This window comes from Triticum aestivum, chromosome 7B (assembly GCF_018294505.1).
Source record: "Triticum aestivum cultivar Chinese Spring chromosome 7B, IWGSC CS RefSeq v2.1, whole genome shotgun sequence".
Classification (NCBI taxonomy): Eukaryota; Viridiplantae; Streptophyta; class Magnoliopsida; order Poales; family Poaceae; genus Triticum; species Triticum aestivum.
Window position 1 is genome coordinate 631,346,611 of NC_057813.1, and position 72,089 is coordinate 631,418,699.

Genomic DNA, 72,089 nt, shown 5'->3' on the forward strand with positions numbered 1-72,089 from the left:
AAGCAAATTTGCATGTGCCATCTCTAATTTTCAAAATGAACTTCTCTTTTGTGTGTTTGTTTCGCTCGCGGAACGATAACGGGCAGCTAATATTTTCCATGCTAGATGTGTCATTCTCACGATGAGTGTTTATTCACTTGTAATTGCACGATAGTAAGGCAAAGGTATTAGGAATGCCCAGTCCCAAAATGCAAAAATGTAGTTACTTTATGTTGTCAAATAATAAATTCCTTGGAAAGTGTTGGTATGGAGGGCACCCGTGGATACGGTTAGCCATGGAAAGTAAAAGTTATGGTGGAAAAAGGAATACATTTTATTTTTTGTTTGGGAACCGCCTATATCTAGCATGGAAAGTGTTGGGATGCTCCAAGTCGTTTCCGTTGGTGGGATGGATACACCTCCCAAAATGTTTTTATCTCTAATTTTTTCGCTTTGAGCTCTGGCACCTCTACAAATCATGACTTCCCTCCACGAAGGGCCTTTCTTTTACTTATGCAATTTTTACTTTTGAAACTGAGTCTCTATCCTCTCTTATAAACGCACCAACTAGGGGACAATATGACCGTACTTAAGTATTGGGTGTAGCTAATATTCGAGTGTGTTCCATGAATGGATCAATATTTGAGCATGATGGGCTAGGGATAACTTGTTTTAGCATTGGTATTTTGAAAGACATGGTTGCTTGTTTATATGCTTGAGTATCTAAACTATTATTTCAAAACTAGACTATTGCTTTGAATCACATAAAAGTCCAAATGTCCATGCTATAAAGAAAAGAATATGATATGACATGATAAACAACACTCGACATAAAAAATTCTGTTTTTATCACTTACCTACTCGAGGACGAGCACGAGTTAAGCTTGGGGATGTTGATACGTCTCCAACATATCTATATTTTTTTATTATTCCATGTTGTTTTATTATCAATCTTGAATGTTTTATAATCATTTTATAGTCATTTTATATCATTTTTTGGTACTAACCTATTGACATAGTGCCAAGTGCCAGTTGATGTTTTCTGCATGTTTTTTACATTGCAGGAAATCAATATCAGATGGAGTCCAAATGCCACGTAACTTTACGATGATTTTTTATGGACCAAAAGGAAGAAGTTGGGCCCTGGTTGCACCTGGGGGGAGTCCTGAGGAGGGGACAACCCACCAGGGCGCGCCAGGAGGCCCAGGCACGCCCAGGTGGGTTGTGCCCACCTCGGGTGCCCCCTGGACCGACTCTTTACTCTATAAATACCCCAATATTATAGAAACCCTAGGGGAGTCGACAAAATTTTCATCCAGCGGCCGCAGAGTCCACAACACCGAGATCCAATCTAGACACCATCACCGAGGGGTTCACCACTTCCATTGGTGCCTCTCCGATGATGCGTGACTAGTTCTTTGTAGACCTTCGGGTCCGTAGTTAGTAGCTAGATGGCTTCCTCTCTCTCTCTCCCTCTCTCTCTCTCTCTCTCTCTCTCTCTCTCTCTCTCTCTCTCTTGATTATCAATACAATGATCTCTTGGAGCGAGATCCATATGATGCAAGTCCTTTTTGTGGTGTGTTTGTTGGGATATGATGAACTTCGAGTTTATGATCAGTTATATCTTTTTATATCCATGAAAGTTATTTGAGTTATTTGATCTCTTATATGCGTGATTGCTTATAGCCTTGTATTTCTTCTCCGATATTTGGGTTCTTGATCTATTTATCTTGCAACGGGAAGAGGTTCCCGGTAGTGAGGTTCGATCTTACAGTGCTTGATCCCAGTGACAGAAAGGGAACTGAGACGTATGTATCGTTGCTACTAAGGATAAAAAGACGGGATCCATATCTGCCGCAATAGATAAACGGATCTTGTCTACATCATGTCATTGTTTTTATTGCATTACTCCGTTTTTCCACGAACTTAATACACTAGATGCATGCTGGATAGCGGTCGATGTGTGAAGTAATAGTAGTAGATGCAGGCAGGAGTCGGTCTACTAATCTTGTACATGATGCCTATGTAATGATCATTGCCTGGATATCATCATGATTATTTGAAGTTCTATCAATTGCCCAACAGTAATTTGTTCACCCACTGTTTGCTATTTTTCTCGAGAGAAGCCACTAGTGAAACCTATGGCCCCCAGGTCTTCTTTCTCATATATTTGCCTTGCGATCTACCTTTTCCTTGCGTTTATTTTCAGATCTATTAAACTAAAAAAATACAAAAATACCTTGCTGCAATTTATTTGATATGCGATCTATTTATCCCATCTACAAACTTATTTCACGTCCTTTGCCTATGTTGAGGCGTCGTACCCCGAAAGGGATTGACAATCTCTTTAACACGTCGGGTTGCGAGGTGTTGTTATTTGTGTGCAGGGGTTGTTTACGTTGTGTTGCTTGGTTCTCCTGTTGGTTCAATAACCTTGGTTTCATATTTGAGGGAAATACCTACCACCACTGTGCTGCATCATCCCTTCCTCTTTGGGGAAAAAACCGACGTAGCTTCAAGCGACATCAAGAATTCTACCACCAAGAGGGTCAATGCTATTGAGGAGAAGAATACAGAGTTGACCGCAAAACTTGATGAACTCATCGCTATGATGAAAGGTAAAGAAGAGGTAAACGTTAATGCAATTACCAAAGAAAAATCTGTGATGTTAATTTAATTTCTTGTAATAGTTATAGTCCTAACTAGAGAAATAACGAATTTGCTCCTAGATTACCTTATCCTAATAGTAGTGGAGCACCAAGTAATTTTAATGGAATGAGCAACGATAATAGAGCCACTTTGGATCATATTCTAAAAACTGTTTTTGTTAGCTAAAGTGAGCAAAATTAAATATTTAAAAATATCTCGAAGAATCATGATAACTTTATTGGTTAATTGACTGGTAAAGTTGCTAGACTCACTAATGACATGCTTGCCTTAGGTGGAAGAACTAGGAGCATGGAGGCGCACATGTTCCTAAAATTGCAGATAGTCAAACTTTGATTCTGGCTAAGTTTGCAGGAAAACTGGAACCAACCTAGTTGAGCATGTCAAAATGATTAGAAGTAGTGAAGGAAATGTAGAAGAGCTTAATAAGAGCCATATACCGAATATACTTATTACATTGCAGACTTCGTGAAGACATTGACATCTACGTGAAGTACTAAATGACGAAGCGTGTGGTCATTTTGTTGAACATGTAGCCACTAAGGTACATGAGTTGGATGATGAAATAGAGAAAATCTATATGGTAAGCTACCCACTAAACAAGAAGATATTTTTGAACCCACTATTGAAACTGAGACTGGTTTGGATAAATTCAATGCTTTACGGGTGCTAGTGTTTCTACTATCCCTAAGTCCGTTATGATAGACTCAGTGTTGGCCCTTATGTTAATAGCGAGATTAAGTTGAACATGGTCAATTCTATCTTTACACAACCAGTAGGAATTAATCATGGAGTAATCATTCAAATTAATGATTGCCCCATTATTATTGAGCTTGTTATAGTTGATATGCCTGAAGATCCTATTGCACCTATCATTCTAGGTAGGCAAATTTTTAGAACTATAAAAGCTACTATCACTGTCTTTGAAGTAAAGCAATTCACACATGGCCTCCCTAACACGACCCCATGAGGCGACATCCGCTTAAAGCCTTGTTACACGGCCTCTAACATTGTCTTGCAGCCACTAACAACCAATACCCTTTACCTGGTGTTTGACTTAGTGATGACAACACTCCATGACACAAAGTAAAAGGGGGTCATGAAGAGCACAAAAGGAAAAAATCACTTGGCCAAACACTTCCGAGTGAGTATAGATGATATGATTAAAAACAATGGATTACTTTGGATTTTTTTACAAAAATTACTTCATTTAGCAGTTTTTATCCGGACTACCCCTTCAACGTGAATTTTGTCAGTTTTAAACGCATTTAGCAATCTATCATTTGGGAATTCACTCTAAATAAATGACAAAAATATGTCCTGCTTCAAAATAAGCCAATGTTCCGCTTCAAATTTTCTTTAACAAAGCAACATCCCAATGAATAGATTAATTCTCAGTTTTACTCACTGACCTGATCAAGAACTAACCTAATTTGTGCTTCATCTTGTAGGATCAAACCTTGAGTCACCAATAACACCCTTATAAAAAAACTTTGTTAGTTCGGTTAACCCTCTTACACCAAGGTTAAAGATCCTAGTATGGAAAAATATCTATATAACCACAATTATATGGACAACTATATTTTTTTACTTGATAAAAAAGTTCTCCATTTGAAAAAAGATATTATAAAATCTAAATTATAAAATAAATAAATGGATCCATAGAAGGTATATACTATGAATAAACCAAATATAGCTCGGACTCGCATAAGAAATTGCATTAGTAATAATTCAGAACTTTCCCGGGTAAAGTTTATTGATGGAGTTAATCACTTTGATAATATGGTTAACCCTGCTATTGCATTATCCATTCATCACCTTCCATATGATCCATAAAACATCCCAAGTAAACATAATAAGTAATAACATAGAGCTTCATAAGAACGAAACAGTTATATATTCCATATGCACATGGCAATGATTACATACTAGTATATTTTTTATCTTTTCTTAACAATACACGTTCCTTAGTCCTAACTTCGTATAGAGCCTCCATGGGATGATTATTTATGTCCTTCTATCAACCCGATGGCCTTCCCTTGTTAACCATTTTTTGTTTGAACGGTAGTTAGATGCACACTCTTCGTTCTGAATACCAAAGATGTTGGGGAATTGGGGCCAAACATAGCCTTCCTCAAATCCATGAATAGTATTTTCGCTGTTTGAATAAACATAAAATAATTAAGGGTATGTATGTTCAGGTGTGTGAAATGGTCATAGAAGACCCGAACTTGGGGATTCTATCATAGGGTGCATGGATCCATCCAATTTGGCCTCTCTCATTATTACTCTCTCCGTCCGAAAATACTTGTCATCAAAATGAACAAAAAGGGATGCATCTAGAACTAAAATACATCTAGATACATCCCCTTTTATTCATTTTGATGACAAGTATTTCCGGATGGAGGGAGTATATATCACCAGCTAATCCTGCTCCTGCACCGTAATATCTGCAACAAGAGAAAAGTAACATCATTCTTTTGTACATGATTTGAGAGAGCTCATGGCTTATGAAACCATTTTGCTTGGTTGTTATGTCTAAACTTCCTACCTCCAACAATGTTGAGATCCTTGAGGATGCCCAAACACGCATTCCCACATTTCTGGCATGAACGTAGCAAGAAATCTTTAGTAACCACAAACTTGAAGTTAATTACTGAATAATGTACCGGGTTACGGAATGCCTACAGTCAATGATGTATTCTCAGGAGGGATCTCCATAAACACTTTCTTGCCATAGATAAAGTTCAAAACCAATGATTTGAATCCCTTTGTGAAATCAAGAATGAATTTGAATGGCTTCTTCCCAACATAGAGGCAGAGACACCTCTTTTCAGCTCTTGCTTAGATCGCCCTTAAGCTGCAAGAGACAAGGCCTCATGAGCTCCATAATCCTACTCACATTGATCCGTATTAATTGTCGTAGATTTAGTATAACTTTGTGCTAAATCGGTGACAAATTATATGGATCGAAGGGAGTACCATATTAAAATAGAAAAATATTACTCCCTCTGATCCAAACTAATTGACGCTACCTTAATATAGGCCTGATATGGTTGTGCGGAAAAGTAGGTGAATGAGCTTCGGCTGCTCAATATATACTCTCATCGGTCTCACACCAATTGACCGGCCATCAAAATATAGGCTTGCTGAACCAGGTGAGTAATAATTCCTGGAAAGACCATTCATTAGAATTATAAATGAGAGTATCTGGTCACAACTATCAGAAGGAAGTTGAGAAGGTACAAGGAAAAATAGTAACTTCTCTTTTGAGACAAAAGAAAAAAATAGTAACGCGAATATGCGTAGGAGTATATGCGACGGTTGTTGGGCCAGGCCCAACGAGGCGAAGGGGGAACACGAGTTTCCGCAAAAGGCGGGAAACAGAAATCGCGCGGGAAGCGCATCGACTGCTCTGTTCCGTCTCCAGGCCGAATGTCCGATTACAGCTTGGGACGATGAGGCGAATCCGATTTCAGAAGGAAGCGCGTCGTCTCCACACTATATAATCCCAGCCCACCGATCAATCCAATCCCTCCTCAAACACAGCTAGCTAAGAAATCATGGCCATCACGAAAGCGAGAAAATCAGTCAAGAGATCAACTTCCACCACCGCCGACGCCGGAGCCGGAGCCAGCAGCTCCATGTCCATGGCGCCTCCGCCCGTACCAAGTGGGTTGAACGAAGTCAAGCAGCCGCCGCCGCTGCCTCCTGGCGTCTACTTCAACCCAACGAAGGCGGACAGGATGGGGTTCCTCAACCGGTGGATCGCCGGCGACGACAAGATGCCGGACGCGCGGGGGTTCATCTTCCACGCTGACATGTACGACAACGACCCCTACGCGCTGCAGCGGCTGCACCCGCCGGCCAGCGCCCGCGACGGCAAGCACACGTGGTGGTTCCTCGGCGAGAGCAAGTTCCAGAGCCCGTGCAGCGCGGCCAAGAACAAGCGCGCCGACCGCAGCGTCCGGACCGGCGGGTTCTGGCGGGTGGAGCAGAGCAAGGAGGAGCTTCGCGAAGAGGGCGGGCGCAAGAACTGCTTCGGTTTCTACTACGTGCCCCCGCCCCCGTCCAAGAAGCGCAAGACGCCGTGGCTCATGCAGGAGTTCACCAGCGACATGGACAGGGGCGCCGGCAGGAAGGGCGTGCCCGCGCTCCACAAGCTCTATGTCACGCCGCGCCCCGAGGGCCTGAGGGAAGTCTACGGGGAGGACGGCCTGACGGAGGGGAACAAGAAGCCTGTCCCGGCAGACTATTTCGCCGCGGCCGCCGCGCTGATGCCGCCGGGTAGTGTCCGTGGTCTCCGGCAAGAGCAAGTTGAGCCGCCACAGGCGTCGGATCTGCCGCCTTTGCCCTCGCCTCTTCCTCATTACGGCGGCGACGACGACGACGACGGCCAAAACTTCATGGATGGCATAATGTCGTCGGCGGGTCCTCTTCATTATGACGACAGCGAGAAGGGACAGAACTCCATGGGGGCAGCCAGCGTTCTTGGTCAGTACCAGCAGCAGCAGCATGATGAGGACGGGCCGGAGGATAATTTCAGCATTCCAATGGACCAATTCATGAAAATATTTGACAAGCCAGCGGAGACGGAGGGGGAAGAACCGGCGTGGGACTCTTTGCCGGACATAGTTGATCATGATGAGTTAGTGAAATTCAACAAGGATGCTTAGATTGCAGTTCCAGTTAGACTGAGAGATCCAAGTTCCACTTAGAAAGACAGATCATCGACTGATTTGCTAGCTAGAGCTAGAGACTATTCTTTGGTTGATTGGATTGGGGGATAATTTGTGAGCGCTTCTGGTCTATCTATGCCAGTAGTTGTTCTCCATGTACTGTGTTTGTATTATAGCATATGATGTGGTTGGTTTCAAGACTGTTTATATTCACAATTACAGGGAAAGAAATGTTGATTTAGTAGGCTATTTTTAACTTCCTGCCCTAGTAATTTTACTTGATTTTCGATCGTCCAAAAATGACGCGAGTGTCGTAGAAGATTTGCACGAGAAGCATGAAGTTTGAACATAGTTAGAGCATATTTCGCCGATCCCTTAAAACCGGTTAGAGAAGTAAAATCACCATTTACTCCTCTAACCGGCACCTAGCCCTAGTCCTAAAGTCTATATTGGCATATACAATTTGGCGGCGGCTACAGATCAGGTGGCTGATTTTATCCAATTTTAAGCCGCCTAGCCAGCCGTCCGATTTGCTCAATTAGGATGTATTAGAGGCGCTCGATTCCTCCTCAAATATCACTCCTGTCCATGGGTCACGCATCATAGCTTGTCGCCTGCGAGCAGCACTGCCGTACTCGACTTGTCGCGCTGCCAGTAGCAATGCCCCGCCCCATTGCAGCGCCGCACGACCGCGTTGCAGCACTCCCTACAGCAGAAAAAGCGTCGAGTAGTGGTCGTTCCCTTTTTGCTCTACAACAGCGGGCAGGATCAGCAGCGGAGGAGGAGCAGAGCTTGTGGCAGGAGTGGCAAGTGTTGACATTGATCTAGAGGAAGGGGAAGATGATGATCGGCGGGAAAAATGTGTGGTTGTGGCTTCCTACATGGGGGGATAAGGCGGATTTTAAGCGGCCCATGGGGCCCATCCAGAGAAGCGGTATGTGGGCTGGGAAGATGACCGAGCGATGCACAACATGGATGCACGCATGGCAGGAAGACGACACGGCTGGTTTCTCCAGTAATCAACCGGATGGATTTAAGAGTTTTCCATAAATTTTACAAGCGGCCGTCGATGAGTAAAAACACTCGCCCTCTCACCACCGAGTAAAAGAAGCGACACACAACCGTCTCACTGCCCAAATCGACCCCGTCGCCCAAATCCGCCACCGCGCGCCGCCTCCTATGGCTGGAACCGGTTGGCGCTGCTCGCCACTGCCCATCCAGAGCGCTTGGTCGGTACATCGATGCCACGACGCCGCCTCCTCCCACGTCGGCGGCGATCCTCCTTTCGCCCCTCCTCATCCCGCACCGCACCAGCGTTCCCCAACCCCCCCCCCCCCCCCCCCCCCCCGCCGCCGCCATCGCCGCTGGGGCCAAACTACCATGGCGTGCGACAACACAAAACGGGAACCCGGGTCGCTGAGAGCTATGATCGAGACACCGGGACTGGTTCGCAAATGATGAGGAAGGCTACGGCGACGGAGGCAGCGGAGGCCGAAATGTCAGCAGCGGCAGGACCAACATCTTCGATGGCAACAACATCTTCGACGACCCAGACCCGGTGATCGGTGGGTTGTCTAGAGCTGAATGGAAAGAGGTCGCCGAAGATAGTGACTCTCGGAAGCAAAAAAGCCAAACACGTTTTTTTAGGGGTACGTTTTATTTTTCTTTCTGAGAGGCATAGTTGTACCTCTCGCGGAAGCAAACCACGAGAAGCAAATTTGCGCCTCTCGCGGAAATAAAAAACACGTTTTTCCCTTTTCGAGAGGCACAAATGTGCCTCTTGCGATAGAAAATACGTGCCTCCACAAGAAGCAAATTTGTGCCTCACGCGAAAGGAAAAAAAGGCATTTTTTTCATGCATTTTTTTCTCCAAATTTTTCCATGAACACCTAGGGAAAAGCTGAAAAAACCATCTAAAACCCGAAAACATGTACAGGAAAATAAAATAAAATGAAATTTAAAGGCAGCGCCCAACATGCAACATGTGGCAGCGACTGTTGTTAGGTTAAGTCCGACATTAGAGAGCGGTGATCGATCCTAGGATCGACTGGTTAATGCATAACCCACTAGCAACTATGTCTCCGGTTAGTTTTGTGTTTTGTATGTTGGGTGGAACCTACTTGAACAAAGGAGGCCGTTTGCCACTTGTTTTTTTTCTTCATTGTTTTTTTCGTTCCTTTCTCTGTTTTTACTCCTTTTTTTCTTTTCTCATTGTTTTCTTTGTTTTTTTCTTGGGTTTCATCGTGTTTTTATTTTATTTTTTTCTTCTTTCTCTGATTTTCTTTATTTCTTTCTTGGTTTTTGCTGGGGTTTTTTTTATCGGATTTGTTTGCAACTTTTCTTGTTTTTCATCGGTTTTCTTTTGTTTTCTCTCAGGTTTTCACTGTTTTTATATACACATTTTGGTACATACACGGAGATTCAACCAATACATGTCTAACAGTTTTCAAATACAAGATTAACATTTATTAAATACATAGTCAACATTTTTTTATACACATTTAACATTTTTTTTCAATAGAAAGTAAAAAAATCAATACTTGGTCAACTTTTTTTCTATACATACTTAATTTTTTTTTTCAAATGCTTGGTTAACCTTTTTAAAATACAACTTTAACATTTTCTGATTACATGCTCAAATTTTTTGTATACACATTCTTTAAAATGCTTGTTTAACGGTTTTGAAGTACCGAAATAATATATTTTTAATATATGGTCAATATTTTTATATACATATTTAACATATTTTAAATTCTTGATTAACATTTTCAAATACAAGTTTAACATTTTTAATACATGGTCAACATTCTATACACATTTACATTTTTCATATTCTTGAATAAAGTTTTCAAATTCTTGTTAAACATTTTTTCAAATACTTGGGTGAACATTATAAAATACATGATCAACTTTTTTCGCACACATAGTATATTTTTGTATAGATTTTTCGTGTAAATGCGAAACATTTCTCTATACACATTTAACATTTTCCAAATGTTTGGCTAACATTCTTTTTTTGAATTTTTTTTTGTAATATATTTATTTAGAATATTTGGGAGTATAAACAAAGGTAATAATCAAAGCAAAAAAATGAAAAAAAAATGTAAAAAACGAGGCAGTCTCATAGGGGCACCCCGAGAGGGTTGCTTCTCTCGCATGAAGAACTTCTTATCTCGCATAGCAACTGGGATGGTCCGTTTACCATTTTTCGATCGCTGGTTCAAATCCGTTTTTTTCCTCTTTCGTCTTTTTTTTTCTCTGAGTTTTTTTCATTTGCTTTTCACCGGTTTTCTTCATTTAATTCATGATCTTTTTTGTTTTCCCGTTTCCCTGCTTTTTCCTTGCTTTTCTTTGTTTCTTTCTCGGTTTTGTTTTTATTTGTTTCTTTCACAATTTTCATTGTCTTTTTTGCTTTCTTTTTTATTTTTTATTTCTTGGTTTTCTTTGTTTGTTGGTTGGTTTTCTCAGTTTTATTGTTTTGCATTGGTTTCTTCTTTTTTCGTTTCTTTTATTTTCTTTCTTTTTCTTTTTCGTTTTTATTAGGTTTCTTTGTTTTCCTTTGTCTCTTTGTTGATATTTCATTGGTTTCTTTTTGTTCAATACGTGCACACTATTTCTCAGTACACACTCAACATTATTCTTATACATCAGAAACATTTATTATATACATATTTGACATTCTAAAATGCATTATTAACATTTTCAAAAAACTTATATTTTTATGTCTATTTCTGCATACACATTGTACATTTTTGTTATATATCTAATACAATTTCTAATAGATGCTTAACATGTTTGAAATAGGAGTTAGTATTTTTTGAATACATGGTCAATATTTTTCTCTATATACATTTTCATTTTTCAAATGCTTGATTAAAAAAATTCAAGTACATGATTAACATTTTTTAATATGCGGCCAACATTTTTTTATACACACTGAACATTGTTCAAATGCTTGTTTTTTTCCAAATACTTGTTTAATATTTTAATCAAATGCTTGATTAATATTTTTTTAAATACCTGAAGAACTTTTTTGGTGCACATTGTATTTTTTTGTAAACATGTATTGTATACATGAGAAATATTTTATCTATACATATTTATCATTTTTCAAACCCATTGGTTAACATTTTTTGCAATATCTTTTTGTTATATCTATTTAGAATATTTGGAGGTATAAAGAAAACAAAAAACAAAAATAGAAAACATGACAAAGAAAAAAGAACGAGGCATATGGGCGCCCTTCATGCAAGAGTTCCCTACGTCTCGCGTGAAGCGAGGCATAGAGCGCCCTTCAGGTATGGCCCAAGTGGGATGGCAGACACAAGCATTTCGTTCGGAAGTGTTCACGAGAAGCTCAAAAAGAAAAGAAAGTGTGCACGTAAGTTGGTAGAGGCACGCACGAAGCTAAGCCATCTTCACGTGATTTGTTTTTCTTTTGCAAGAAAACTTTCGATCTATCCATCTTCAGGGGCGGAGCCAGAAATTTTGGTCATTGGGTTCACTTCATGACTGGATGTGAGAACTCGGTACTAGTATGTGAAGTGTAAAGTCTAAGTTTAAATTATCTTACCACAGAATTATAGCACCCAAAAACAGTATAATGAATAAAAATATGGTATCACATATCACACATCGTGTTGCATTAAAAACTAAAGAGTGCAAGACATACCGGTTCAAAAAATTACAAAATCATTTGTTTACATAAATAACTTTGTAGCTTCAGATGTAGCTTCTCATCTTCCTGGCACATTGAAAAAAATGACAAGTTAGTTTGTCAAGTTTAGATTAAGTATTATCAAGCAAAAGAATCTTGTAAAGGTACTCACATTTTAGAGTGTCCCCTTTCGATCTTTCATTGCCTTAAAAATATTAAATACTACATCATTGGTAACGGTGGAAAATATATCTTTCTTCACATAGCAAATTAGGCAATCGCTCATGAATTGATCACCCATTTTGTAGCGCAATTTTTTCTTGACAACATTCATAGCTGAAAAGCATCTCTTGACTGATGCTGTGGCAACTGGCAATATCAATACTAGCTTTAAAAGATGATAGACCAAAGGAAACGTAACATGCTTATTTGTTTGCACCATTAATTTGGCAAGATCAGCAATTCGGTCCAAATTGGGAAACCTTTCATCTGCCCACACATTGTCAATGTAAGTGCGAAGTTCAGGACCAAGATCATCCATTTTTTCTTGAATCAAAGTCATCTGGATAAAACTCAGCTAGCTTCACTAAGTTGTCCAAGTTGAAAGCAGCAAAAGAGTCTTTGGGGTTGAAAGAAGCCATGTGCCCAAGCAATGCAGAATTTACCTCATTGAAGCGGTCATCAAACTCTTGAAGCTGCCAATCAACAACAGAATTAAGACACTCAATTCGATAATGTTGAAGGTTTGTATTATTGGTTTTTTGCCGTGGTTTGTGCCGATTAACATATTGCTCCTGCATATTTGCATTCTCAATGTGATGCTCTTCACAAAATGAATATGCCTTCTCAAGAAGTGAGTCCCATCCATTATCCCTTAGTTCTTGCAGCTCATTTCTTGTTGACTTCACACATGAGATGGCATTCAAGATGTCTTGATCCTTCCTTTGTAAAGACTGCGACAAAGTATTTGCATTTCCCAATATATGCAACATCATGTGCAAATAGAAAACAAAATCAAAGGTCTCAAAATATGCTACAAGACCACGTGCCTGACATTTCTTATCATTTTTGCCTTCCTTCTCAACATATTCAAGAACAGACATAACTGATGGGAACAATTTCAATAGACTTGAAAGGGTCCTGTAGTGTGAGCCCCAGCGTGTGTCACCGGCTCTTTGAAGAGTTTGTTCCTGATTTAACCCTGTGCCAGTGGCAATCTGCCCACAGCCTATGGCTTTTATTACGTCCTCTCGATGTTTCTCTCTAATCATATCCTTTCTTTTGCAAGAAGCTCCAACCACATTGAATAAAACGGAGATCATATAGAAAAAATCTGCAACATCGTCATGCTTCTTTGATACTGCCACAATAACCAACTAGAGCTGGTGAGCAAAACAATGCACATAATATGCTGACTTATTCTCTTGCATAATCTTTGCTTTCAAGCCATTAAACTCACCACGCATGTTGCTAGCCCCATCATAGCACTGGCCTCTGACCTGATTTATGCTTAATCCAATTTTCGTGAATAATTTTTGAAGAGTGGCCTTGAGACAAGTTGCTGATGTTTCCTTCACATGTTCAATTCCAACTAACCGTTCAATGATAAATCCACGCTTGCTAAGATATCTCAAAACAACCGCCATTTGCTCTTTGTCAGACGCATCAGCAGCCTCATCAATCAACAAACTAAATACGTCACCTTAAATTTCTTCAATAATAGAATCTAAAGTTATCTGCACAAAAGATAATTAACTCATTAGACAACATTTTTACTTGTAAGAAAACATAAATAATAGGCACTAAAATTTAATGTTACCTTTGCAAAATAATTTGCAATCTCCTTTTGAATATCTCACATACCCACTTACAGTTTTTTGGAGCATTCTCAAGAACTACATTCCGTATAGCTTCATTTTGGTTTGCCAAAGTATCTACCAACTCACGAAAATTTCCCTTATTTTGTGACTCCTCTGATTCGTCATGGCCTCGGAATGCTAAGCCTTGATGCAACAAGTATGAAGTATCTCACCGAATCAATGGAAGCATTAAGCCGGATTCGATTTTGCTTTTTTGTAAGATCAGTTTGTTTATCCATAGCAACATGAATTGACTGTTCTTGATTCATCAAAGCATCACATCTTTTTACTGCCACATTATGAAAGCTATTAACATTACCCTTACCCTCATGAGTATCAAGTCTGCTTTTCTTGTTCCAACCGTTCCAACCGTTAATTGCAAATGCATCACTCCCGGCTTGTCCTTCATTGTAATCTCTGAAAAGGTAGCAACACAAACAGAAGGCCCTATGCACTTTGTCACTATACTCAAGCCAACGACCATAATCATTAAACCAATCTGGATTAAATCTCCGTTGGGTATCTCCAATCTCCCTCTGCGGGTAATCAAAATTAGACGGTGGCCTGTAAGGTCCCCTCGTTAAATATCTGCGCCTAATCTCATCTTGCTTCTTTGGATTTCTTGTGTACAATGAAACTCTCTTTCGATCAACCGGATCATAAGGCAACTCATCTAAGTTAATTTCTTTATGAATAGTAGCCTTCGGAAGACTAGCTGCAATACTATTTGATGCACTTAGCCTACGTCTAATGGGTGACCTTGATGTGCCTGCATCATTCTCTCGGTCTGGTGATCGATTTTTCTTTGGAAAAAACCGCTCCATAGCCTAGATCAGTGAAAGTCCATGGATAAAAAATTAAAAAAAACTAGGGCAAAAATCACTATCGAACTAGGCAATTAGGCTAGATAAAACATACATAAGAGAGATGAGATGAGGCAATGTAGTCTAATTACCTCAAATTTTTGGGTACAACTGTTGCCACTGTCGATCTCTGCCTGCGGCCGGCCGAGAGGCGGCTTCTCCCTCGCCACGAGGCAGCAAGAACACGAACAGACTAGAGAGATCCGATGCGAATTGGAAAAGGAAAAGAAGACAAGGCGTGCCGCCGCGTAGGTGACTAATCACGGTATTAATTACGGCAAGGAGTCAGGACTTCTCGTGGGCTGTTCACTTTTGGGCCCTTTGTTTAGTCTCTCACGTGACAACCTTTCGTTGATGGGTTCAGCCACAATTTTTTATTGGGTTCACCTCATCTAAACATGCACATACATGCACGTACGGAGCAAAATCCGTTGGATTCATTTGAACCCGACACTTGTACGCTGGCTCCGCCGCTGAGTGCCACTGATCCTGTGGCCGTGGTTGCAGTTCTAAAAGAGCTTGGAACAAGTAAAAAGCTCAGTATGATTATTGAGGGAGAATCCTTGATGAACGACGGGTATGCCTTTTTCCAATCTAAACATGTTTTTTTGTTTTCATGTCAATTTTGTTGGAGCAACTCCGATTATGAGAAGAAAGATACAACCTGTGACTCAGATAGATAGGTTACAAGTTTTTTTCTTCGAATGTTTGACTGGTCCACTCTCTGGTTGGAAAAAGGCTCATTAGTACTTGTACTTAAAACTAAAATTCAAAGTATTAGTTGTAGCAGTACAGTTGTTCCTGAGACTTGACACACGTGTTTATGGCAAAGGCTCTGGAGAATATAGTGTACAAGTTAATCTGAATGAGAGAAGACTTCACGCATGAAAAATTGACAATACTAAATCCAAGGCTGTTTTTTTTCTACAGGGTTTCTGTTGTTGTCTATCAGTTATTCTTACAAATGGTGCTCGGAAGAAGCTTCAATGCAGGGTCGATATTGATGTTCCTATCGGAAGTTTCACTTGGAGCGTATGTAGAATGTTTTCTCAATCAAATTGCCAAATATGGCTACCATGCTTCTAATACTAACTGGTGTCTTCTTTGACCAGTGTTGCTCTGGGCCTTGCATTTGCAATCATATCATTACTATGGCTTGGCTTTACTTTCAACGATACAATCTTGGAGATGACGCTAACTCTTGCTGTCAGCTATATTGCTTTCTATACTGTAAGATAATGAACATATTCAAGCTCTGTACTCCTGCTTTTTCTTTTGAAGGGTACGATTGGTTCAGTTTATTGAAATAGTCAGAACAAATGGAAGGAGTCTTAGCATCAGTCCTAGAATCATGTTTCTCCTTTTGCAATATTAATTTTGATGCTATTTTACTAGTAATCTGAGGTAACTTCTTGATATGCATATGGCAAAGTAGCTACCTGATTTAGATATCTAGAATCTGAAGAGAATGAACTGTTTTCATCCCAACGACAAAGAAGATATTCAAGCTCTCATACTCTTTTTGTAAGGCTATAATTTGTTCAGTTTCTTGAAATAGTTCACAACAAACTGAATGAGTTGTGAGTCTTGGTACCAGCCCTAGAATTATCTTTTGTGCTAGCTCATTTTGCAAATTGCTCATGAGTCTTGATGCTGTTTTACTGGTAATCTAAGGCAAGTTCCAGATATGCATGTACAATGTTGAAGTATATGTGGATTGCCCAACCTTCTTCATCAGTTCGGACTTTTGGTTCTATTGGTTGGGTGCATTAAACTTAATATGAATTCAGAACCAAGAGGTCTTGGGTTCAAGCCTCGGCCTTTTCAATTTAAACTAAAAATTTGCTTGCCCTCTTTTGTCCATGTTTAAGATTGCCCAACCTTCTCCATCAGTTCAGATTTTTGGTTCTACTAGTTGTTCTTTGTCATGTTTTCTCCAGAAAAAAAAATCATCTATGAGTTCTGATATAGAAGCCACCAGTTATTTAGTATTTTGGTGGTTATTTTCTTTAGCTAATATTGTTCATGTCAGGTGCAAGATGCACTGAAGTACTCTGGTATTTTGACCGTCACAGCTTTGGGAATGTTAGTAAAACTTGTCTTCACATCTGATTGGCATATCCTTTAATCTCGTTCCTCCAGTGTTAACTTTGCCATGTCTGGCAGGTTCTATGCAGCTTTTGCAAAAAACTACTTTTAAGGGCGACAATCGCCGAAGTCTGCATGATTTCTGGTATTGTTCTAGCAACATATGTCCTTTCATATTATCTTTATATTATCAGCAAAGATCAAGATTCTCAACAGTGATCATGGTATTCCTGGTCACATAGGCTAACTTGTTCACTGTTCCTCATGTATTCTGTCAGTTCCATAATCCTGGTCATGCTTTTTTTCTGTCAGCATAACCTATACTTTCAGGAGATTTTGATAAATTTATGTCCTTGCATTAGCATACCAGTTGCCAAGTTTGTTCATGCCCAGTATATAGTTACTTGTCCACTTCTATTTTTTCCCTCGCAAAAACACAAACACATCCGATTTAATATTTCGTCTTCTAAATGACCATGTATTATCATTGTCCTGATTCCTGAAGTAGCCTTAGTAGAATTTTAGAGTTTGTAACTGGCAACAAAGTGAGGGTAATGATTACATCAAATTTTACTATACTACTCCCTCGGTCCCATAATGTAAGACGCTTTTTGACTCTAGTGTAGTGTTAAAAAACGTGGACGCGGATTTTTGGCTCCCAGGTGCTCCGCCCACCGGAATCGACGCCAACCGTTACTTTGGGCAGATCGTGACATTTAATATGCATGTTATTAAACCAGTTAAGATACAGCTGCAATACGTTGCCAGGATACAAGCAGTGGAGCCCAATATCAATTGATTGCGGTACATGTCAGGCACCGGCGAACAGGAAAAAAAATTAATTTAGGCTCTCTCTCCCCCATTCTACATCCTGCCCCCATTAACCAAAATCAATCATGGCCAATCACCGGGTCCCCTCTACTGCAGACTTCCTAGATTCAGCGCCATGATGTAGAGGAGCATGCATAGCTCTGGCAATGGAGTCGGCACCAAGTTTCTCCATTCTAGTCCTCGTGTCAAATCTGTTGTCCAAACTGGCTTCATTCCAAATCAAATCAAACATGTTGCTCACGCTTTAAAAAAAAACCTTAGGTGCACACAGTGTGGGATTGCAGGATTCATCAATCTACTACGGGCTCCCTCGGCTGTTTTTGCTGCTCGGGAGATGACTGTACTTGGCTACTTGCCACTGTTAAAGAGTAGAAAGGGTGATTCAGATAGTGTGCAGTTTCTGAATATTCGACTGTCAATGCTGATGATAATGGCTCAAGGACTGCCCAATGTAATCCTTGCTTTGCTATTATAAATTTTAAACAAAACAACGTTTGATTTGGTCTCTCGGCAATGTTTATGTAACAGGCTCACCTTGGTTCACTGCATTTTGTCATCTGAATTGCAGTCCCTCTGTATCCGAGCAGGTAAATTATAGAGATCAGCCACATCCCGGTCTAGGGAAGTATAAATGCACTAACTGCCATTATGGTAGTGTGTTTGAAGATTCAAATTTGAAAATGTTTACAGTGTCCAGGAGATAGGCCTGAACTTTCCGGCAGATTCTTGGTAAAGGAAATCCCTGGTTACACACATATATGGCAGGTACTAAACTTCCTGGATAGATAGTTAGGGAACATCTAGGGGATTAGCTTCACAGATCCCTAAATTAGCATATTCCATGTAGCCTGATGCAGGGGTACAGAACAACGGCTGGGCTGAGAATCCCAACGATGAGGAGAGGACATTGAGAGGCGCCTTATTATTCTTGGGCAAGTTGTCGGCATGGATGAACAGCTTAGGCCACCTTGCACAAAGCACTTCTTGATGTACACCGCTTCCCATTAACAGAATTTACACCTCCTAGTCTATATTGTGGATTAACAACAAACAAGATTTCTGTTACAACCATGCCTCGCCAACTCATTTCCAATACGGGGTAAATAGATTGGAGCAAATGAGTAAGGCTCCAAAACTTACCCAGTGATGCTTGCACTTGTAGAAATACTTGCCGGGGTTGTTCTTTGTCCATGACCCATCACTAACCTTCTCCATTGTTGCAGTACGGGCACTTTGATTATTTTCTGTCGCAAATCACAGTCATGTAAAATCTCAGAATTGCCCAGATTTTTCCCCGCCTAAAAAACCAAGATTTGAACACCACAATATCATGTTGTACAAAAAATATCCAGGAAACCTCAGAGAGAAAATTCGAGGAAAGAAAAATTTGAGAGAACATTGGGTGTCAGAGTTGACGATGAAAAAATTTCCAAGAAACCTCAGAGAGATTTCGAGGAAAGAAAAATTTGCGAGAAAAAACGAGAAACAAATACGATCTGAACACCATTGGGTGTCAGAGTTGATCGGGAAAAAAGATCCAGGAAAACTTAGAGAGAAAATTCGAGGGACGAAAATTTACAGAGAGAATATCGAGGAAAGAAAAGACGGTCTCGACACTGAGGATCCTTGCCTAGTCGACGGCCTTCATCCCCAAAGTCTCAGCCGTGCTGGATCTGCAGTCACCGGTTCGTGCTTCCACCGTTCCCGGATCCAACGCTGGCCGTGTGTGGGGTGGGGTTGGAGGTTGAATCCATTGGCGGCTGTAGGCGATGTGCCAGTGGAGCTTCGTCCCGAGCGCCGGCGACGCGTGGGTGGCGTTGGAGGCGGGGCACAACAAGCGTGGAGGAGAAGCACGACGGTGGCTCACGGGGCAGAGGAAGAGAGATGGATGGATAGGGACGAGGGTTCGGCCGTTCAGGGGAGGAGTGAAGGAGAGAAACAGTAGACGGGCTCGGAAATATCTAGCCACACACGAGAGAGGAGCAGGCCAAGTTAATGGAGGGCACTGTTCGTAGCGTGAAGTCCAGCTATCTCCTGACACGAGGCCCATCATTGCGACAGAATACATGCCTATACGCTGCCAGTTAATTGAGTGTTAATAAAGGATACCACAATGAATACAAAGGGTATACATGCACCATTACTAATCTTGATGTGGGTATAAGGTTCAGATGTAAGGGGGTGGAGCACCTAGGAAAAACGTCTTATATTATGAGACCAAGGAAGTACCAAACTAGTATTTGCACGTGGTAGGAATGTTTTGTCATATTCCATCTGTGAGCTCTCGATCCTGCGATCGTAATATGCATACGCTTTGGGTGTCGAGCAACGCACGTCGGTAACCCATAGATGACTCAGTTGACACGGATTTACCCAAGGTTCAGGCTCCTGTATGGGTAATACTTGTTACGAACTGAACCCTTGTATATCTATGGGCCAAACAGGCCAGAGAAGTACAAGGTACATATGCAAATGAACCCCTATATAAGGGAGAAACTACATAGGCCTGTACGCAGCACTATATAACACTTGACAGTACTCTAGGGTCCCACTTTTCTCTATTATCTCGAGGATTTTAACAAAGGTGCAGTAGATGGGGTCTATCCTCGGCGGATAGCGATCTCCATGCTTGGCTCCTCAAAAGAACAGGGTTGTGTTGCTTGAGTTTGAATTGAGTTGTCCTCCTATATATGCGTCTTTTCGTCAGGGCTTGATCCTCTCCGGGTTGGTCTCATAGATGTCATCCTTAGTCGGCTTAAACGCTGGATCCTTCAGGGTAAGTCCTTCCCTAGTACAATGGGTATTGGGTACGGTCTTGTAGAAGATCCCTTAGGCCTTGTGTACTAACAGGTCATCTTATGTAAGTACGCTTTCTCTTGCGTGCTCATGACACCCTGAGCAGATGCTATGACACACTCAGAATTTATGTATGTTCTCATATTTTCTGAGATTGCCTATTTATATCTTACTGCTGTTTTATTTGTATCAGGGAAATAGTTGCTTACATTGCGAACACAATTATTTTCATACTGAGGTATCAATATTTGTCCAACTTTCATATTTTTTGATTTTTTTCAGATCTTCTATTTTTCATAGCTAAACGCCCAAACCGGACTGTGCTTGCATTTATTTAGTTTGATAGTTCACTTTATATTGACACCATTACGATATTTCATACATGTGTGTATATATTACCCTCAGTGGGGTTATTATTGCAGATGGTGTGCTAAGACATAGTGTCCACTTTGAGAGGCACGGTAATATCATCATTTATCTTTGTCTAGTGTTTGTTTTCATGAAAACTGCAAAACAAGCATGTCTACTTCATTTTAAATTCTCCTTGTTCATTGCCAACTGAACCTTTCTTTGGTTTATTATAAAAGCATGTTGTTCGTAGTTTTCATCATGCAGCATCATTTCATGCCTGTGTTGGTTCAGTGAGTGCTTTATTATACATCAAGGTAACGAGTTGTTGACATAGTTACTGAGGTAAATCCTCTTATAACACACTTCTTTGTCATGCTTATCAATTTTACTGGGGACCATCAGCTCAATTATGAATGCCGCAACTGCAGCCAGCTGATTGTGTGGATAAACGCTTGGCATCTCAGTTAGCCAATAGTTCTGCTGAGATATGTTGTTTTAACCACCTATCTTTGGGGCAGCACAATTGGTGTTTGCTGTCATTGCATTTTTCTTTACTTGACCTTTAAAAAAGTGAATCATGTTGGTCAGTAGAATTGCAGTTTGATCGTATTCGCGAGTGCTTAAAACAACTTCTGTGTACTATACTTGTTCTAATCCATCACTAGTAGAAAAAGAGGCTTCCGTCCAGCCCCATTAGTCGCGAAACTGTAGGAACCGCGACTAATGAAGTCTTTAGTCGCGGTTCGGCAGATGAACCGCGACCAAATGCCTGGGCCCAGGGCGCTCGCGGGCTTTAGTCGCGGTTGGCCAGGCCAACCGCGACTAAAGGTGCCCAAAGGCCTTTAGTCGCGGTTGGCCAGGCCAACCGCGACTAAAGCTCCTCCCTTTTAGTCGCGGTTTGTGGCACGAACCGAAACTAATGGGGTTGAGACCTTTAGTCCCGGTTCGTGCCACGAACCGGTACTAAAGGTCCCATTTTCAAACTCTACCCCCCCCCCCCGGGATCGCCTTTTCAGTTTAAAAAAAAATAAAAGAAAATAATGGAAATGTCAAAAAAATAAAAGAAAATAAGTTTCTCATGTGATATGTGGTCTAGTTGTTGGGAAAATTTGCAAATGTGAATTTTGACTTTATTTGCAAAATCTCTCTGAAATTTGTAAAAATGGGCATAACTTTTGCATACTAACTCGGATGAAAAAGTTTTTTATATGAAAAATCATCTACTCGAAAAGTTACATCCAAATTTAACGGGGGGAACCCCGTTAAACATTTTCAAAATCCTCAAAAACCTAATAGAAAAAAAAGTTACGGGGCTTGTAAGATCTAGAGTGGAAAAAATTGAAAAATATTCAAACAGTGGGCAAACTATGGTCAAACAATGGTCAAACTAATTATTCTAGAATATTAGTGTTACTAAATAATTATTTTAATTATTTCAATTTTGGTCAAATCTGGTCAAATTGTGGTCAAACAATGGTCAAACTAATTATTCAAGAAATATTAGTGTTACTAAATAATTATTGTTTTTTAAAACAATAGTTTCAAACTCAAACAGTGAAATGTGTCACTTCATGCTCAAGCAAAATTCCTGAAGGTTAATAGGATTGACATCTTATTATTGTCAGGAAAACAACAAGTGCAGACTTGGAGCGTGGGAGAATAGAACCCGGAAGTTAAGCGTGCTTGGGCTGGAGTAGTGAGAGGGATGGGTGACCGGTTGGGAAGTTAGATGATTTGGAATGATGAGGGGTGATAAAAGAATAAATTGAGAAGTGATGAGGGGTGGTGATTAGAGACTAGAGGTTAAAATAATTCAGAAATTTGAAAAAAAAAATTCAATTTTTTTTTTCAAAAACCTGTGGCGGCCTTTAGTCGCGGTTAGCCACAAGAACCGCGACTAAAGGTCCTCCGCCCACGTGGACGGGCCTTTAGTCGCGGTTCTTAAGCAACCGCGACTAAAGGGGGGGCCTTTAGTCGCGCCCGTCTGGTCGCGGTTGCGCAACCGCGACTAATGGCAGTTGCGAACCGCGACCAAAGGCCCTTTTTCCACCAGTGGCCTGAGGCGGTCGCCGAGCCGAGGAAGATTTCAGATCGAACAGGTTGTTGTTCGGCCGTGTCCTTGCATGCGCCGCTCGGAGTAGATCGATCTGCTGCATGTCGCTGGGTGTGCGCCACCTCCGGCCCGTGGCGCGGAGCAGCTGGACGTGGTACCGTCCGTGCCGTGCGGTCGCGCGCTTGCTGTAGGCGTAGATCGTACCAGGAGATCGACCTCCTGGTGTCCAGGCCTCCGTGCGCGCGCGTGTGAATCAGCTGGAGATGACGCGCTGTAGATGGAAGCTTGAGCGTGGAACCGCCGGGTTGAGGCTGTTGGCCGGATGTATGCACGGAAATCACCGGGGATACTGATTTTCTCACCGGAGTGGATCTGATCGTGGGGTTTATTTGTGGCTAAGGAAAAAAATTGATCTACGAAAAGGAATTTGAAGATTGATCTAATCTAAGGAATTGACCTAAACTATGGAGCCGATCTAATCTTTTGACCGATCGGGTGCCGTGCCCCCAGGGAGAGAAGATTAATCTCCCCGGGGGCGGCGCGCTGGATGATAATATTGTGTTGTTGTATGTTGTATTGATCTAACCCTCGTAGGGGTATATATAGAAGTACAATAGAGAGAGAGACTTGGAGTACAATGCAAGACATTATTTAAACCTATCTTATCTCTAGTTACGTTTATCTCTACACAATTATATTTCTAACAGTGCTTACAATGTGCATTTATCTGTTGACTTAACTATTATGGAGCCTCCCCTAAAAAAAAAACTATTATGGAGCCTTCAGCCTCCAGCACAATAGCTCGACAGTTTACTCAACAACCCGTTATCTTTTGCAAAACTCAAGAAAGCACCATCTCAACTGAACTGGAACTCTAGTTTGATCTGTAGAGAATTTCCATGTGCTTGTATGGCATCGCTAGGGTGAGTGGATGTAAATGATTAGCTTTAGAGTTTGGAATTGATTTTGTTAGTTTTGTTTTCCAGAATTATTTTGTTTCCTGCAAAATTCATGTGAAATTGTTCCAGAACTCTCTACATTCGAGATAGGCCCTAGTTTTACAGAACTTTGGAATACTTCGTTTCATTGTCATACAACAATTCGGCAGCAGTGATGAAAAACCTCACTGTATGAATAAACAAGGTAGTCTCCCGTTGTTGAATCTGAGAGTTCATTATTGCCTAGATTCTGAAGGTGTTTCCACATTTTCAGCTTCTTTGTGTGCTAAAGACTCGACAAGTAACATATGCTGTATTGACACACTTGAGTGAGAATGTTCAAAACCTAGGGAAGACTGGGTTACTGGAAGAAAAAGAAATGGCACATCTGGATGATGCTTGGCAGGTAGTCGAGTGTTTGACTTGTCTTTTGCTTCGAAATTTAATTGCCAAAGTGGTTTCAGTTCACAAGTTGCGACAAATATTATGCTTATTCATGTAAGTTAATCACTTGTCAGACAGACCTGAAGAAGCTTAAGAGGAATCCACAATTAGTGAAAATGCCAAGAGGTAGCGATCTTTTAGGCACTCATCCATTAGTCGGCATGCTGCCTGCTGCTGTGCGTGCTCTGTTGTTAAGCAATACAAAAGAAAAAGTAAAAGGGCATGGCGCAGCCCTTCATATGGAAGGCTCAAGAGCAACTGGTATATGGATTGTTTCGATCGGAGCAGTGAAGGTATGTTTCTGCTTAAGACTGCTCTAAACTGTACTGTATTTTGTTGGAGTATATACCTTCAACATTTTTGACGAATTTACTGTTCACCCTGGGAGCATGTGCTCTCGGGGGCCGTTTCGCCGCCCCCTAAGTTGCCCCCTTTTTTCGACAGTGGAGAAGTCAGAGGCTAAGCAGCAGACAATCTTTGCACCCAATTTTCTCACATGGAAGCACTTTGGGTCTATACGAGGTGCTAACAGGAAAGTCTTGTCTCTGTGACATGATAACAGATTCTCTCGTGCGCTGTTTCTTCATTGAAGCTGAAAAGATAGATCAATTGCGTCGGTCAGATCCTTCTGTTGAGGCTTTTCTGTGGCAGGTGTGCTTTAATTTTACTGTTTGCTTGTGTGCTTATTAAATTCAGTGATTATTCTACATCTACTGCAACTGCACAATTAGTTTTTTTTTTCTGAACTCTACGAGGGCATAGAAGCAGATGTTTTCTGGATATTACTTGATATCACCACGTAGCGAAACTGCTGGCTACCAGTCAAAGAACCAGAACCTTGCAGATGAGCGGCGTTTCCTCTTTTTCCTTTTTAACCAAGTTTGAGTAGAATTGTTTCTTGTTTCTATCCAATCTATAATCTAAGAGTTCAAAATTTAATCTAAGAGTTCAAAATTTTGAAAATTTCTAAAAAGAAGAACCCAGCTAATTTTCCCCTCCACATGTTCACAAGAAAAACAGAAATGTCGATGTTGCATTTCTTCTGTTTCTGCCCTCAAACCAAAAACAAAAACACTAGATACTACAACATAGTACTTCGATTTTTCCGGTTTCCCTTGATTGTTACAGTTAAGGGAAATGGCCCCTAGATGCCTCGTTGTGTCATCTTGTCTCGAATGATTTATGTATTTCTGTAACATTCTTGTGGCCGAGAATTTGTTTATAGCACGGTCCCCATTTTGGTATGAAACGAACGCACGCGTTGCAGCTTGCTTGAGCTTCCATCATCTGTTCACCCAAATCGATTACTTCAGATGTGACAATGTTTCTTGTGTTTAACAATATATATCTTTAATCCGCCACTCCTTAATTGAGCTTTTTTACGGTACCCTGGTACTCCTTAGGTAAGGGTGGGAGTACCAGTTAAATCTGTCCATTGGTTTAAAAGGGTAGTTTAGACTTTTTGACAGCTCATGTAAGGGTAATGTTTAATTACTTTTTCCCTGGATCGAGTGACCTTGCACGGCCATGGCTGCATCGTCCCTGCATCTCCCTTCCCGAAGACTTCTCAAGCACATGTTGCCACCCCTGATCGAGTGACCTTGCACGGCCATGGCTGCATATCCCCGGAGGCCCTATTGCATACATCCGCCGCCGGCTGCGCTACATGGAATCTTAACTACAACCTTTGATCGGCGGCGAGGCCTCTCAGATGTCCGCCTAATCTGAGTACTCGGCCAGGCAATCGTAAGTGTGAATCCTAGCCGAGATATCCGGCTGGTTCGCTATGGACGTTAATCCCATCACGTAATTAGTGGGTAACTACCACACAATACCACTGTCCGAGCCGAGATATCCGGCTGGTTTTCTATGGGCGTTAATCACATCCCGTAGTTAATGAGGAATTACCACACAATACCACATTAATTGCTGGTCTAGATTACCAATTTGCCCTGGAAATCAAGGTACTCCCGAACAATTTGGTCCGGTACTCCTAGATATCTAGACTGGAGTACGAGACAACGCAAGAGACGTAGCCATGAGATTAGAGAAAATGGATGGCTCATATTTACTTGTGGGTACTGTAAAAGAGCTCCCTTAATCACTGGCACATGGAAATTGCAGGAAAGCGCTGCAGTCATTGCTAAGCTCTTGATCCCACGTGTGTTCGAGAGAATGACAATGCAAGAGACGCGGCTTCTCGTCAGCACAGGATCTACTATGAACTTGTACACCAAGGGCGAAGACATCATGCTCGAGCATAATTACGTCGGCATCTTACTAGAAGGAACTTTGAAAGCAGAGAACCAAAACAGCATCGTACCTCCAGGAGTGCTGGTGCCATCAAACATGGACCTGGAGTTACTTGGTCTAGAGTCTTCAGGTTCTGTACATCATCCATCAAGAAGTGAATCGCTGAAAAAGGAAATCCTTATGTTCTTTTTAGTTATATCTATTGCTGATGTTGACACTGATGCTTTCCTGTTTACTTACAGCTATGAACCGTATGGACAGTTGCTACGCAGCAAACAGCTATCAGGTGGAAGCACAAGCAGCTAGAGTTATCATCTTCGAAGTAGGGAGGCTGTTCACGGAGGCCAATGGGCAGAGGAACCAGCCGGGTGGTAGCTTCTCTGCTGAAGCGTTGCAGCTCAGCATGGAACAATCCACTGGAGAAGAACAAGTCATCATTACAACCCCCCATCCAAAACGTATAAAGGGCAATATGGACTTTTGACATTCGAACTTTGCTGCTCCACCTTAGAAAGGGCAGCTACTTACCAATCAACCTGATAGACGTTGGTGCCTAACAAAGAGCGTGACACTTTAAAAACAAACTACGACACATAATCCTGGCAGTTATTGGATTTTTTATCTTTTCTTGGAAATTGTGAATATTTTCTCTAAAAAAGAGAGTAATCTTTTAAAATCCAACAATTGTTTTTCAACAACTCTATTTTTTTTCAATTCAATTTTTTTAAGACCTTGCCTTTTTTGAAAAATCCTAAATATCATCTGAAAATACGCAGACATTTTTGGAATTTAGAGAACAAAAGTTGCTAATGGGAACATTTCGGAAATTCTGGGAAATTTTTCGAAACCGGTAACATTTTAAGTAATTCCTAAACATTTTTTTAGTTTTGAGAAAAAATTTAAAACAGGAACAGTTTTCAGAAAACAATAACCTTTTCTGAAATTCTCATATATTTTTGGAATTTATGAAAAATAATAGGAAAACACGAGCATTTTTTTCAATTTTTGTAAAAAAAGCTCGAAGATTTTGGGAAACAACAAACAATTTTAAAACTAACATATTTTTAAATTTCCAAACATTTAGGGAAATTAACATTATTAGAGTGTTGAGAAACAAATTGTAAACGGCAAGGTTCTTAGCATTCAGAACGATTTCTAGAAAAAAGAGTATTTTTGCAAATCCTGTACATTTTTTCAATTTATAAATTTTTTTAGAAGGAACACTTTGTAAAATACTGAACAACTTTTTAAAATCATGAACCAAATTTGAATTTTCCGAAAAACTTGAAATCACAAACAATTCTGTAAAAGGAAAATAAATTTTAAAAGCAAACAAGAAACGAAGAAGGAAACACGAAAGCAATTCAAAAGAAACAAAAAATGAAAACAAGAAAAAGAAAGTGAAAAATGAAAAACGAAAAAGAAAGTAAACCTGGAAACCGTCAAAAGAAAAATAAAAAGTGGGAAGCTTCCCAAAATCAGATACGAGTGGTTCCTACATTATCTGCAGAAATGGGACGGCCCAAATGCTTCTCTCGGTCGCTCGCGAAACAGGGGCAATCTGACGCATTTTGCGGTTTTCTTTGTTTTTTCGTTTTTCTTCTCTTTTTTCATTAATTCATTTTTCTTCTTTTTGAACGTTATTATTATTTTTTGAAACATTTAATATATTTTTTGGCATACGAAACTAGCAATTTGATGTGACTGTTATTATGAATTTTTAAAAAAATCCTGTAAATTTTATTAAATGTTTTGAAAAAAATTAATTGTTTGAGGCCTTCGTCACATCTTTTGTTTCATCACTTTGATTTGGTGGGGCTTAGTTGTTGTGTAGAATCCAACCCCCTAACCCCGAAAGCCATGTATGAGAGTACGGGGACATTATGTGAAATTCCATATCAACTTTTAAATTTTGTATTGAAAAAGAATCTGCTATTCCAAATAAATAAATAATTTTTTGCATAGGTTTCAAAAAGAATAATAAAGTTCAAGAAGGAGAAAATAAATTAACCAAAAAGAGAAGAAAACCAGAAAAATAGAGAAGAAAAAAATGCTTAGGCCCTAGAAAATAAATAAATTCAGAAAATATTCGCAGATATGAAAAAATGCTGGCAAATTCGAAAAGTGTTCGCATCTTCGCAATGTGCATGCCCACCTATTGACCAAAGTTGATACCCTTTTTTGAATGTCCAAAAAAAAACCATGTTCAACGTAGGGTGCCTAGATATGCGAGAAGGCTCCACTGTGAGCATGTTGTTTCTCAACATCCATTAAATAACCTGAATTTTTTCATTGACTTGTATGATCAATTCAAGGCACCGTGCAAAGTTGTTTTGGTTTTCTAGAAATTTTCCACTTTCTGGAGTTTTTCTTAGTAAAAAAAGGGCGATAAATGGCCAGATGTGACGCAACTTGCATTTTTGTGTCAGAAATAATTCAAACATGGCATGGATGCCTACCATGAGCATTCTCACCTGCTCGTAAAAGTTGGGGTAAGTTCATGCATGTCCGAAAATAGACCATGTTCAATAGAGGTGCTCGGGTAGGCCAGGGCTCCGTATGAGAGCATGTTTTTTCGACATCTTCAAATGACTCCAATTTTTCCCAATAAGCTTAAATAGCCAATCCAGTGCCCCATGCCAAGTTGCTTGAGTTTTTAACAGTTCTTTTATTTTCTATAGTTTTCTCGATGAAAAATGGATATACATGCTCGGACATGACGCAACATCCATATAGTGTCAAAATTCGTTCAAACCATGGGCCTGCCCACCTACTGGCAATAGTTGGATCATTTCATGCATGTCCAAAAGATAGACCATTTTCAACGGGGGTTGTTTGGGTAGGCGAGATGGGTCCATATGAGAGCACGTTTTATCGGCATCGTGAAATGACCCAAAAAATTCCATGAGCTTATATGACCAATTCGAGGCAGAATGCCAATTTGTTTGAGTTTTCATTTTTTTTTTGCAATTTATGGAGTTTTCTCGATGAAAAATGGGCGACAAATGGCCGAACGTGACGCAACTTGCGTATGGTGCCCGAAATCATTCAAACCTGGCATGATCGTCTGCCATGGGCATGCCCACCTGCTAGCAAAATTTGTAGTCATTTTATGCATGTCCAAAAATATACCATGTTCAATGCAGGGTGTTTTCGGGTAGGCCGGATGAGTTCGTATATGAGTACTTTTTTGCATCTTCAAATGATCCCAAATTTGTCCATGAACTTTTATGACCAATTCAAGGCACCATCCCAAGTTGTTCTAGTTTTTCGGCAGTTTTTACATTTTCTGGAGTTTTCTCGGTGAAAATGACCGATAAATGGCCACATGTCACGCAACATGCATAAGGTGTTGGAATCGTCCAAACCTGGCATGGATGCCTACCATGGGCAATGCCCATCTGCTAGCAAAAATGTTAGTTACAAAGTTTGCACGCTCCTCATATTTCTTTCAAAGTGTTCAAAATGTTGCTCGTAAAAAATGTTCTTAATATTTTGAAATAACACATCTCCTTAAAAAATTGAAATGTTCATGCTTGTATAAAATATTATTAAATTTTTTTTGAAATATTTTCATGCTTTTATGAAAAATGATGTTTTTCAAATGTGTTCAAGTTGTTCAAAAAAAATGTTGGGTTATGAAACATTATTCAATTTTAAAAATTCATTCATAATTTTCTTGGTGTTGCTCCCTCCATTCGGGTTTATTGGGTCCAAGAGCCACCAAAACTTGTATACCATGTTTACTAGGCTGCTGCATAGTTTATCAAAAAAAAAAATAGGCTGCTGCATTTAAGCACGTCATTTTATTCACTAGCCTCTCCATGGAAGGTAGCGCATGGGTCTCCTTGATTGGATCATGCAGTAGCCATGCACAAGTTAGTTAATAGGCCTAATTAATACCGGCCATTAGTTAAGAGATTTATTTCCAATCTCTCCTGTGCGTTTTTCGTGGTCTTCCCGTTTTGGCTCATGGGCCCAATAATTCCGGGTGGAGGGTTTCTTAAGTTTGCACGCTCCTAACCAATCACAAACACTAGTCAGGTAAACTGGTGAGCGTCTTAACTTCATGTATAAAGGTCTGTGGTTCGATTCTTAGCGGAGGCAGGTATTTTGTGAATTTTTACATCTCGCGTCGCCTTCTCTGCAGTCTTCACCAATGGGCCGGCCCAGTTGAGGGTGTCTTCCATGCCATATATAATACATACTGATTTTGAAAAAAGATCATCCTACCCTTTATTATGAAGGGGTATGAAGAAATCTCGTGCATTGATGTGTCTAGGGGGTTGTACCGAAGAAGAAGTGTCAACTTTATGTACCGGAATATGATTTGAGACGTTCTCGTTTTTGTTTCAAAGAGCGCGTCGCCGCAACCATTCAATCACGTTCTACGAAGTTGTGTAAACCTTCTCTTTTCCTACATTGGTCACAAGCATTTACATGTTCTATAGGTAGCCGATCTGACACTACTAGTGGGAAATGAAAGTTCAAAGAAAAGGTAAACATTTATGTCAGATGCTAAGGCACTCAAGCTAGGAGCAAGCGACTAGTGTGCCAGATATAGACTACTGAACCTTTTGGTTGTTGGAACGCGATGTATTTGGGAGACCTTTACTCTTCCTTCTCATAGATATATCTAATCTTCTCTCATGGCAAAACTTTTAGCTCTTGCACAATTGAGCCATGTTGTGCTTGAGATCATGAAGTTGATCCCTCTATGATTTTCTCAGCATCCCACTGACTCGTTTCCAGGACGATGAGATAAGTGCTCAGTGGAGAAAATCCATGGGATCGTCAATTAGGACTTCACATTTTGGCACTAAAAGCGATCAAACTTCATATGATCGTCAGTCAAGAAAAAAAAATCCCCATTCACTTCCGGAATGGTTTTTTTGTGGGCTGAAAACATCAAGACAGTCGAGAATTTCCGGTTATAACTATGTACAAACTTCATGCCTGTCATGGAAATCTTCTGCCATTTTCATATGATCGAATCAAGTAAAATTACTAGGGCAGGAATTTGAAAGCAACCTACTAAATCAACATTTCTTTCCCTGCAATTATTTAAATATATAAACAGTCTTGAAACTAATCACATCATATGATATATATCCCTCAAAGAAACATCACATCACATTTTTGAGTCTAATACAAACACACAGTACAGGGAGAACTACTATTAGCATAGACTAGAACCCCACACAAATTAAATCCCCCAAACCAAATTAATCAACCAAAGAATAGTCTCTAGCTAGCAGATCAATCGATCCGTCTGTCTAAGTGGAACTTGGATCTCTCAGTCTAAGTGGAGCTGCAATCTAAGCATCCTTGTTGAATTTCACGAACTCATCAGGATCAACTATGTCCGGCAAAGAGTCCCACGCCGGTTCTTCCCCCCTGACCGTCTCCGCTGGCGCTGGCTCGTCAAGTATTTTCATGAATTGGTCCATTAGCATGCTGAGATTATCCGACGGCGCCTCCTCGTCATGGAGGCCCGGCGGCGCAGGTGGAGGAACCCCCATATGCTGCTGCTGGTACTGACCAAGAACGTTCGCTGGCGTTGCTGCCCCCATGAAGTCCTGCCGCATCTCGCTGTCGTCGTAATGAAGAAGACCCACCGACGACAGTATGCCCTTCATGAAGCTTTGGCCGTCGTCGCCGTAATGAGGAAGAGGCGGGGGCGAAGGCGGCAGATCCGGCGCCTGTGGCGGCTCAACGTGCTCTTGCCGGAGACCACGGACACTACCCGGCGGCATCAGCGCGGCGGCCGCGGCGAAATAGTCTGCCGGGACAGGCTTCTTGTTCCCCTCCGTCAGGCCGTCCTCCCCGTAGACTTCCCTCAGGCCCTCGGGGCGCGGCGTGACATAGAGCTTGTGGAGCGCGGGCACGCCCTTCCTGCCGGCGCCCCTGTCCCTGTCGCTGGTGAACTCCTGCATGAGCCACGGCGTCTTGGGCTCTTCGGGACGTAGTAGAACCCGAAGCAGTTCTTACGCCCGCCCTCGGGAAGCTCCTCCTTGGTCTGCTCCACCCGCCAGAACCCGCCGGTCCGGACGCTGCGGTCGGCGCGCTTGTTCATGGCCGCGCTGCACGGGCTCTGGAACTTGCTCTCGCCGAGGAACCACCACGTGTGCTGGCCCGCGCGGGCGCTGGCCGGCGGGTGCAGCTGCTGCAGCGCGTAAGGGTCGTTCGCGTACATGTCGGCGTGGAAGATGAACCCCCGCGCGTCGGGCATCTTGTTGTCGCCGGCGATCCACCGGTTGAGGAACCTCATGCTGTCCGCGCTCGTCGGGTTGAAGTAGACGCCGGGAGGCAGCGGCGGCGGCTGCTGGACCTCGTTCAACCCGCCGGGACCGGGCGGAGGCGCCATGGACATGGAGCCGCCGGCTCCGGCTCCGGCGTCGGCGATGGCGGAAGCTGATCTCTTGACTGCTTTCCTCGCTTTCGTGACGGCCATTGTTTCCTAGCGAGCTAGCTGTGTTTGAGGAGGGATTGGATTGGTGAGGGGTGGGATTATATGGTGTGGAGACGACGCGCTTCCATCTGAAATCGGATTCGCCTCATCGTCCCAAGCTGCAGTCGGATTTCCATGTTTAGTTTTTACTTTTACCCCGGCGATCAGTCGATGCGCTTCCCGCGCGATTTCTATTTCCCGCCTTTTGCGGAAACTCGCGTCCCCCCTTCGCCTCGTTGGGCCTGGCCCAACAACCGTCGCGCATACTACGCTTATTCGAGTTCCTATTTTTTTTCTCAAAAAAAAAGTCACTATTTTTCCTGTACCTTCTCAACTTCCCACTGTTTTAATTTGATTTTTTCTGATAACTGTGACCAGATCTCATTTATAATTCCAATGAATTGTCTTTCAAGGAATTATTACTCACCTGGCTCGCGGTAAGCTTCTCTTGTTGCAAATATTATGGTGCAGGAGCAGGATAGATGTTGATATATGATAATGAGAGAGGCCGGATTGGATGGATCCATGCACCCCTATGATAGAATCCCCAAGTTCGGGTCTTCCCTCCTATCATCATTTCACACACCTGAACATACATACCCTTAATTATTTTATGTTTATTCAGACAGCGAAAATACCATTCAAGGATTTGAGGAAGGCTATGTTTGGCCCCAATTCCCCAGCATCTTTGGTACTTAGAACGAAGAGTGTGCAGCTAACTACCGTTCAAACAAAGAAAGGTTAACAAGGGAAGGCTATCGGGTTGATAGAAGGACAGAAATAATCATCCCTGAGAGGCTCTATACGAAGTTAGGACTTAGGAACGCGTAATGTTAAGAAAAGATAAAAAAATCTACTAGTATGTAATCATCGCCATGTGCATATGAAATATATAATTGTTTCGTTCTTATGAAGCACGTATGTTCTTACTTATTGTATTTACTTGAGATGTTTTATGGATCATATGGAAGGTGATGAATGGATAATGCAATAGCATAGTTAACCATATTTTTAAAGTGATTAAGTCCATCAATAAACTTAACCCGGGAAAGTTCTAATTCTTTTATGAATTCATATGAATTATTACTAATGCAATTTGTTATGTGAGTCTGGGCTATATTTGGTTTACTCATAGCATATAACTTCTATGGATCTGTTTAGTTTTTTTTAGAATTTAGAATTTAGATTTTGTTTTTTTCAAATGGAGAAATTTTTGATCAATTAAAAATATATATAGTTGGCCATATAATTGTGGTTATATAGATATTTTTCTATATTAGGATCTTTACCCTCGGTGTAAGAGGGTTAACCAAACTAACGAAGGTTTTTATAAGGGTGTTATTGATGACTTGAGATTTGATCCTACAAGATGAAGCACAAATTAGTTTAGTTCTCGATCGGGTCAGTCAGTAAAACTGAGAATCAATATATTCATTGGGATGTTGCTTTGTTAAAGAAAATGTGAAGCGGAACATTGGCTTATTTTGAAGCAGGACATCTTTTTGTCATTTATTTAGAGTGAATTCCCAAATGATAGATTGCTAAATGGGTTAAAAACTGGCAAAATTACCGCTAAAGGGGTAGTCCGGATAAACACTGCTAAATGAAGTATTTTTTGTAAAAAATGTCAAAGTAATTCATTGTTTTTAATCATATCATCTATGCTCATTCGGAAGTGTTTGGCCAAGTGATTTTCTTTCCTTAGTGTGCTCTTCATGCCCCCCCCCCCCCTAGTTTGTGTCATGGAGTGTTGTCATCACTAAGTCAACATTAGGTAAAGGGTATTGGTTGTTAGTGGCTGCGAGACAATGTTAGAGGCCGTGTACGAAGGCTTTAAGCGGATGTCACCTCATGGGGTCGACTTTTTCCTATGTTAGGAGAGGCCACGGGTGAATTGCTTTACTTCAAAGACATTGATAGTAACTTTTATAGTTCTAAAAAATGGCCTACCTAGAATGATAGGTGCAGTAGGATCTTTAGGCATATCAACTATAACAAAGATCAATTATAATGAGGCAATCATTAATTTGAATGATTACTCCATGATTAATTCCTACTGGTTGTGTAAAGATAGAATAAGCCATAAAAAACCAAGGAAACATGAAAACCCAAAATGATCGTGAATAAAATGACGAAAACCGGTGAAAAACATAGGAAAAAACTTAGAAAAAACAGAAAAAGGAGAGAGAAAAAAACAGATTCAAAACAGCGATAAAAAAGGGTAAACGGACCAGCCCATTTGCTATGCGAGATAAGAAGTTCTTCATGCGAGAGAAGCAACCCTCTCGGGGCGCCCCTATGTCTGGCTTATAGCAAGACCTAGGGAACCCTCGCGTCGCGAAGAGCGAGAGATGAACCGGCCCAGCCGCGCGGGAGGCCGAAGGCTCTTTTTTGACGTTTTTTCATTTTTTGCTTTGTTCTTTTACTTTTTAATACTTTCTACTATTTTAAATAAATATATTAGAAAAACATTTCTAAAAAATAATGTTAGCTAAGCATTTGGAAAATGTTAAATGTCTATTGAGAAATGTTTATATGAAAATGTATAAAAAATATACAATATGGGAGAAAAAAGTTAATCAAATATTTAATAAATGTTGATCCAAGTATTTGAAAAAAATTATTAACAAAAAATTTGTAAAACATTAATCAATAATATGAAAAATGTTAAATGTCTATACAGTGTTGACCATGTCTTAAAAATGTTAAACTTGTATTTGAAAAATGTTAATCAAGAATTTAAAATATGTTTAATGTGTATATAAAATATTGACCATACATTAAAAATATATTATTTTGGTATTTAAAAAATGCTAATCAAGCATTTGAAAAAATAAAAAGTGTATAGAAAAAAATTGAGCATGTATTCACAAAAATTAACTTGTATTTAAAAAAGGTTAATCAAGCATTTGAAAAAAAATATTAAGGTCTATAGAAAAAAGTTGACCATGTATTCAAAAAATGTTTATTGCCATTGAAAAAAATGGTAATCTAGCATTTGAAAAATGTGAAATGTGTATAGAAAAAAAGTTGACTCTCTATTTTAATAAATGTTAATCTTGTATTTTAAAAATGTTAAACATGTATTGGTATGTACCAAAAATGCGTAAAAAAACCTGAGGTAAAACAAAAGAAAACCGATGAAAATTATAAAAGAAGCAAACAAAACTGATAAAATGAAAAAAAAATGAAAAAAACAGTGAAAACTGAGAATGAAATAAAGAAAGTAAAAGAAAAAATAAAAGAAAATAAAAACCGAGCAAAAAGCAAAGAAAAGAAAGAGAAAAGAAAAAACAAGTAAAAACAAAAGACAAACACGAAAAAACAAGTGGTAAACTGCCTCTTTTTATTAAAGTAGGCACCACCCAACTTACAAAACACAAGCCTGATAGGAGACGCAGTTGCTAGCGGGTTATGCATTAACCAGTCTATCCTGGAATCAATCACCGCTCTCTACTGTCATATTTAACCCAACAACAATCATCGCCACGTGTCCCGTGCTGGGCGCTTCTTCTGAATTTTATTTTATATTTCTGTACAGGTTTTTGGGGTTTTTATTGGTTGTTTCGGGGTTTTTCAGCTTTTCCCTAGATATTTGTGAAAAAGTTTGGAGAAAAAACTTGCGTGAAAAAATGTGTGTTTTTTTTCCTTTCGCGTGAGGCATAGATTCATTTATGCAAGAAGCACAATTGTGCCTCTTGAAAAGGGGAAAACATGTTTTTTTCACAAGAGGCACAAATTTGCTTCCTGTGGTTTGCTTCCGCGAGAGGCACGTGATTGTCTCTCAGAAAGAAAAAAACGTGTTTTTTTGCTTCCGAGAGCCGCTATTTCTGCAGCCTGTTTCCACTCGGCTCTAGACAACCCACCGATCATCGGGTCTGGGCCATCGAAGATGTTGGTCCTGCCGCTGCCAACGTTTCCGCCTCCACTGCCGATGTCTTCATAGCATTCTTCATCATTTGCGACCCAGTCTCGGCATCTCGATCATAGATCTCGGCGATCCAGGTCCTCATTTTGCGTTGTCTCACCCCGTGGTAGTTTGGCCCCGATGGCGGCGACGGTGGGAGGTCGGGGAATGCTGGTGCGTTGCGGGATTAGGAGGGGCGGGAGGAGGATCCACTGCCGACGCGGGAGGAGGCGGCGTCGATCTGCTGACCAAGCGTTGCGGATGGGCAACGGTGAGTGGCGCCGGCTGGATCCAGCCATAGGAGGCGGCGCACGGTGGTGCATTTGGGCGGTGGGACGGTGGTGAGTCGCTTATTTTACTCAGTGGCGAGTGGGCAAGTGTTTTTACTCCTCGGCGGCTGCTCGTAAAATTTGTGGAAAACTGTTAAATCCATTTGGATGATTTATGGAGAGACTAGCCGTGTTCTCTGCCTGCCATGCGTCCATCCACGTTGTGGATTGCTCGATCAACTGCCTAGCCCACGTACAACATCTCTGGATGGGCCCCATGCCCCGCTTAGCATCCGCCTTATCCCCTCACGCAGGAAATCACAACCACACATGTTTCCAGCCGCATCGTCATCTTCCCCTTCCTCTAGATCAAGGGCAACACTCGCCCCTGCTGCCTCAAGCTCTGCTCCCCCTTGGATGCTGCAGAGCAAAAAGGGAACGATCGCTGCTCGTTGCTTGTTTCTGCTATAGGGAGTGCTGCAACGGGGTCGTGTGGCGCTACAATGGGGAGCGCTCGCCACTACCCGCCAGCGCTGCAATGGGGTGGGGCATTGCTACTGGCGGCGCGACAAGTCGAGTACAGGGTGCTGCTCACCGGCAACAAGCTATGATGCGTGACCCATGGACATGAGCAATGATTGTGGGGGAATCGAGCGGCTCTAATACATCCTAGTTGAGAAAATTAGACGGCTAGCTACGCGACATAAAATTGGATAAAATCTGCTGCCTGATTTGTAGCAGCCGCCAGTTAGGTGCAGGTTAGAGGAGTAAACCGTGATTTTACTTCCCTAAAAGGTTTTAGGGGATCGGTGAAAGATGCTCTACCTATGTTCAAACTTCATGCCTCTTGTGCAAATCTTCTATGACACTCGCACCATTTTTGGACAATTGGATCAATTAAACTAACTAGGGCAGGAAATTGAAAACAACCTACTAAATCAACATTTCTTTCCATGTAACTGTGAATATAATCAATCTTGAAACCAACCACATAACATGATATAATACAAACAAGCAGTACATGGAGAACAACTACTGGCATAGATAGACCAGAAGCCCTCACAAATTAATCCCCCAAACCAAATTAATCAAACAAAGAATAGACTCTAGCTAGCAGATCAATCGATTTATCTGTCTAAGTGGAACTTGGATCTCCCAGTCAAATTTCAGGAACTCATCATGATCAACTATGTCCGGCAAGAGTCCCACGCTGGTTCTTCCCCCTCAGTGTAAGAGGGTTAACCAAACTAACGAAGTTTTTTATAAGGGTGTTATTGATGACTTGAGATTTGATCCTACAAGATGAAGCACAAATTAGTTTAGTTCTTGATCAGGTCAGTCAGTAAAACTGAGAATCAATATATTCATTGGGATGTTGCTTTGTTAAAGAAAATTTGAAGCAGAACATTGGCTTATTTTGAAGGCATCTTTTTGTCATTTATTTGGAGTGAATTCCCAAATGATAGGTTGCTAAATGGGTTAAAAACTGGCAAAATTACCGCTAAAGGGGTAGTCCGGATAAACACTGCTAAATGAAGTATTTTTTGTAAAAAAAATTGTCAAAGTAATTCATTGTTTTTAATCATATCATCTATGCTCACTCAGAAGTGTTTGGCCAAGTGTTTTTCTTTCCTTGGTGTTCTCTTCATGACCCTCCCCCCCCCCTTTACTTTGTGTCATGGAGTGTTGTCATCACTAAGTCAACACAAGGTAAAGGGTATTGGTTGTTAGTGGCTGCGAGACAATGTTAGAGATCGTGGACGAGGGCTTTAAGCGGATGTCGCCTCATGGGGTCGACTTTTTCCTATGTTAGGAGAGGCCATGGGTGAATTGCTTTACTTCAAAGACATTGATAGTAACTTTTATAGTTCTAAAAAATGGCCTACCTAGAATGATAGGTGCAATAGGATATTCAGGCATATCAACTATAACAAAGGTCAATCATAATGAGGCAATCATTAATTTGAATGACTACTCCATGATTAATTCCCACTGGTTGTGTAAAGATAGAATTAGCCACGTTCAACTTAATCTCGCTATTAACATAAGGACCAACATTGAGTCTATAGGGATAGTAGAAACTAGCACCTAGATCACATCAAGCATTGAATTTATTCAAACCAATCTCAGTTTCAATATTGGGTTCAAAAATATCTTCTTGTTTAGCATGTAGCTTACCATATAGATTTTCTCCCTTTCATCATCCAACTCATGTACCTTAGTGGCTACATGTTCAACAAAACGATTATACGATTCATCATTTAATACTTCAGGTAGTGGGTGTTTAAATGCCAACGTCTCCTAGCTCTTACGCCATTTCCCCTCCACAACACAGAGTGAAGTCTTTCACAAGAATCCAATTCACCTTCAACATGACTCAAAGTAGTTGGCCATGCTACACCGCACCCCATCGACTTCAAGCTCTTATGTATATGTTGCCTTGAATCAACCTCGCGCCATAGTTTCCTCGAAGTTGCACAAGCCCTGAAGCCCGCACCACGTATTTCCACGCCCCAGAAGTCTGTCACCATCATCATTATGCTCATACATTGTCGTCGCCGATCCCACCACCGCCTTCTATATTGATCAACATCCACATTGATTTGTCATACTATCTAGTCCAACCAAGCCGACTTTGTCCAGCTGCAATCATGCTTCACCCTGCGTCGTGTCTGCCCCGCATATCTCCATGCATTGCTTGATGCCCTGTTCATGCAAGATCCTACACAACGCACTCTAGAATCATCCGAGCCTTATGCGTCAGTTCTTGTTATACACACACCAATCTCTTCGACAAACTTAACAAAAAAAATATGTGCAAACCTTGATCATGATGGATCCCTCTACGCAATTTGTTATTTTCACTCCATGACATTGGCTTCTCTACATACCTCCAAGGCTCCTTTTTCTTAACCTAGCCGCACCCGCCTCTCTAAAAACAAAGCCTGGGGTTTCTCTGCCTCCCCCGGTTCCACCGCCGGTCCGCCTCATCTTCGGTGGCCCTAGGGCCATGGAGGCCTGGTGGATTCCAACCCTTGCCGACGGGTCGTATTGAGATGTTTATTTGAGTTTTTTGGGGTTTGTGTCCTTCTCGGGAAGGAGAAACGATGGCGGCTCCCTGAAGATGGAATAAGGTTCCGGTCGCCTAGGCCCCATCGCAGTGGTGCATCTAGCATCGTCGGTGGGTGTGTGGAGGTTTACCTCCGGCGGATCTCGTGGAATTTGATCGGTGGTTGTCTTTGTTGGATCTACTTGGATTCGGTCTTTGTTCATCTATGTTTGTGTGTCTGTAGGTTGGATACTTCGGATCTATGTGTCTCTTCATCGGCGGCGGTTGCTATTCTAGTGCACTAGTTCTATGGGGCCCTAGCACGATGAGTTGCTGACTGTGTACTACAACAAGTTTTGCCGACTTCGGGAAGGGAGGGGAGATGATGGAGGCATGCCTTCGGCTCGCTTCAGGGCTTGTAGTCATCGGTCGCTCGTCTATGAATCTGGATGTAAATTTTTTTTGGGGTGTTTATTGTACTGAAATGATTGAAGATGGATAGATCGGAAGTTTTTTCGCAAAAGAAAAACAAATCACATGAAGATGGCTCAGCTTCGTGCGTGCCTCTACCAGCTTACGTGCACACTTCCGTTTCTTTTGGAGCTTGTCGTGAACACTTCCGAATGAAATGCTTGAGCGTGTGATCCCACTTGGGCCATGCCTGAAGGACGCCCCTATGTCTCGCTTCACGCGAGATGTACGAAACTCTCGCGTGAAGGGCGCCCATATGCCTTGTTCTTTCTTTCTTTTTCATGTTTTTTTATTTTTGTTTCTCTTTTATTTATTTTTCTTTTGTTTATACCTCCAAATATTCTAAATAAATATAACAAAAAAATACTATACAAAAAATATTGGAAAAACTGTTAACCAATCGTTTGAAAAAATGATAAATATGTATAGATAAAATATTTCTCATGTATACAATACATGTTTACAAAAAAAATAACGTGCATGAAAAAGGTTCTTCAGGTACTTAAAAAAATATTAATCAAGCATTTCACTAAAATGTTAAGCAAGTATTTAGAAAAAATCAAGCATTTAATAAATGTTCATTGTTTATAAAAATGTTGACCGCGTATTCAAACAATGTTAATCTTGTATCTGAAATCTTTAATCAAGCATTTGAAAAATGTTAAATGTGTACAGAAACATATTGTCCGTGTATTAAAAAATGTTAGTCATGTAGTTGAAAAATATTAATAAAGCATCTGAAAAAATGATAAATGTATATAGAGAAAATATTGGTCATGTATTCAAAATATATTAAACTTCTATTTGAAACATGTTAAACATCTATTAGAAAAATGTTTTATATATAGACCAAAAATGTACAATGTGTATGAAAAAATAGACATAAAAATATAAGTTTTCTAAAAAAGTTTATAATGCATTTTAAAATGTCAAACATGTATACAATAAATGTTTCTAATGTATAAAAGAATGCTGACTGTGTACTGAGAAAATGTGTACACATGTTGAACATAAAAGAAATCAATGAAAATCGACAAAGAAACAAAGGAAAACAAAGAATAAAAATAAAAAATAAAAAGAGAGAAAAGAAAAGAAACGAAGAAACCAATGCAAAACAATGAAACCGAGGAAACCAAGAAATAAACAAAGAAAAACCAATGAAAACCAACAAAGAAACAAACAAAAAACCAATGCAAACCAAGAAAGAAACAAAGAAAAAAGAAAGCAGAAAAAAATCAATGAAAACCCAAAAAGAAACAATTAAGAAAAAGGAAAACAAAACCGGTAAAAACCGAGAAAGAAACAAAGAAAACCATCAAAAAGCCAAGGAAACATGAAAACCAAAAACGGTCATGAATAAAATGAAGAAAACCGGTGAAAAACATAGGAAAAAAACTTAGAAAAAAACAGAAAAAGGAGAAAAAACAGATTCAAAACAGCGATAAAAAAGGGTAAACAGACTGGCCCAGTTGCTATGCGAAATAAGAAGTTTTTCATGTGAGAGAAGCAACCCTCTCGCGGCGCCATTATGTCTGGCTTAGAAGAATTCTAGTAGACCCCGCATCCCGCGCCGGCCTGCAAATTAACCGCCAAATTGCGGGTTGGGGCCAGGAAAATCTGCACGATCAGACCCGGCATCCCGCCCCGGCCCGCAAATTTTTTTACGGGGCGCGACAAATCTTCTCCCCCAACCTCTATCTTCACGGGCTGGGAGGCCGACCCGAGCTCAACCCCTATCCGCCACGAGATTTGGCGGGAGGGACATTTCCGCGCGCCCTTTCCCGCTCCCCGCACCCCGCGCCACCATTGCCCCCCCTCCGCAAGCTCCGGTTCCTCCACCCCGGCTGTCCCTCACCGCCATGGACGCCCCCATGTTGTCCCCCACTACCGTTGAGGTCATGCACACTCCTTCCCCTCGGGCTGATCTCGTCGCCGGCCATGTTGGCCCCGCCGCCGTCGCCCAAGCACACGCCGCGCCTGCCCACAAGCGGCAGGGCAACGTGGTCGTGCAGGGCGGAAATCCGGCTGCCCCCGCCGCGATGGCTCGCGCTCCGGGCGCCAAGGCGACAGCGCGATCCCGACCGGCGACGGAGAAGGTCAGCAAGGTCGCGGGCGTAAAGCGGAGGAAGGTTCCGGCTTCAAAGAAGCCACCTTCTTCATCCTCTCACTCCATCCCCCCGCAAGGAGGTGCTCCGGCGATGCCATTCAATGGTGCCGCTCCCTCCGCGAGCGAGGTGTTCGATGAAATGGCCGGAAGGTATGCGTCTTCGATCTTGGCGATTTCCTTTCATTTCCGCCATTATTCTCGATATCTCGTGACTTGTTATCATTCTCTCTAGCGGTGGTTCCAGCAATGCAACAACCGAGTTCGTGAACTTGTTGGACACGAACGTGGTTGACATTGATCAAGCCCCTTTTGAACTGTTCGGCTACAATGAAAAGGAGGGCGGCGTGGACGGTCATGGTTGTGCGGACGAATTGGAGGAGATCGAAGCGGAAGCGTATGAGCAATCGCAAGCAAAAACTGGGAAAAGCTAAAGATCGAAGAACTACACGATCTTGGAAGATCAAGCTTTGATCAAAGCATGGAGTGCGGTGTCTCTTGATGCATGCACGGGTACTGATCAAACTGCCAAGAGATATTGGCAAAGGATCAAAGATCAATACTTCCGCATTATGGCAAAGCATCCCAATAGGACTCCACGCACATTTTGGTCGCTTCAAGGCCATTGGAGAACATCAAGCCTATGTGCAGCCGTTGGGCAGCTTGCTTGGAGCAAGTACGCAATGCACCTCCAAGTGGCACCGTGGAGTCGGACTATGTGAGTTTGTTTTGCCTTTGTCCAAGTTGTGCATCATCATATTGCATCATGGGAAATGATTGGATCACTTTGTTCACATTGTGTAGGACAAGATTGCTCAACATCGATACAAGGACATGGAAGCTTCGGAAGGCAAATTCTTCAAACTTGAGCATTGTTGGGAGTTGCTAAAAAATGCGAGAAGTGGAAGTTGATCGATAAATAATCCCCACCAAAGAGAGGCTCACTTACAAACATGGATGAAGATGGGGATGATGATGGCCCAAGAAATTTGCACAAGCCCGATGGCGACAAGAAGATTAAGGAGAAGATGAAAAGAGAGCAAGAAGCATCGAGCTTGAGGGAGAATATTGATGCCATGGTGCAATCAAACGAGTCGATGTTGTTGAAGTCGTTGGAGATCAAGAAAGAGTTGGCCGAGAAGAAGGCAAAAGAGAAGCAAGAAAAGTGGCAAATACTCAAGGAAGAGGGGCTCTGCAAAGCTGAGATTGAGGAGAGAAGAGCACACGCCGCTGAAAACAAATCCATGTCCTTGTTGCTCGCCGAAGAGAATAAGAACATGACAATGAACCGCAATGACATGGACGACCTCACCAAAACATGGCATGATATGGCAAGGAGCGAAATCTTGAAGAGGAGAATGGTCGCGTCGGCCGGTCTGTGTTACAGTTCTGGTGATGTTTTTTCTGCTCCATATGATGGCAATGTGGATGATTTCGGTGCGGGTGTTGGAACAAGCGCCAGAGGTGGATTCGATGGCGCGGAGTGAAGATCCACCAAGATGATGCCGGACATGGACGCAAACCTTTTCAGGGCCCTTTTGCGTTTGCCGTAATGAACTTGGCTTTTATTTGCGCGTAAAACTGTTTATGTCGTTTGAATTTGAACTTGTTTGTGAAACCCTATGTCAAATGCGAGATTTGCAGTTTTTCTGTTTGCGGGTCGTCGCGGTGGTGCCCGAGCAGAGCCCGCAAAGCCGACCCGTAAAAAGGTATATTCAGCGAATAAACTTTTTTACGGGTCCGTTTGGGGGGTCTGCATCTGTGCCAGCCCGAGCCAGCCCGCGAAAGCAGTTTTGCGCGAACCGCAAACGCATTTTGCGGGCCGGCGGGATGCGGGGTCTGCTAGAGTTGCTCTTATAGCGAGACCCAGGGAACCCTCGCGTCTCGCAGAGCGAGAGATGGACCGGCCCAGCCGCGCGGGAGGCCGAAGGCTCGTTTTTTTTGAAGATTTTTTATTTTTTCCTACTATTTTAAAGAAATATATTAGAAAAACATTTCTAAAAAATAGTGTTAGCTAAGCATTTGGAAAATGTTAAATGTCTATTGAGAAATGTTTATACGAAAATATATAAAAAATATACAATATGCGAAAAAAGTTAATCAAGTATTTAATAAATGTTGATCCAAGTATTTGAAAAAAAAAATATTAACATGAATTTGTAAAACCTTAATCAATAATATGAAAAAATGTTAAATGTCTATAGAATGTTGACCATGTACTAAAAATGTTAAACTTGTATTTGAAAAATGTTAATCAAGAATTTAAAATATGTTAAATGTGTATATAAAAATATTGACCATATATTAAAAATATATTATTTTGGTATTTAAAATTTTTTAATCAAGCATTTGAAAAAAATAAAAGTGTATAAAAAAATTGAGCATGTATTCAAAAAATTAACTTGTATTTAAAAAAGGTTAATCAAGCATTTGAAAAAATATATTAAGTGTCTATAGAAAAAAGTTGACCATGTATTAAAAAATGTTTATTCCCATTGAAAAAAATGGTAATCTAGCATTTAAAAAATGTTAAATGTGTATAGAAAAAAAGTTGACTATCTATTTTAACAAATGTTAATCTTATATTTTAAAAATGTTAAACATGTATTGGTATGTACCGAAAAAGCGTAAAAAAAATAAGAAAACCTGAGATAAAACAAAAGAAAACCGATGAAAATTATAAAAGAAGCAAACAAAACTGATAAAATGAAAAAAAAGAAAAAAAGTGAAAACTGAGAATGAAATAAAGAAAATCGAAGAAAAAAGAAAGAGAAATAAAAACGAATGAAAACCGAGCAAAAAGCAAAGAAAACAAAGAGAAAAGGAAAAACGAATAAAAACAAAAAAAAACACGAAAAAACAAGTGGTAAACTGCCTCTTTTTATTCAAGTAGGCCCCACCCAACTTACAAAACACAAGCCCGATAGGAGACGCGGTTGCTAGCTGGTTACGCATTAACCAGTCTATCCTGTAATCGATCACTGCTCTCTACTGTCAGATTTAACCCAACAACAGCCCTCGCCACGCGTCCCGTGCTGGGCGCTCTCTCTGAATTTCATTTTATATCTCTGTACAGGTTTTCAGGTTTTTATGGTTGTTTCGGGGTTTTTCAGCTTTTCCCTAGGTATTTGTGGAAAAGTTTGGAGAAAAAACTTGCGTGAGAAAATGCGTGCTTTTTTCCATTCGCGTGAGGTATATATTTGCATCTGCAAGAGGCATAATTGTGCCTCTCGAAAAGGAAAAAACATGTTTTTTTTTACAAGAGGCACAAATTTGCTTCATGTGGTTTGCTTCCGCGAAAGGCACGTGATTGTCTTTCAGAAATAAAAAAAACGTGTTTTTTTGCTTTCGAGAGCCGGTATTTCTGCGGCCTCCTTCTAGGCGGCTCTCGACAACCCACCGATCATCGTGTCTGGGCTATCGAAGATGTTGGTCCTGCCGATGTCGACGTTTCCGCCTCCACTGCCGACGTCGCCATAGCCTTCTTCATCATTTGCGACCCAGTCCCGGCGTCTCGATCATAGATCTCGGCGATCCAGGTCCCCATTTTGCGTTGTCGCACGCCGTGGTAGTTTGGCCCCGATGGCGGCGACGGTGGGAGGTTGGGGAACGCTGGTGCGGTGCAGGATTAGGAGGGGCGGGAGGAGGATCCGCCGCTGACGCAGGAGGAGGCAACGTTGATCTGTCGACCAAGCACTGCGGATGCGCAACGGCGAGCGGCGCCGACTGGATCCAGCCATAGGAGGCAGCGCCCGGTGGTGCATTTGGGCGGTGGGACGGTAGTGAGTTTCTTATTTTACTCAGTGGCGAGTGGGCGAGTGGTTTTACTCCTCGGCGGCTGCTCGTAAGATTTATGGAAAACTCTTAAATCCATCTGGCTGATTTATGGAGTAACTAGCCGCGCCGTCTACCTGCCATGCGTGCATCCACGTTGTGCATTGCTCGGTCAACTGCCTAGCCCACATACACCATCTCTGGATGGGCCCCACGCCCCGTTTAGCATCCGCCTTATCCCCTCACGCAGGAAACCACAACCACACATGTTTCCCGCCGCATCATCATCTTCCCCTTCCTCTAGATCAAGGTCAACACCTGCCCCTGCTGCCTCAAGCTCTGCTCCCCCTTCGCTGCTGCAGAGCAAAAAGGGAACGACCACTGCTTGTTGCTTTTTTCTGCTGTAGGGAGTGCAGCAATGGGGTCGTGTGGCGCTACAATGGGGAATGCTCGCCACTACTCGCCGGCGCTGCAATGGGGTGGGGCATTGTTACTGGCGGCGTGACAAGTCGAGTATGGGGTGCTGCTCGCCGGCAACAAGCTATGATGCGTGACCCATGGACAGGAGCGATGATTGTGGGGGAATCGAGCGGCTCTAATACATCCTAGTTGAGAAAATTGGATGGCGGGCTAGGCGGCTTATAATTGGATAAAATCTGCCGCCTGATTTGTAGCAGCCGCCAGTTAGGTGCAGGTTAGAGGAGTAAACCGTGATTTTACTTCTCTAACCGGTTTTAGGGGATCGGCGAAAGATGCTCTACCTATGTTCAAACTTCATGCCTCTTGTGAAATCTTCTATGACACTCGCGCCATTTTTGGACGATCGAACCAAGTAAACTAACTAGGGCAGGAAACTGAAAACAGCCTACTAAATCAACATTTCTTTCCATGTAACTGTGAATATAAACAGTCTTGAAACCAACCACATCACATGATATAATACAAACACACAGTACATGGAGAACAACTACTGGCATAGATAGACCAGAAGCACTCACAAATTAATCCCCCAAACCAGATTAATCAACCAAAGAATAGTCTCTAGCTAGCAGATCAATCGATTTATCTGTCTAAGTGGAACTTGGATCTCCCAGTCTAACTGGAACTGCAATCTAAGCATCCTTGTTGAATTTCAGGAACTCATCATGATCAACTATGTCTGGCAAAGAGTCCCACGCCGGTTCTTCCCCCTCCGTCTCCGCTGGCTTGTCAAATATTTTCATGAATTGGTCCATTGGAATGCTGAAATTATCCTCCGGCCCGTCCTCATCATGCTGCTGCTGCTGGTACTGACCAAGAACGCTGGCTGCCGCCATGGAGTTCTGCCCCTTCTCGCTGTCGTCGTAATGAAGAGGACCCACCGACGACATTATGCCATCCATGAAGTTTTGGCCGTCATCGTCGTCGCCGTAATCAAGAAGGGGCGGGGGCGAAGGCGGCAGATCCGACGCCTGTGGCTGTGGCGGCTCAACTTGCTCTTGCCGGAGACCACGGACACTCCCCGGCGGCATCAGCGCGGCGGCGGCGGCGAAATAGTCTGCCGGGACAGGCTTCTTGTTCCCCGCCGTCAGGCCGTCCTCCCCGTAGACTTCCGTCCGGCCCTCGGCGGTGGCGCGCGGCGTGACGTAGAGCTTGTGGAGCGCGGGCACGCCCTTCCTGCCGGCGCCCCTGTCCATGTCGCTGGTGAACTCCTGCATGAGCCACGGCGTCTTGCGCTTCTTGGACGGGGGCGGGGGCACGTAGTAGAAACCGAAGCAGTTCTTGCGCCCGCCCTCTTCGCGAAGCTCCTCCTTGCTCTGCTCCACCCGCCAGAACCCGCCGGTCCGGACGCTGCGGTCGGCGCGCTTGTTCTTGGCCGCGCTGCACGGGCTCTGGAACTTGCTCTCGCCGAGGAACCACCACGTGTGCTTGCCGTCGCGGGCGCTGGCCGGCGGGTGCAGCCGCTGCAGCGCGTAGGGGTCGTTGTCGTACATGTCAGCGTGGAAGATGAACCCCCGCGCGTCCGGCATCTTGTCGTCGCCGGCGATCCACCGGTTGAGGAACCCCATCCTGTCCGCCTTCGTTGGGTTGAAGTAGACGCCAGGAGGCAGCGGCGGCGGCTGCTTGACTTCGTTCAACCCACTTGGTACGGGCGGAGGCGCCATGGACATGGAGCTGCTGGCTCCGGCTCCGGCGTCGGCGGTGGTGGAAGTTGATCTCTTGACTGATTTTCTCGCTTTCGTGATGGCCATGATTTCTTAGCTAGCTGTGTTTGAGGAGGGATTGGATTGATCGGTGGGCTGGGATTATATAGTGTGGAGACGACGCGCTTCCTTCTGAAATCGGATTCGCCTCATCGTCCCAAGCTGTAATCGGACATTCGGCCTGGAGACGGAACAGAGCAGTCGATGCGCTTCCCGCGCGATTTCTGTTTCCCGCCTTTTGCGGAAACTCGTGTTCCCCCTTCGCCTCGTTGGGCCTGGCCCAACAACCGTCGCATATACTCCTACGCATATTCGCGTTACTATTTTTTTCTTTTGTCTCAAAAGAGAAGTTACTATTTTTCCTTGTACCTTCTCAACTTCCTACTGTTTTAATTTGAATTTTTCTGATAGTTGTGACCAGATACTCTCATTTATAATTCTAATGAATGGTCTTTCCAGGAATTATTACTCACCTGGTTCAGCAAGCCTATATTTTGATGGCCGGTCAATTGGTGTGAGACCGATGAGAGTATATATTGGGCGGCCGAAGCTCATTCACCTACTTTTCCGCACAACCATATCAGGCCTATATTAAGGTAGCGTCAATTAGTTTGGATCAGAGGGAGTAATATTTTTCTATTTTAATATGGTACTCCCTTCGATCCATATAATTTGTCACTGATTTAGCACAAAGTTATACTAAACCTACGACAATTAATACGGATCAATGGGAGTAGGATTATGGAGCTCATGAGGCCTTGTCTCTTGCAGCTTAAGGGCGATCTAAGCAAGAGCTGAAAAGAGGTGTCTCTGCCTCTATGTTGGGAAGAAGCCATTCAAATTCATTCTTGATTTCACAAAGGGATTCAAATCATTGGTTTTGAACTTTATCTATGGCAAGAAAGTGTTTATGGAGATCCCTCCTGAGAATACATCATTGACTGTAGGCATTCCGTAACCCGGTACATTATTCAGTAATTAACTTCAAGTTTGTGGTTACTAAAGATTTCTTGCTACGTTCATGCCAGAAATGTGGGAATGCGTGTTTGGGCATCCTCAAGGATCTCAACATTGTTGGAGGTAGGAAGTTTAGACATAACAACCAAGCAAAATGGTTTCATAAGCCATGAGCTCTCTCAAATCATGTACAAAAGAATGATGTTACTTTTCTCTTGTTGCAGATATTACGGTGCAGGAGCAGGATTAGCTGGTGATATATACTCCCTCCATTCGGAAATACTTGTCATCAAAATGAATAAAAGGGGATGTATCTAAATGTATTTTAGTTCTAGATGCATCCCTTTTTGTTCATTTTGATGACAAGTATTTTCGGACGGAGAGAGTAATAATGAGAGAGGCCAAATTGGATGGATCCATGCACCCTATGATAGAATCCCCAAGTTCGGGTCTTCTATGACCATTTCACACACCTGAACATACATACCCTTAATTATTTTATGTTTATTCAAACAGCGAAAATACTATTCATGGATTTGAGGAAGGCTATGTTTGGCCCCAATTCCCCAACATCTTTGGTATTCAGAACAAAGAGTGTGCATCTAACTACCGTTCAAACAAAAAATGGTTAACAAGGGAAGGCCATCGGGTTGATAGAAGGACATAAATAATCATCCCATGGAGGCTCTATACGAAGTTAGGACTAAGGAACGTGTATTGTTAAGAAAAGATAAAAAATATACTAGTATGTAATCATTGCCATGTGCATATGGAATATATAACTGTTTCGTTCTTATGAAGCTCTATGTTATTACTTATTATGTTTACTTGGGATGTTTTATGGATCATATGGAAGGTGATGAATGGATAATGCAATAGCAGAGTTAACCATATTATCAAAGTGATTAACTCCATCAATAAACTTTACCCGGGAAAGTTCTGAATTATTACTAATGCAATTTCTTATGCGAGTCCGAGCTATATTTGGTTTATTCATAGTATATACCTTCTATGGATCCATTTATTTATTTTAGAATTTAGATTTTATAATATCTTTTTTCAAATGGAGAACTTTTTTATCAAGTAAAAAAAATATAGTTGTCCATATAATTGTGGTTATATAGATATTTTTCCATACTAGGATCTTTAACCTTGGTGTAAGAGGGTTAACCGAACTAACAAAGTTTTTTTATAAGGGTGTTATTGGTGACTCAAGGTTTGATCCTACAAGATGAAGCACAAATTAGGTTAGTTCTTGATCAGGTCAGTGAGTAAAACTGAGAATTAATCTATTCATTGGGATGTTGCTTTGTTAAAGAAAATTTGAAGCGGAACATTGGCTTATTTTGAAGCACGACATATTTGTCATTTATTTAGAGTGAATTCCCAAATGATAGATTGCTAAATGCGTTTAAAACTGGCAAAATTCACGTTGAAGGGGTAGTCCGGATAAAAAACTTCTAAATGAAGTAATTTTTGTAAAAAAAATCCAAAGTAATCCATTGTTTTTAATCATATCATCTATGCTCACTCGGAAGTGTTTGGCCAAGTGATTTTTTCCTTTGTGTGCTCTTCATGACCCCCTTTTACTTTGTGTCATGGAGTGTTGTCATCACTAAGTCAAACACCAGGTAAAGGGTATTGGTTGTTAGTGGCTGCAAGACAATGTTAGAGGCCGTGTAACAAGGCTTTAAGCGGATGTCGCCTCATGGGGTCGTGTTAGGAGAGGCCACGTGTGAATTGCTTTACTTCAAAGACAGTGATAGTAGCTTTTATAGTTCTAAAAATTTGCCTACCTAGAATGATAGGTGCAATAGGATCTTCAGGCATATCAACTATAACAAGCTCAATAATAATGGGGCAATCATTAATTTGAATGATTACTCCATGATTAATTCCTACTGGTTGTGTAAAGATAGAATTGACCATGTTCAACTTAATCTCGCTATTAACATAAGGGCCAACATTGAGTCTATCATAATGGACTTAGGGATAGTAGAAACACTAGCACCCGTAAAGCATTGAATTTATCCAAACCAGTCTCAGTTTCAATAGTGGGTTCAAAAATATCTTCTTGTTTAGTGGGTAGCTTACCATATAGATTTTCTCTATTTCATCATCCAACTCATGTACCTTAGTGGCTACATGTTTAACAAAATGACCACACGCTTCGTCATTTAGTACTTCACGTAGATGTCAATGTCTTCACGAAGTCTGCAATGTAATAAGTATAGTCGGTATATGGCTCTTATTAAGCTCTTCTACATTTCCTTCACTACTTCTGATCATTTTGACATGCTCAACTAGGTTGGTTCCAGTTTTCCTGCAAACTTAGCCAGAATCAAAGTTTGACTATCTGCAATTTTAGGAACATGTGCGCCTCCATGCTCCTAGTTCTTCCACCTAAGGCAAGCATATCATTAGTGAGTCTAGCAACTTTACCAGTCAATTAACCAATAAAGTTATCATGATTCTTCGAGATATTTTTAAATATTTAATTTTGCTCACTTTAGCTAACAAAAACAGTTTTTAGAATATGATCCAAAGTGGCTCTATTATCGTTTCTCATTCCATTAAAATTACTTGGTGCTCCACTACTATTAGGATAAGGTAATCTAGGAGCAAATTCTTTATTTCTCTAGTTAGGACTATAACTATTACAAGAAATTAAATTAACATCACAGATTTTTCTTTGGTAATTGCATTAATGTTTACCTCTTCTTTACCTTTCATCATAGCGATGAGTTCATCAAGTTTTGCGGTCAACTCTGTATTCTTCTCCTCAATAGCATTGACCCTCTTGGTGGTAGAATTCTTGATGTCGCTTGAAGCTACGTCGGTTTTTTCCCCAAAGAGGAAGGGATGATGCAGCACAGTGGTGGTAGGTATTTCCCTCAGATATGAAACCAAGGTTATTGAACCAGCAGGAGAACCAAGCAACACAACGTAAACAACCCCTGCACACAAATAACAACACCTCGCAACCCGACGTGTTAAAGGGATTGTCAATCCCTTTCGGGGTACGACGCCTCAACATAGGCAAAGGACGTGAAATAAGTTTGTAGATGGGATAAATAGATCTCGTATCAAATAAATTGCAGCAAGGTATTTTTGTATTTTTTTAGTTTAATAGATCTGAAAATAAACGCAAGGAAAAGGTAGATCGCAAGGCAAATATATGAGAAAGAAGACCCGGGGGCCATAGGTTTCACTAGTGGCTTCTCTCGAGAAAAATAGCAAACAGTGGGTGAACAAATTACTATTGGGCAATTGATAGAACTTCAAATAATCATGACGATATCCAGGCAATGATCATTACATAGGCATCATGTACAAGATTAGTAGACCGACTCCTGCCTGCATCTACTACTATTACTTCACACATCGACCGCTATCCAGCATGCATCTAGTGTATTAAGTTCGTGGAAAAACGGGGTAATGCAATAAGAACAATGACATGATGTAGACAAGATCCGTTTATCTATTGCGGCAGATATGGATCCCGTCTTTTTATCCTTAGTAGCAATGATACATACGTCTCGGTTCCCTTTCTGTCACTGGGATCAAGCACTATAAGATCGAACCTCACTACCGGGAACCTCTTCCCGTTGCAAGATAAATAGATCAAGAACCCAAATATCGGAGAAGAAATACAAGGCTATAAGCAATCATGCATATAAGAGATCAAAGAACTCAAATAACTTTCATGGTTATAAAAAGATATAACTGATCATAAAATCGAAGTTCATCATATCCCAACAAACACACCACAAAAAGGACTTACATCATATGGATCTCGCTCCAAGAGATCATTGTATTGATAATCAAGAGAGAGAGAGAGAGAGAGAGAGAGAGAGAGAGAGAGGGAGAGAGAGAGGAAGCCATCTAGCTACTAACTATGGACCCGAAGGTCTACAAAGAACTACTCACGCATCATCGGAGAGGCACCAATGGAAGTGGTGAACCCCTCCGTGATGGTGTCTAGATTGGATCTCGGTATTGTGGACTCTGCGGCCGCTGGATGAAAATTTTGTCGACTCCCCTAGGGTTTCTATAATATTGGGGTATTTATAGAGCAAAGAGTCGGTCCAGGGGGCACCCGAGGTGGGCACAACCCACCTGGGCGTGCCTGGGCCTCCTGGCGCGCCCTGGTGGGTTGTCCCCTCCTCAGGACTCCCCCAGGTGTAACCAGGGCCCAACTTCTTCCTTTTGGTCCATAAAAAATCATCGTAAAGTTACGTGGCATTTGGACTCCGTCTGATATTGATTTCCTGCGATGTAAAAAACATGCAGAAAACATCAACTGGCACTTGGCACTATGTCAATAGGTTAGTACCAAAAAATGATATAAAATGACTATAAAATGATTATAAAACATCCAAGATTGATAATAAAACAGCATGGAATAATAAAAAAATATAGATATGTTGGAGACGTATCAGCATCCCCAAGCTTAACTCGTGCTCATCCTCGAGTAGGTAAGTGATAAAAACAGAAATTTTTATGTCGAGTGTTGTTTATCATGTCATATCATATTCTTTTCTTTATAGCATGGACATTTGGACTTTTATGTGATTCAAAGCAATAGTCTAGTTTTCAAATAATAGTTTAGATACTCAAGCATATAAACAAGCAACCATGTCTTTCAAAATACCAATGCTAAAACAAGTTATCCCTAGCCCATCATGCTCAATATTGATCCATTCATGGAACACACTCGAATATTAGCTACACCCAATACTTAAGTACGGTCATATTGTCCCCTAGTTGGTGCTTTTATAAGAGAGGATAGAGACTCAGTTTCAAAAGTAAAAATTGCATAAGTAAAAGAAAGGCTCTTCGTGGAGGGAAGTCATGATTTATAGAGGTGCCAGAGCTCAAAGCGAAAAAATTAGAGATAAAAACATTTTGGGAGGTGTATCCATCCCACCAACGGAAACGACTTGGAGCATCCCAACACTTTCCATGCTAGATATAGGCGGTTCCCAAACAAAAAATAAAATGTATTCCTTTTTCCACCATAACTTTTACTTTCCATGGCTAACCGTATCCACGGGTGCCCTCCATACCAACACTTTCCAAGGAATTTATTATTTGACAACATAAAGTAAATACATTTTTGCATTTTGGGACTGGGCATTCCTAATACCTTTGCCTTACTATCGTGCAATTACAAGTGAATAAACACTCATCGTGAGAATGACACATCTAGCATGGAAAATATTAGCTGCCCGTTATCGTTCCGCGAGCGAAACAAACACACAAAAGAGAAGTTCATTTTGAAAATTAGAGATGGCACATGCAAATTTGCTTAGAACGGCAAAAGAATACCGCATATAGGTAGATATAGTGGACTCATGTGGCAAAATTGGTTTAAAGGATTTTGGGTGCACAAGTAGAGGTCATACTTGGTGCAAAATGAAGGCTAGCAAAAAGATTGAGAAGCGACCAACCAAGAAACGAATAATATCATAAGCAAGCATTAAGCATAATTAACACCGAATAATGCACCACAAGTAGGATATAATTTTCATTACATGATTATTGACTTTCGTGCATGCATAGGGAATCACAAACCTTAACACCAATATTCTTACTAGAGCACAATTACTCACCAACATGACTCACATATCACATCATCATATCTCAAAACTATTACTAAGAATCAAGTTTATTTTGTCCAATGATCTTCATGACATTTTTTTCTTTCTTTATCCTTCTTGGATATCTATCACTTTGGGACTAATTTCCATGTGTTGCCTTTCATAAGCTCAAACAAATATAAGTGAAGATCATGAGCATAACATATTTTCTTTCTCTCAAAATAATTTGAGCGAAGCAAGAGAGAATTTATTCAAAATTTTACTAACTCTAAAATAATCTAAGTGAAGCGAGAGAGCATTTCTTCAAAAATACTAAGCACACCGTGCTCAAAAAGATATAAGTGAAGCACTAGAGCTAGTCCATTGCTCATAAAAATTTAAGTGAAGCATAGAGAGCAATTCTAACAAGTCATGACATAATTTTGGCTCTCTCAAATAGGTGTGTCCAGAAAGGATTGATGACTTAAAACACAAAATAAAACAAGAAAATACACATATCACACAAGACACTCCAAGCAAAACACATATCATGTGACGAATAAAAGTATAGTCTCGAGTAAAATATCGATGGTCGTTAGAAGAAAGAGGGGATGCCACTTGGGGGCATCCCCAAGCTTAGTTGGTTGCTCATTCTTGGATAATATCTTGGGATGCTGGGGCATCCCCAAGCTTAGGCTCTTCTATCCTTCTTTCATCCATCGTAAGATAACCCAAAACTTGAAAACCTCAATCACACAAAACTCAACAAAACCCTTGTGAGATCCGTTAGTAAAAGAAAGCAAACCACTACTATAAGTTCTGTGTCAAACCAATTATTATTTTGTTTTTGTATTATATCTACTGTATTCCAACTTTTCTATGGCAAAAACTCATCAAAGAAAACCATAGAGCCATCAAAATAAGCACACAACACAAGGAAAACAGAATCTGTGAAAACAGAAAAGTTTGTAGTAATCTTGAACTTTCGAATACTTCTGTAACTGAAAAAATTCTACCAAATTAGGAAGACCGGCATAATTTGTATATTAATATTATTTAAAAAGAATCAGAGCAAAATCTCTTTTCTGTGATTTATGAGAATTATTTTCGTGAGCGCAAAGTCTCTGTCTTTTTCAGCAAGATCAAACAACTATCACCCCGGAAGATCCTAAAGGCTTACTTGGCACAAACACTAATTTAAACACAAAAAAACAAAATCATAACAGTATCATTATTTTTCTAACACTCAAGAACAGAAAGCAAAAAGCAAAAAATAAATTTTGTTCATTGGGTTGCCTCCCAACAAGCGCTATAGTTTTACGCCCCTAGCTAGGCATAACGCGTTAATGCTCAGATGAAAGATGATAATTGAAACGCAAAGAGAGCATCATAAAACATGTGAAAAACATATTTAAATCTAACATACTTCCTATGCATAGGCATTTTGTATGCAACCAAATTATCAAGACAAGCAAGATCTAGCATATGCAAGGAAGAAGAAAGAAACAATAGCAATCTCAACATGAAGAGAAGTAACTTAGTGACATGAAGATTTCCACAACCATATTTCTCTCTCTCATAATAATTATATGTGGGATCTTATTCAAATTCAACAATATAGCTATCACATAACATATTTTCTACATGATCCACATACATGCAAAGTTGACACTCTTCCAAAATAGTGGGATTAACATTAACTAAAGTCATGACCTCTCCAAACCCACTTTTATCAAAAATTTCATAAGATTGAACATTCTCCAAAGTAGTGGGATCTAATGTTGACACTCTTTTGAACCCACTTTCAATATTATTGGAAACACTATTATCAATCTCATATTCATCATAGGGCTTAACTAAATTTTCAAGATCATACGAAGAATCACCCCAATCGTGATCATTGCAATAAGTAGTGGACATAGCAAAATTAGCATCCCCAAGATTGGGGTTTTGCATATTATTAGCACAATTTACATTAATAGAATTTATAGTAAAATCATTGCAATCATGCTTTTCATTCAAAGAGCTATCATGAATCACTTCATAAATTTCTTCATCACAATTTTCAGATTCACGAATCTCAAGCAAAACTTCATAAAGATAATCTAGTGTACTCAAATCACTAGCAATTTGTTCATGATAATTGGGTCTCTTAAAAAGATTAGCAAGTGGATGAGGTTCCATATCAAGAGATATTTAGCAAGAAAAGATGCAAGCAAATAGAAGACACATGGCACACAAGCAAATAAGAGATCTGACGAGAAAACGACGAACGAAAAAGAGAGCGAATAAAATGGCAATTTTTGTGAAGTGGGGGAGAGGAAAACGAGAGGCAAATGGCGAATAATGTAAATTGCAAGGAGATGAGATTTGTGATTAGGAACCTGGTTATATTGAAGATCCTCCTCGGCAACGGCGCCAGAAATTCCTTTTGATGTCGCTTGAAGCTACGTCGGTTTTTCCCCAAAGAGGAAGGGATGATGCAGCACAGCGGTGGTAGATATTTAGCTCAGATATGAAACCAAGGTTATCAAACCAGTGGGAGAACCAAGAAACACAACGTAAACAGCCCCTGCACACAAATAACAACACCTTGCAACCCGATGTGTTAAAGGGGTTGTCAATCCCTTTCGGGGTAAGGCGTCTGAAGATAGGCAAAGGACGTGAGATAAATTTGTAGATGGGATAAATAGATCGCGGATCAAATAAATTGCAGCAAGGTATTTTTGTATTTTTAGTTTAATAGATCTGAAAATAAACGCAAGGAAAAAGTAGATCGCAAGGCAAATATATGAGAAAGAAGACCCGGGGGCCGTAGGTTTCACTAGTGGCTTCTCTAGATAAAAATAGCAAATGGTGGGTGAACAATTTACTGTTGGGTAATTGATAGAACTTCAAATAATCATGACGATATCCAGGCAATGATTATTACATATGCATCACGTCCAAGATTAGTAGACCGACTCCTGCCTGCATCTACTACTATTACTCGACACATCGACCGCTATCCAGCATGCATCTAGTGTATTAAGTTCATGAAAAAACGGAGTAATGTAATAAGAACAATGACATGATGTAGACAAGATCTGTTTATCTATTGCGGCAGATATGGATCCCATCTTTTTATCCTTAGTAGCAACGATACATACGTCTCGGTTCCCTTTCTGTCACTGGGATCAAGCACCGTAAGATCGAACCCACTACCAGGCACCTCTTCCCATTACAAGATAAATAGATCATGTTGGCCAAACAAAACCCAAATATCGGAGAAGAAATACGAGGCTATAAGATATCACACATATAAGAGATCAAAGAACTCAAATAACTTTTATGGATATAAAAAGATATAACTGATCATAAACTCAAAGTTTATCAGATCCCAACAAACACACCGCAAAAAGGACTTACATCATATGGATCTTCAAGAAATCACTGTATTGATAATCAAGAGAGAGAGAGAGAGGAAGCCATCTAGCTACTAACTACGGACCCGAAGGTCTACAAAGAACTACTCACACATCATCGGAGAGGCACCAATGGAAGTGGTGAACCCTTCCGTGATGGTGTCTAGATTGGATCTCGGTGTTCTGGACTCTGCGGCGGCTGGATGAAAATTTTGTCAACTCCCTAAGGTTTCTAGAATATTGGGGTATTTATAGAGCAAAGAGTCGGTCTAGGGGGCACCCGAGGTGGGCACAACCCACCTGGGCGCTCCTGGGCCTCCTGGCGCACCCTGTTGGGTTGTCCTCTCCTCGGGACTCCCCCCAGGTGCAACCAGGGCCCAACTTCTTCCTTTTGGTCCATAAAAAATCATCGTAAAGTTACGCGGCATTTGGACTCCGTCTGATATTGATTTCCTGTTATGTAAAAAACATGCAGGAAACAACAACTGGCACTTGGCACTATGTCAATAGGTTAGTACCAAAAATGATATAAAATGACTATATGATGATTATAAAACATCCAAGATTGATAATATAACTGCACAGAATAGTAAAAAATTATAGATATATTGGAGACATATCGATTCTCAACATGCCATTGGGCATGATTCTCTTGCATATCGTCCAACAACTTTTTTGTTTTAGCTATGGGTCTTCCCATAGTAGTTCCTCCTGTAGTAGTGTTAAGCATAGTTTTGACATGTGAGTTAAGGCATTATAAAAAATATGAATAATTAACCATTCTTCCATCCCGTGGTCGGGACAATTTCTTATAGCCTCCTTCATGCGATCCCACACAAGCGCTAGTGGCTCGCGATATATTTGCTTAAAACTTGTTATATGTGAACGCGGTTGCATCTTTGCAAGGGGACAAACTTAGACAAAATTTTACTGCAACATTCATTCCATGAAGTTGTACTACCTCTAGGCAAAGCTAGAAGCCATTCTTTAGCTTTTACTCTCAAGGAGAAAGGAAATAGGCGCAGCTTCAAAGTGTCAGATTCATAGTCTTTTACGCGTATCATGTTACATAACTCAGAAAAAATATGCAAATGCATAACAGAATCTTCAGAAGTAGAGCTTCCAATTAGTCTTACTGAACCATAGAGTAATATGATATTTCTCGGCAACAATATTAGGTTGTATGATGAGTTCACGCATAAAGCTATTGCTTGGAGCAGCAAAGCTTCCAAGATTACGAGCCATGATAAAAAAATTGGGTTTTCTAGTGACAACACTTCCAACAAATATTAGAACTACAACTAGAACAAAAACTGAAAATGAAGACTCTAGAAAAAAATCTAACACAATGACTAGCAACACAATTCCTCCCTGGCAACGGCGCTAGAAAAAGGTCTGATGAGTCCCTTTGGTGATCCAGGAACGGGTAGAAGAAAGGTTCCCAACCTCTTTCCTCAAGGAGTGACCCTGAGTTATCAAACCCACGAGAGGGCATGCACTTGAGACAAGGGTTTCTACCAAACTTTTGCGAGAGTATTAAATTCCAGTTTTTAGACCGGATCGTAATCAAGTTGCAACGAAAAACACTTGTGATAAAAAATGGGCATGGGTATGAGGACTTGATTCTTACAACCATATATTTGTGATTGGGATCATCATGATCTTAATTTGTGCTTTGGAAGACAACCTTTAAGATGTTCTAGCAACGTATCACAGTGGGGATGTGTCCAAATTACATCTTGAGTCGGCACGTGCCCTGCATCAAGAGTCAGTTGTCCAACCATAGGCCCATTCTATTGCACGGGGTTACCTTGGTTACTAAAATAAATCAGACAAAAACATTGGGTGTTTAATGATTACACGTCTTGTATCCCGAGATATTTGATCCATGCTACCGTACTAAACCTTTCTGTCACTACTGTTCAGAATAGATCTTCATGTTCACCCTACCCTTAGCTTCCTCGTGACTTGATCTTCATGATCATGGGTACCTGTAGAGACGAAGAATGCGAGAGATACAAGAGACAACTATGATGCAATTTTATTTCACGCATACATGACGTTAGTTCAAAGTCATTCCATCGATCCCTCCAACAAATACATCGGGTTGCAAGGCTATGCGTCAACCCATGACCTTACAGAATTACTCACACATGGTGATCGAATCGCAAGAAAAAATCATTGAAGAACACATTAATATGAATACTTTATTGATAATATGTCTTACAATGGTTGCTAGATGCGATACATAATTACAAGTATGGCTAACTTGAAGGTGGTTTGCTGTGGTGGTGAAGATGGTGGTGGCTATGGAGATGAGATGGGAAATAGCGATGGCTAGGGTTGAAGAATGGCTTCTGTTGTGGAGATGGTTTTTTGGACGATGCTTTGTTGTGAATTAGACGAATGCGACTATATAATAGTTTCTTTATTGGACCTCCTAAAGCCGCAGGTGCATGGCATCAGCGCTTTCGCTCGTATCAGACACCGTCTTGTGCTCTGGTGCACCTCCCACTTGATATCTCTTATCTCCAGTTTACTTAATTATTTCCATGTATATGCTTGATCTCGTCCATATTTAGCCAATTACCTATGGAAAAATAAAGAAATAATTTTGGAGTTCTTTGCATTCATTAGTCATTAGTAGCAATATCTAAGCAGATATCTTGTTGAAATAAATTGGTTTAAACTACGGTGTGATGAGCGTAAAATAACTCTCATCAGTTACATCGTGTGTCTATCCCCACATTATATAAGAGGCCTAGAATACAAGTGTCCTAGTCAAACACATCTTTGTACCCTATCTACATATAGTTCCAATCCAAGTCCAACTGTAACCTACATTGTACAAGATATTCAAGGCAACTCTAACAAACTCCACATTGACGAATATTCTTCACCACTTTGAATTCATAGTGCGTCGAACCTCCATGTATATTGGACTTGAGATTATAACATGAGCACCGTTGCTACTCCCAGACTCCACATGACTCCACATGCAACTGTAATCCCTTCTCGTCTTCTTCACAGTCAACTCTCGAGCAAAATTAAGTTACTCCTTTACTCTAGTTTGCGCTCCCAATTTCCGGAGTATCCATTCAAAGTAATCACACACAGATAATTGTCTGCATGAAAGTGAACAACTCACATGTTAGACGCCACATATAAGAGTTACCCAAACTCAATTTCCTAGCTTTTTCTTCACTAATGTGTGATTCCAAAAGGAATTTCAACATGGCACTGTTTCACCTTGAGCCAAATTGACAGTTGTCTCACCCTTTTTCCGGATTGTCTCTTACATGTCTGATACGTCTCCAATATATGTATAATTTATGATGTAGTCATGCCATGTTTATTATAGTTTTGTATGATTTTGGTGCACTTTTAGAGCATCTCCAACAGGCGCCCAACGCGCGGCGCGCAAAAATCTGGTTTGCGGCGTGCGCAACGCCAGGTTTGGCGCAGGGCACAGCACTGGCTCTAGCAGCCGCGCCAAAATGCAGTGCGCGCGCAGCTCCAGCGGTGCGCCAAAATTGAGCGCGCACGAGCAGCCACGCATCCACATTTGTTGCATTTTCACACAAAACAAAGACATGGCATAATTTTTGGCGGACGACTTTTCCTGCTGAAATAGGCTTCGACTCTCTTAGCTCTTACGCCATTACCCCTCCATCGGCCCAGAGTGAAGTCTTCCGTAAGAATCCAACTTGATCTTCAGCATGACTCCATGTAGCTGGCCATGCTACACCGCACCCCATCGACTTCAAACTCTCATGTATACACTATCTTGAATCAACCTCACACCATAGTTTTCTTGAAGCTGCATAAGCCCTCAAGCCTGCACCACATGTTTCCACACCCCAAAAGTCGGACACCATTAGCATTACGCTCACACGTTGTCGTCGCTGACCCCCCACCACCTTCTGTATCAATGGACATCCACATCGATTCATTAGACTATCTAGTCCAACCCAGCCGACCTGCTCCAGCTGCAATCATGCTTCACCCTACGTCGTGTCTGCCTTGCACATCTTCATGCATTGCTTGATACCATGTCCATGCATGATCCTACACATCACACTCCAGACTCATCTGAGCCTTACACGTCACTTCTTGTTGTACACACACCAATATCTTCAGCAAACTTAACAAAAATATATATGTGTAAACTTTGATCATGATGGATCCCTTTACACAATTTCTTATTTGTCACTCCATGACTTAGCTTCTCTATGTACCTCCAAGGCTTCCTTTTTCTTAACCTAGCTGCATCTGCCTCTCCAAAAACAAAGCCTAGGGTTTCTCTGCCTTCCCCCAGCACCACCGTTGGCCCGCCTAGTCTTCGGTGGCCCTAGGGCCATGGAGGCCTGGTGGATTCTAATCCTTGTCGACGGAACGTTTTGATATGTTTATTTGAGTTTTTTAGGGTTTGTGTCCTGCTTAGGAAGGCGAGATGACGGTGGCTCCCTAAAGATGTAATAAGGTTCTTCCCGCCTAGGCCCCGTCCCAGTGGTGCATCTAGCATCGTTGGAGGGTGTGCTGAGGTGTGTCTCCGGCAGATCTCGTGGGCTTCAGTTGATGGTTGTCTTTGGTGGATCTACTTGGATCCGGTCTTCCTTCGTCTACGTTCGTGTGTCTGTAGGTTGGATACTTCTGATCTACGTATCTCTTCATCGGGGCAGTTGCTATTCTAGTGCACTAGTCCTATGTGGCCCTAGCACGACGACTTCTCGACTGTCTACTACAACAAGTTTTACCCGGCTCCGGTAAGGGAGGGGAGATGACGGCGGCATATGCCTTCGGCTCGCTTCAGTGCTTTTAGTCATCGATAGCTGGTATATGGATCCGGATGTAATTTTTATTATTTTTGGTGTTCGTTTGTACTGACCTGATTGAAGATGGATAGATCGGAAGTCTTCTTACAAAAGAAAAACAAATCACGTGAAGATGGCTTAGCTTCATGCGTGCCTCTACCAACTTACGTGCACACTCTCTTTTCTTTTTGAGCTTCTCGTGAACACTTCCGAACGAAATGCTTGTGTCTGCCATCCCACTTGGGCCATACCTGAAGGACGCCCTATGTCTCGCTTCACGCGAGACGTAGGAAACTCTCGCGTGAAGGGCGTCCATATGCCTCGTTCTTTTTTCTTTGTCATGTTTTTTATTTTTATTTTTTTCTTTATACCTCCAAATATTCTAAATAGATATAACAAAAAAATATTGGAAAAAATGTTAACCAGGTTTGAAAAATGATAAATATGTATAGATAAAATATTTCTCATGTATACAATACATGTTTACAAAAAAATACAATGTGCACGAAAAAAGTTCTTCGGGTACTTAAAAAATATTAATCAAGCATTTGATTAAAATATTAAACAGGTATTTGAAAAAAAACAAGCATTTGAACAATGTTCCGTGTTTATAAAAATGCTGGCCGCATATTCAAAAATGTTAATCATGTACTTGAACTTTTTTAATCAAGCATTTGAAAAATGAAAATGTATATAGAGAAAAATATTGACCATGTATTCAAAAAATACTAACTTCTATTTCAAACATGTTAAACATCTATTAGAAAATGTATTAAATATATAACAAAAATGTACAATGTGTATGAAAAAATAGATATAAAAATATAAGTTTTTTGAAAATGTCAATAATGCATTTTAGAATGTCAAATATGTATATAATAAATGTTTCTGATGTATAAGAAAAATGTTGAGTGTGTACTGAGAAATAGTGTACACGTATTGAACAAAAAAGAAACCAATGAAATATCGACAAAGAAACAAAGGAAAACAAAGAAACCTAATAAAAACAAAAAAGAAAAAGAAAGAAACGAAACGAAACGAAAAAAGAAGAAACCAATGTAAAACAATAAAACCGAGAAAACCAACCAACAAACAAAGAAAACCAAGAAAGAAAAAAAGAAAACAAAAAAGCCAATGAAAATTGAGAAAGAAACAAATAAAAACAAAACCGAGAAGAAACAAAGAAAACCAATGAAAAAGCAAGGAAACAGGAAAACCAAAAATGATCATGAATTAAATGAAGAAAACCGGTGAAAAGCAAATGAAAAAAACTCAGAGAAAAAAAAGACGAAAGAGAAAAAAACGGATTTGGACCTGCGATCGAAAAATGGTAAACGGACCATCCCAGTTGCTATGCGAGATAAGAAGTTCTTCATGCGAGAGAAGCAACCCTCTCGGGGCGCCCCTATGCGACTGCCTCGTTTTTTACACGTTTTTTCTTCCTGTTTTTGCTCTGATTTTTACCTTTGTTTATACTTCCAAATATTCTAAATAAATATATTACAAAAAACATTTCAAAAAAAGAATGTTAGCCAAGCATTTGGAAAATGTTAAATGTGTATAGAGAAAAGTTTCGTATTTACACGAAAAATGTATAAAAAATATACTATATGTGTGAAAAAAGTTTATCATGTATTTAAAAAATGTTCACCCAAGTATTTGAAAAAATGTTTAATAAGAAATTTGAAAACTTTATTCAAAAATATGAAAAATGTAAATGTGTATAGAATGTTGACCATGTATTAAAAACGTTAAACTTGTATTTGAAAATGTTAATCAAGAATTTAAAATATGTTAAATATGTATATAAAAATATTGACCCATATTTAAAATGTATTATTTCGGTATTTCAAAAACGTTAAACAAGCATTTAAAAGAATGTGTATACAAAAAATTTGAGCATGTATTCAGAAAATGTTAAACTTGTATTATAAAAAGGTTAACCAAGCATTTGAAAAAAAATTAATTGTGTATAGAAAAAAGTTGACCAAGTATTAAAAAATGTTTACTTTTCTATTGAAAAAAATGTTAAATGTGTATAGAAAAAAATGTTGACTATGTATTTAATAAATGTTAATCTTGTATTTGAAAACTGTTAGACATGTATTGGTTGAATGTCTTGGTATGTACCAAAAATGCGTATATAAAAACAGTGAAAACCTGAGAGAAAACAAAAGAAAACCGATGAAAAACAAGAAAAGAAGCAAACAAAACCGATAAAAACGGAAAAAACAGAAAAAAAACCAGCAAAAACCAAGAAAGAAATAAAGAAAATCAGAGAAAGAAGAAAAAAATAAAATAAAAACACAATGAAAACTGAGAAAAAAATAAAGAAAACAATGAGAAAAGAAAAAAGGAGTAAAAACAGAGAAAGAAACGAAAGAAAAACAATGAAGAAAAAAAAAACAAGTGGCAAACCGCCTCCTTTGTTCAAGTAGGTTCCACCCAACATACAAAACACAAAACTAATAGGAGACGTAGTTGCTAGCGGGTTATGCATTAACCAGTCGATCCTGGGATCGATCACCCCTCTCTAGTGTCAGGCTTAACCCAACAACAGTCGCTGCCACATGTCGCATGTTGGGCGTTGCCTTTAAATTTTATTTTATTTAATTTTCCTGTACAGGTTTTCGGGTTTTAGATGGTTTTTTTAGCTTTTCCCTAGGTGTTCATGGAAAAATCTGGAGAAAAAAATGCGTGTTTTTTTCCTTTCGCGTGAGGCACAAATTCGCTTCTTGTGGAGGCACGTATTTTCTATCGCAAGAGGCACAGTTGTGCCTCTCGAAAAGGGAAAAACGTGTTTTTTCTTTCCGTGAGAGGCGCAAATTTGCTTCTCGTGGTTTGCTTCCGCGAGAGGTATAACTATGCCTCTCAGAAAGAAAAATAAAACGTGTTTGTTTTTTTTGCTTCCGAGAGTCGCTATCTTCGGCGACCTCTTTCCATTCGGCTCTAGACAACCTACCGATCACCGGGTCTGGGTCGTCGAAGATGTTATTGCCATCGAAGATGTTGGTCCTGCCGCTGCTGATGTTTCCGCCTCCGCTGCCTCCGTCGCCGTAGCCTTCCTCATCATTTGCGAACCAGTCCCGGTGTCTCGATCATAGATCTCAGCGACCCGGGTTCCCGTTTTGTGTTGTCGCATGCCATGGTAGTTTGGCCCGGCGGCGGGGGAGGTTGGGGAACACTGGCGCGGTGCGGGATGAGGAGGGGCGAAAGGAGGATCCGTCGCCGACGCGGGAGGAGGCGGCGTCGTGGCGTCGATGTACTGACCAAGCGCTCCGATGGGCAGTGGCGAGCAGCGCCGGCCGGTTCCAGCCATAGGAGGCGGCGCGCGGTGGCGGATTTGGGCGATGGGGTCGATTTGGGCAGTGAGACTGTTGCGTGTCGCTTCTTTTACTCGGTGGCGAGCGGGCGAGTGTTTTTACACGTCGACGGCCCTTTGTAAAATTTATGGAAAACTCTTAAATCCATCCGGTTGATTTCTGGAGAAACCAGCCGTGTCGTCTTCCTACCATGCGTGCATCCACATTGTGCATCGCTCGGTCATCTGCCCAGCCCACATACCGCTTCTCTGGATGGGCCTCATGGGCCGCTTAAAATCCGCCTTATCCCCCCATGTAGGAAGCCACAACCACACATTTTCCCTGCCGATCGTCATCTTCCCCTTCCTCTAGATCAATGTCAACACCTGCCACTGTTGCCACAAGTTCTGCTCCTCCTCCGCTGCTGATCCTGCCCGCTGCTGTAGAGCAAAAAGGGAACGACCACTACTCGACACTTTTTTCTGCTGTAGGGAGTGCTGCAACGGGGTCGTGCGGCGCTGCAATGGGGCTGGGCATTGCTACTGGCGGCGCGACAAGTCGAGTACGGCGGTACTGCTCGCAGTCGACAAGCTATGATGCGTGACCCATGAACAGGAGTGATATTTGAGGAGGAATCGAGCGCCTCTAATACATCCTAATTGAGCAAATCGGACGGCTGGCTAGACGGCTTAAAATTGGATAAAATCAGCCACCTGATTTGTAGCCGCCGCCAAAATGTATATGCCACTATAGACTTTAGGACTTGGGCTAGGTGCCGGTTAGAGGAGTAAATGGTGATTTTACTTCTCTAACCGGTTTTAAGGGATTGGCGAAATATGCTCTAACTATGTTCAAACTTCATGCCTCTCGTGCAAATCTTCTACCTCGCGCCATTTTTGGACGATCGAATCAAGTAAAATTACTAGGGAAGGAAGTTAAAAACAGCCTACTAAATCAACATTTCTTTTCCTGTAATTGTGAATATAAACAGTCTTGAAACCAACCACATCACATGCTATAATACAAACACAGTACATAGAGAACTACTACTGGCATAGATAAGGGTCGCTTGCTTAGGGGTCAAGTAAGCTTTGCTTGGGAGTCAAGTAAACCTCTTTATATAAAGAGAGGAGATGTATCAATCTAATCAAGCAAGAATTAAGAAGGAAATCCCTTCCCTCTTGCCCGGCCGTGGGCAAAAAGGCCCCCGGCCGGCCCTCTCGGCGCGCTCCTTCTAGCAGCACGATAACAGAAGTCCATATCAAATTACCGGCAGGATTTGTTGGTGAGCTTGTGCGCATCAAATTACACACAAGTGGGACCAGGTCAGACTGCAGAAACACTAGGCTATGGCCTATGGGCTATGTTTCACTGTGGTGTGTACCCACGTCGGGATTTCAAGCCAAATAACACCCACGTCGGCTAATATGTCGTCGATATCTGTGAGGACGATATTTCTGCGAGGATATGCTAACCAATGCCGATATGACGAGCATATCGGCCTATATTTAGAAGCTTTGTGGCATGTCGAGTGTTATGGTTATGGCAGCACTGTGACCGAGGTCCTCGTCTCGAAGAATGGATTCATATTCTTTGGAATGCACCGCACATGGCTTCCGCTCAGGTGTTGACAGGAGTGGCAAGTTCATTGCGTTCATCCAAAAGAACCCCCCAGGGGAGAATAAGGGATGCAGAGTGCAGACACTGGTGGAAAAAGGGCCTTTGGTCGCGGTTCGCAACTGCCATTAGTCGCGGTTGCGCAACCGCGACCGAACGGGCGCGACTAAAGGCCCCACCCTTTAGTCGCGGTTGCTTAAGAACCGCGACTAAAGGCCCGTCCACGTGGGCGCCAGGTGGCCGTCGGGGCGGAGGACCTTTAGTCGCGGTTCTTCTGGCCAACCACGACTAAAGGCCGCCGCAGGTTTAGGGTTTTAGCCCCCCCCCCCCCTTAAACCTGTTTTCTGTTTAATTTGTATTGTTTTATTTCTTTTGTGCTTTATTTTAATTTTGAAGGAGTTTCACATATTCTACGGTACTACATACATGCATATGAATGTACAATTTCAAACAAATTTGAAATTAGAACCAAAAAGAATTCAAGAGGAATATACAATATATATTCAATATCATCGGATGACCATATACAATTTTGAACAAGTTTCCATACATAATTTAATGCATATAAAGTTCTACGTCCTCGTAATGGTGTTCTCCTTTAGGATGGAGGACTTCCCTCCTGAACCATCCAGCTAGTTCCTCTTGAAGTGGTCGGAAGCGAGCTTTTGGACTAAGCATCATCCGGAGGTTATTCCTCTGAGCATTGGTATCACTCGGAACCCGCTCAGAGGTGTATCTCCGGATCATCTCACAGACATAGTATGCACATAGATTGGTCCCCGCTGGCTGAATATCCTCACCATTCTTAGCCTTTGCCCTTTTGAATTCTAGCTCTTTTTTGAATTCACCGACCTTTGTATCTACGAACCGTCTCCAAACCCTACGAGGCAAAGAAAATTAAATGAACAAGAGAGTTATTAGTTACTTGATATTAGGAAATGAACGAAATAGGCCGATCGATATAGAGCGCAAATGAATGAAAATAATTACTTCTGCAGCATTCTTCTCATGTCGACCCAAAGCTTTGGATCCTTATTCAGAGAGTCGTGGACGAGACATTCTGAGGTGTCAACTTTAATTACTAGCAGAATCCAGTGGAACCTGCGGACACGATACATGCACAGTACGTCATGCATAACTCATCGATTAGCCGGCCACATACCATGCATGGAGTAAACAAAAGAGAATGTGCTCAAGACAGAAACACTCACCCAAAATGGTAAGGAAATAGAATATCACTTTTGAGTTCCTGCTTTGTAAGAAACTGCCACAGGTCTGCCTCCATGTCGGCGGGGTGATGCTCCAACACATATCCATTAACGATGTGTGGGTCAATGAACCCAACATTATGGATGTTCCTTACTCTGCATTCCTTAATCTTCATTCTGCATGTATAATAGCGGACACAACAATATAGTTAGGACATATATATAGTGCAGGCAATATGAACGAGATGGGGTAGAAATAAATCACTTACAGAACGTAGCAACTGATGATAGATTTGTCGAGCTCGCGCAGATTGAAAAGCTGGAACAATTCACTCAGATGAATTTATACATAGTAATGTTTGAAGTGATGCTCATATCTAACTTCCGCATAAATATATTCTTTGGCGTTTTTATTTTTTATGTAACCCTTGTACCATTTCAGCAGACCTTTCATTTGTGGAGGTAGATCCTGTTCCTGCGCAGGCTCGACGAGAGGCCCATTCTTCACATATGTAATTACTACCTCCTTCACTGGCGCCTCATCAAGGCCTAACAGTTCACGAAGAGTAATACCTAAGTTGGCCGCTTGTTCTCTGGCACTCGTTACAGTCAATCCATGTGCTGCCGCAGCTGCTATGATATCGGGGTCATCCGGACCGGCGGCTTTCACTATAAGCGGGGCAATCGATTGTTTACTTTGTTCCCCGAGCTGGGCAACTCGTTTCCCGCTTTTTTTACTTTCTAATTCCGTTTTCTCGGCCTCCTCCAAGGCTTTGTTCTCCTGGTTCTCCGCCCGCTCTTTCTTCTCCTTCAACATGAGTGCCTGCCTACGAAGTTCACGTGCATAGTCGTCAGGCAGATTCTTCGCGGCTTGGGACGGTGTGCTCAAAAATGACTTAGCCCACTTCTTTTGCTCATCAGAAAATACTGGCTTGGGCTCGGGCTCTCTTTTCTTCTTGCAGTCCGCCTTCCATTTCTCATGATCAGCAGTCGCGGCCGTGGCAGTTTCCTCGGCACTACGTTCCCAAGGCCTTGTGGGGAGAGGCTTCAATGATGGCTCTGGTACCTTTGTGGTCTTAGGTACATAAGGGTCCGGGTTAATAATCTAGGACTGCTTTTGCTTCTTTGCCGGAGGTGGATTGGGGGGCGGCATCTGATCACCCGCCGGACGAGGACTGGGGGGCGGCGTCTGATCACCCGCCGGACGTTGTGGACTGGGGGGCGTCGGCTGACGTGACGGAGGTGTAGGTGAACCGCCACCACCGTAGGGGGGTGGACTTGTTGTCCTTGGCGCCTCGCCTGGAAACTTGATAAACTTCTTTTGCCATAGAATGAAATGGCGCTTGACATCTCCAAGTCTTTTCTCCCCTTCAGGTGTAGCAATGTCAATCTCCAGGTCCTCAAACCCTTGGACTATGTCCTCCACCGTGACACGAGCATAGCCATCTTGAATGGGGGTGTTGTGGTGGAGTGCTCCAGGTAAACATGGTAAAGCACTGCCGATGGCTACCTTCACGGACATGTTCCCGATAGGATAATACAGATGACATTCTTTCATCTCCTTTATATCGTCCACGGGGTAGCGAGGAGGCTCCGGTGCAGTAATTTCGACCACCAGAGGCTCCGGTGCAGTAATTTCGACCACCAGAGGCTCCGGTGCAGTAATTTCGATCGTCGGTGCATCTGCACCAGCCGGTGGGGCCTCCGTGGAAGCCACACTGCTTCTCCGCTGCTGGCTTCTGAGATCCGCTGGATGATCTTCATGCTGCGCCCGAGCTGCATCTCGTTCGGCTACTAGTACACTCACGGTTTTCTTCATCACATCCATTTCCGATGCCAACCGCGCCACAACATCTGCTTCCCGATCCATCTTTCTCTTCCGGCTTCTGTAACCGTACGGGTCATCGTTCTGGGGGAACCCTATTTTCCACGGAATGTGCCCCATGCCTCGTACACGTCCTCCGTGTTCAGGATTCCCGAGGGCTTTTGTCAGCGCGTCGTTCTCTCTGTTAAACTTGATCTTCCCCTCTTGAGCATCCCTCATTGCGTCAATAAGGGCTTGGGTGGGTTTAATTATTTTGCCCCGGTAAACACAGTCCCCTGTCTCCGGGTTCAGCGTTCCCCCATGCCCGTACCACCAGCTTTTGGCCCTTGGGTCCCATCCCTCCATACCTGGACGGATTCCTCGCGCCCTCAGCTCGTTCTCCATCTTCTCCCACCTAGGCTCCCAAAGGCGATACCCTCCTGGCCCCATAATATGATTGTACTCCTTCTTAGCCACATTTTCCTTATTTTTTTTCGATATTTGAATGAACTGCTCCGATTTCTTTTGCTTCACAAATTCTGGCCAATCATGTTTCAGTTTCTCATATTGTCCTTTGAAATCCGGAGTCTTGTTCTGCTTGACAAAGTCATGGGCTAGATTTTGCTTGAATTTCCGGAATGCGTCGGCCATCTTATGAAGAGCGAACTGTTTGACTAGCCTCCTCCTCTCCTTGTTTTCCTCAATCTTGTTACCCTCCTCATCGAATTTGTTGTA

General features: G+C 41.5%; 2 protein-coding genes, 1 long non-coding RNA gene and 2 pseudogenes across 4 annotated transcripts; 2 read left to right on the top strand and 3 right to left on the bottom strand.

Annotated features, from left to right (window-relative positions):
- The first annotated feature begins 6,207 nt into the window (after positions 1 to 6,207).
- Positions 6,208 to 7,459, top strand: LOC123162767 (uncharacterized). Its single transcript, XM_044580530.1, has one exon. The coding sequence runs from the start codon at positions 6,210 to 6,212 to the stop codon at positions 7,320 to 7,322; it is 1,113 nt and encodes a 370-aa protein (XP_044436465.1). The 5' UTR covers positions 6,208 to 6,209; the 3' UTR covers positions 7,323 to 7,459.
- A 7,643-nt stretch (positions 7,460 to 15,102) lies between these two features.
- On the top strand, positions 15,103 to 26,942 carry LOC123158299 (sodium/hydrogen exchanger 7-like; annotated as a pseudogene).
- On the bottom strand, positions 17,549 to 19,605 carry LOC123161158 (uncharacterized). Of its 2 annotated transcripts, XR_006480566.1 has the most exons (3): positions 18,764 to 19,597; positions 18,158 to 18,651; positions 17,549 to 17,981 (listed from the first exon to the last, which is right to left on the bottom strand). It is a non-coding gene; the product is annotated as an uncharacterized lncRNA (long non-coding RNA). The 2 variants fall into 2 exon arrangements; XR_006480565.1 differs by lacking the exon at positions 17,549 to 17,981 and having other exon boundaries at positions 18,252 to 18,651; positions 18,764 to 19,605.
- A 5,027-nt stretch (positions 26,943 to 31,969) lies between the features above and the next one.
- On the bottom strand, positions 31,970 to 32,920 carry LOC123162489 (uncharacterized; annotated as a pseudogene).
- A 14,584-nt stretch (positions 32,921 to 47,504) lies between these two features.
- Positions 47,505 to 48,716, bottom strand: LOC123163168 (uncharacterized). The gene has a single exon (XM_044580922.1). The coding sequence runs from the start codon at positions 48,712 to 48,714 to the stop codon at positions 47,596 to 47,598; it is 1,119 nt and encodes a 372-aa protein (XP_044436857.1). The 5' UTR covers positions 48,715 to 48,716; the 3' UTR covers positions 47,505 to 47,595.
- Between the last annotated feature and the right edge of the window lie 23,373 nt (positions 48,717 to 72,089).

Bases quoted from the DNA above. Each gene is read 5' to 3' on its own strand.
- LOC123162767 (XM_044580530.1), top strand. From the start codon at position 6,210: ATGGCCATCACGAAAGCGAGAAAATCAGTCAAGAGATCAACTTCCACC.
- LOC123163168 (XM_044580922.1), bottom strand. From the start codon at position 48,714: ATGGCCATCACGAAAGCGAGAAAATCAGTCAAGAGATCAACTTCCACC.